Raw genomic sequence first — 71,839 nt, 5'->3', positions numbered from 1 at the left:
ATAACTAACAAGAGAGCTATTTGCTTTATAATATTATACGCTTCTACTTATTTTGTTTTGGATTTGTCTTTGTCTGTATTATAATTGATTTAATAGAATAAAAAAATACATTAAAAAAAACTCAATTTAAAAAGGCTGGACCAACATCATTGCTATTGTATCTATTAAAAGGGTCTCCAGCTGTTGGCAATCTGCATAAAACAAATAACTTCATCACACCTCTCAGTGCTCCACAGCTGGAGTTCAAACAGTTTCTGGAAAGGTGCAAGAATTTGAGTTGAGGAGAGTTGAATATCCAAGTGTGAATTTGGATTCTTCCTCTCCTCTAAACCGCCATTAGAGGATTGGGCTTCAATTATTTTTTCTGGTGTCAGTGTCAAATATTTCTCATTTTGCATACCCAACTTCTGGAAAGTCCCAATTAACTGTGTGTGTGTGTGTGTGTGTGTGTGTGTGTGTGTGTGTGTGTGTGTGTGTGTGTGTGTGTGTGTGTGTGTGTGTGTGTGTGTGTGTGTGTGTGTGTGTGTGTGTGTGTGTGTGTGTTGAACAGACTAAAGGGTGTGGTGACGTCCAAGACAATTCAAGCTTTGGGTGCATGTTCACCTATTGTCTGCTGTTTCCACTTTAGCCAATTTGAAATTATATCTATCCTCAAATCAGCTCGCTAAATGCTCAAGGATTTTCAAGGATGGTTCAGTGATTGTTGGCATTGTACAGGAGCCAATGCATTCACAATGCACAACAACATCTATAATGGTGATTGCACTCTTTCCTGTACATTCTGAACTGATTGTCCTTTTCATAAGTACCCGTGCTGATGCATCAAGGTAATTGGGGAAGGACAATTATCATATGTATGTAGCACAGCATGTCAAGAAAGCTACAATTACCATATGTTTGGACTGTGTATGTATCATAGACGAAATAATCGTTTTTTTTCTTTAGTAGGCTACAAACAGTTACTGCACTGCCAATCATTTTATTATTTGTAATATTTAATTGGATGTGCTGCATTTTTATACGGCATCTCGGACATTTATGATTGGTCACTCAAACTAAATAACTGTTTCAAATTTAGAATCAGTTGGCTGCTGCTGTATGTTGAAACACCAAACATGTCTTCTAAAGATGTTAGCCCCAAGCACTGTCGTTGACTGGGTCAAAGGTGATGGGAAGAGTAAAAACAGGAGTATTAACATGCAAAACCCTCAGTGGACAGTAGCAGGATTCCAATGCAACACCTTTTAGCTGTAAGGCTAAAAACCGGTGTGTTATTGTGTTGTACTGCATTGACATACTGTATATACGTACTGCAGTAACTACTTTGAAAAAAAGGTTGATGATATTCGCTCTTCTTTTTCTGACTCACCTTTACTCCCCGCTGGGTCACCAGACCCACCTTTCACCGATGCAGAGCGGAGTGCACGTGCTGGGGTGTACAGTTTAACCATGTCCTGGATGTAGGAAGGGCCAGATCCATTCGCAGCATGGTACGCAAGTACCATTGTCTTGAAGTGGATTCTAGCAGTTACCGGAAGCCAATGAAGGGAGCGGAGGAGCGGCGTGGTGTGGGAGAATTTAGGAAGGTTGAGGATAATTTTATAATATAATGTATTGCATAGCAATGTTTTATAATATATTGTATCTTCATCTATTGTTTGCAATATATCATTTATTTATTGTGTAAATAAAATGTATTGAAAACATGCAACATATAATATGTAAATGATAATAAAAAACAATAAAACAAAGCATACATATTGCATAGCAATGAGATGGCAACAGGTTACGGCACAGATAGATTAGATTATTTCAGTGCTGACTCCTGATTCCTCACTAACCATGTTTTTAAATTGGATTTCAATAAACGGAATGTATTTTGTTCCCTGATTGTTGCTGGGATTAGGTTCCATTGTTGAGCAGCTTTATCGGAAAATGCAGATAAACTAAAATAACTTTTCCTGAGTGGAATAATGCAATCTCCCCTTGCTGCACCTCTTGAAAGCATATATGCAGTTGTCCATACTGTCCGAGCGGAGGTGAGGTAAGGCCGTAGATGATCTTGAACAGAAGGCAAGCATGTTTAATGATAATTTCTTAGCTCAACGAGTGGTATTTTTAAGGTATTGGGCAGTGAGAAGAATGTACGGATTCATATCTCAAAATATCCTATACAAAACGCAATGTATCGCGATCTGTATTATCGCAACGTGTCTAGATATATTATATAATATTGTTTATTATTAAATGTATTGTATTGCATTGCAAAATATCATATCATAATGCATTGTATGGTGTCGTAATATATCCCATCATAATATATTAGTAAGTGTTATATTAGTCTTATATTACATGATGCATTACATTACATTATGCATAACATTTCATAACGTAATGGATTACATTACATTATTGTAAAATATCAGAATATATCAACTTATAAAACGGACAAGTCAAATCAAGCAATCTGATTGGTTCTAAGCCGTGATATAATGAGCGTATATCACGGGTAGAATTGCAGTTACTTTTCACAAGTTAGTATCCCTCCGCGTCTGAGAAAAACTACAACCGTTACAGCTGTTACATTACGTCCGTTACGAAACTAACTAACTAACTAACTAGGCTTAAGATGGAAACATTTAAGGTTAACTTCCACCTCCGGGGTGGCCTTACTATGGAGGAGTGGATTGAGCAGTGCCTATCTCCAGAAAGCACCTAAACGACGACATGCAGAGCTACGTGAAGAGCAAGTAGACCAACTGGAAAAGTACCACCATTCAAAAGCTTTCCATTCAAAAGCTTTGCGTCGGGCCGAACCACGCCCCTTAACTGTGATATAATGACCATATACCACGGCCTGTCGTGAGCTATTGCTTAAATATACTGCATCATAATGATTTTATTTCATTATATGGCTTGGTTATGCAATGTATCACAATTTGTTATAAAGTTTAGTAGATTTTAATAACCTAATGTACATATTCATTGAATGCTCTTTTAAATGCCCCCTTCACAGGCCAAGTTCTAGTCTGGGAATCATCACTGCAAGTGGAGGAAGAGAAGAATACTTACTCCTTTCCAACTCAAAATTCAAATCCAAGAGAGGGATAAAGCGACGTCTTTATGGCACGGAGGAGGAAGAGGTGCTTCTGCTTTTGTTTTGCACAATCTCTTTCACCTTTTAGTTGTTTAGCAGAGCATTGTGAATGCCTGTATTGTAGCTCAGATCGGCACAATAGGCTCCTTTATCATTCTAGTGCTCCTCTTCTCTTTTGATGCTCTCAGCAGCTTTGTGTGAACGTCTCTCCTCACCCTCCTCGGTGACATTCGGAGGATGCTATTCCTCTGGAATCTGATAGTTCTTTGAAGTTCAAACTTGGGGACTATGAAAATGTTTTAAGACTCATTTGACAGCTAAAATAATTACTGTGTTTCCTTTTGTGTGTGTGTGTGTGTGTGTGTGTGTGTGTGTGTGTGTGTGTGTGTGTGTGTGTGTGTGTGTGTGTGTGTGTGTGTGTGTGTGTGTGTGTGTGTGTGTGTGTGTGTGTCGCAAGACATTTCTTTGTTCTTACGGCTTTTGTTTAGAAGAAGATGATGCCTTGGTGGATATGCAACACAAATAAATCATACTTTCCGGTGTGTAAACAAAGGCACAAGATAGGTGTAGTCATGAGACGGATTCTGTTTTCAAATTCCTCAGAGCGCTTCATGGCACACTTCCCAGACTTTGACTATTTATTAGGTTCAACAGGTAAAAGACGAGACCAGATAAATGTTCAGTGATTTCTGGGGGGGAAATCAAGATTAAAATACAGACAACAGATGCATTACATCTAATTTCAGTCAGATTCTAAACGTGTTGTCATGTCTATATTAAAAGCTGAACAAACGGATAAAAGAAAACCTTTTGAAGTGTTGAATACTGAACTTAAAAAGTATTGTGATTATTATAGCACGGAGCACAGAAATAACATTTTTGCTACTACTAGCACTACCTAATTTCAATAATAATAAAACCTACCAACAAAAAAATGTATAACGGAAAACAGACAGACAGACAAGATGGAGGAGCACAGGAGTACTGCGGTTAAATTAATTATCATTTACAAAAAAACAGCTATGCCTGCTGCTGCTCGGATTTAGATGTTACGGTAGCTGTACTTGAAGTGGCCAAAAAGAATGAGGAAAACAATTGTAATAATAATTTCTCTCATCTTTATATTAGGTTTTATTAAAAAGTACATTGGATTACATCTTAATCTTGAAGTAGTTGCGCTGCACAGTAGCTGACAGAGCCAGGCAAGCAAATGTTCTCCATTTTCAATCTTTATGCTAAGCTAAGCTAACCTCCTATAGATTTACAGTTGGCATACAGACATGTGAGTAGTATCAGTGTTCTTATCCAACTTTCAACAAGTAAGCATAAGAGCGTATTTCTCAACATTTCAAACTATTCCTTAAAGTTTGTCTTTCCGTCTGTTACGTCCTGAGTCATCGATACAAAACAATTTCTTGCTGTTAAAGGTCATTACAATTATAGACTTAATTGATTATTTTCCTTCCTTAGACTCAGTTGTATTGTTATTGAGTGATAACTTGCTTTCTGATTGCTCTGACGTTGATGTCCTCTTTTGTTTCCTTTTCGCCTGCGGCCTCAAGAAGTGCACTGAGCAGCAGGGGGAAGAGTTGATTAAAAAGCTATAAGCTTCAGAGAGAGAGAGACGGACAGAGAGAGATTCTTTAAGACAAGAAAGAGACACAGTGAGAGATGTATGATTGCACTGGGATCATGTGCTTGTGGCCAAACATCCTACAGGGTATTGCTTTTGATAGCTGCCTTCATTTGGCGTGTGTTTACTAGCGGAGACACTCTCGACTGATAATGAGTAATGCAGTCAATATTCTTCTGACAGATAAGACCTGTACGGATCAAATACATGGCAGCACAACGCTAAAGCAGCTCGCTTCAAATGAAGGACCTGGCCCAGGGGATTGGTTGGTCTTCTGTTCCATGGCTCCTAGACTTTGTTTCTAAAGCTAATAAATCAGGACAGATGGAAGCGCTAGCCTACATGGGGAAATGCCATTTAATTTACAGTTAATGAAAACAAAGCGACGCTCTCTTCTTCAATGCTCTGTCCTCCTATCCTGAGTTATAGGGACTGTATTTATAAAGGAAACAAGCTATTGATTTTTAGCCCACAGAATGGCCGTTATTGTTCCTTTGGATGTAGCTGTAAATGCAAGGCTACTGCAGATTAATACAATACAATTTTGGTGCAGATTCGATTCAATATGATGAGTGGAAAGGGAAAAACGATCAACTGAAAGAAATAAACTTTATTTACTTTTGGCCTCAAATGTCAGGCAGCCATCTTTGAGTAGAAAAGCCAACATCAGCAGAAAAGTAAGCTGAAGAAATCCTGTGCTGGGACTTCTATGCTTCAGTTTTTTTCAAGTCTATTTCGAAATCAATCCAAAAAGTCTATATGCCCCCCCTGACCTTTGAGCTTTGCAATCATTCTCCTTCCTGCAATAAATCCATCTCACTGTGTAAGTTTGTACCTGGGCCTAAAAACTGTTCAGCAGTTGAGGGACTAGGAAAAGTACAGTTCTTATTTATCAGAATCAGAATCATAATCCCTTTATTAGTCCCACAGAGGGGACATTTGCATCGTTACAGCAGGAAAGAGCCACAGACAGCTTAATGTTACATAATAAAAAAGTACTAAGTTATGATATAATAAAAAAATAAAAGTAAAAGAAAACACTTTTCAAAATACAAATCCTGTAACAGGTCTTAGGATTTAGCAGCCAGTTATATATTACACAGTTATTAATGGCATATGTATATAATAATGTATATATTGCACATGTAGCACATACTGCACATAGTTTGATGGTATTTAACAGCAGCAAGTTACACAATTTACAAAATACAAAATGCAAAAAACACACCTTGTAACGGTTCTAAGGATTTAGCAGCCAGGTATAAATTGCAGTTATTAACGGCATATACAGTATATATATTGCACATATAGCACATATTGCACATAGTTGATTGGTATTTAGCAGCAAAGGGTGATATAGTCTGTGTTGTGGTGTGTGTAGGGGAGTGGGGGGTCTACTAGGGGCTGTGCTGGTTGTATAGTCTGACCGCTGCAGGAAGGAAGGACTTCTTGTTCATTAACAAGGAAAAAAACGTCATAAAGAATAGGTATTTACTATCCGCATACACAATGGAAATTCTACCTCTCAACACTACACTACATCTAAAGTGTTGAACTGACCAATGCTGCTATTTGTAGCCCTAAAACATGATATCTCAAATATAGAGAGAAGACAATAGGTCCAAGTCTTGACCCCTGAGGGACGCCACAGTCAAAAGCAGATTTAAAGTAATCCGGGACACTACCAGTACTACAAGATGTAAAGCGCATTATGAAACCTTAGTTGGCATTATGTCAAGTAACTGGGCTACTATTATAAAAGTATATTTAGCCCAATGTGCTAATCTTTTTAAGGAAAATACACTGTGCTTATACATTTGCCATAGTATTACTGACGTTAAAAAGGCACTGAGATATACAGTATTTCCCTTCCTACAGCCCCATGCAATTTCAAATTGAGGGAATAATATATTACATAATATATGACAAAACAGTGAACACTTCTTCATGCTGTAGCATTTTGGAGCAGAAGTTTAGTATGAAACCTGAGCCTGTCTGGAAAAGGAGATAATCAAACAGTTTTTAGTTTAGTTGGATACAGAAACTCAGTGGAACTCTTCAATATTGCTGTTGCTGCAAAACTCTGGATGAATTTATCTGCTTCACGGGCTCAACTATCTTTTCTTCCTCTTACTCTCTTGTTGCACACATTAAAATTCCATGATGAACTCACATCACCTTGATCTCTGAATAGACGAGAACATAAAGTGCTCAACAGGCATCCCAACCTACGGGAATCCTGACTTTTATCTTGTAATATTTTGAGCACATTTGAACAGATCAGACGCATCAGAGTCTCTCCTAAGGGTAGTATTATGTCCATATCTACCATAAGACACATTTAAATATATTTTCCTCCTTAGTGATTTTGAAAACACAATACGGTCCAATTCTCTAGATAAAATCAAAGAGTTCTGCTTTTGAAGCAGGCAGATGAGCAAATGCACTCAGACAGAGGTATTTGGGACTCCTCTGCCACTGTGTGAAATATTACAGTCCTGATTGGAAGTGACACAACTATAATTCAGCATGGAGAGAGAGCAGCCTTTGCTCCAGCACACTCATACTTTTACACAGAGACTGTGTGAAGGCACTGCTAATTTTCTCACATTTTCATCAGTATTTCATTATGCTTATTAGAACTGCAGAATAACACCATCATTTATTCGACAGCCTGTTGGCAACCAGACAGAGCACGCCAATAAGTGCTAATGTACAGCTTAAGTTTTAGACAAACAAAAGCACCAGAAGATGTTTCCATAGATGCAGGTTAAATTACTGACTAAGAGGAGAATCGTCTAGACATAAAGTGTCTGTCAATACAATTAAAAGTCTAACACACAATGCATTTCATACTCTGGTTTGTGATGGACAAAACCTACAAATCACAAGTTGAGATTCTTTTAATGATTTATTAGAAGCAGCTAATAATAAGTAACAGCTTTAGATTAAAAGAGAGTGTGTTAATTAAAATGACTTAATTGCATGCCCAAAAAGGAGGCATATAGAGCGATATGTGCCAATCTTTATAATGGGATCAATGTACTCTTCAATCCATCATTTTACCTTCATTATCAACAATGCAAAATACTTCTACTTAATGGTAATGTTCTAATCTTCTTGGATTGATTATTAAAGAAAATGGAACAGTTATGGCGGGGGTATGGATAATGTAGTAAGGAATGTGAAACCATTTTGGGAGTTCATGCAATCCATAACAGTGTATGTGTGAAAACCATAGTTCAATCAGGAGAGACGTGATGTATGAAATACATGTTTATTACCGGGACGCCTGATATGAGGGAATAGTGATTGACGGATTACTACAAGTGAATGAAATGATGTTTGGCGATTAGGCCCCGGTTTGCAGGATGATCATTCAGGAGGGGAAAACCGCTCCGATGAACCCCCCGGGGTCTAGACACTGGTGGTGGTGATAAGTGGTTCGGTCTGGTCTGAAGGGAGAAGTTTTTTAGCTTGGCCCTGTATTAGGAGACAGGGGGCGAAGGGGTGGAGGAGGGTTGTGCGTTGACGCCTGAAATGATGACTGACAGAGAGGGAAGAGCAGATTTAAAGGGGTAGCGGCTGCGATGAATGGCTAGCTGGGGAGTAACGCCCCCGATCGCTTACTGGGAGGAGAGAGTATTGAAATGACGTGTAACACCAGAGGATTGGTCTTCTTCATTGAACTTGCGCTAAGCTTCATTTCAATCAGGAGAGACGTGATGTATGAAATACATGTTTATTACCGGGACGCCTGATATGAGGGAATAGTGATTGACGGATTACTACAAGTGAATGAAATGATGTTTGGCGATTAGGCCCCGGTTTTCAGGATGATCATTCAGGAAGGGAAAACCGCTCCGATGAACCCCTCAAAGAAGTGAAGTATGAAGTACTGATATGTGAAGCATTTCCTCCCTTAGGGGCTGACTGCGGAGATCTGTGGATGAATGAGAGTTAAACATGGCGCAGGCCCACTGGCCGCAACCTGCACTTGCGAGTTAAACATGACGCAGACCCGCTGGCCGCAACCTGCACACGCAGGGTTAACCATGACGCTGACCCACTGGCCGCAACCTGCGCACGCAGGGTTAAACATGACGCTGACCCACTGGCCGCAACCTGCACACGCAGGGTTAACCATGACGCTGACCCACTGGCCGCGACCTGCACACGCAGGGTTAAACATGACGCTGACCCACTGGCCGCAACGTGCACTCGCAGGGTTAAACCTAACACGACCTACTGGCCGCACTCGCAGGGTTAAACATAACGCAGACCCGGAGGTCACGACCTGACGTGTAGGGTTGAACGTGAACGCGGACCCAGAGGTCACAACCTGACGTGCAGGGTTAAACATGAACACGGACCCGGAGGTCACAACCTGACGTGTAGGGTTAAACATGAACACGGACCCGGAGATCACAACCTTACGTGCAAAGTTAAACATGAACACAGTGACACGTATACATGCTGACGTGCTATGAACCCACCACCAGTTATATGCAAAATTACAGAGTTTAGTGTTTGAGACCTTGGATAGCCAGCACGCACTGATGTCCGGGCGAATGCAGGATATGGAGGCGGAGGAGGACCACCGTCCGAGTTGCAGGGATGAGGGGGAAATGCCTTGATTGGCAGCACCTACAGTATCTGAACGAAAGCCCTGATATGCTATTAAGAGACCACCACCAGTTATATGCATATTTAACATAGGTAAACTGAAGAGATCTTGGATTGGCAGCACGAGCCGATGTCCGGGCGAAGAGGGAGATGTAGACAAGGTAATGTAAGAGAGCTGTTAGCTTGAGTACAGTGATGCATGAATATCATAACCTGGCTTAACACGAGCCAGGTGAGCATGAATCCAAGAATATGAAAGAAGTGCAGGGTGCACGCAGAAAAAACCTACACTTAGTCTAGTTAAATACTGAGACATGATATAGTCTAGCTTAATTAGCAGTTAAGTGTGCCAGGTTGAGTCATAGATGCTGATATACTTGATTGGGTGATTAAGACTGTCTTCTATCATCTTACATGAACTTCTCTTTTTCCCGGAAAGAAACCCCCCAAAACCAGCGGATGGGGCAGCATCCGTGACTGTGTTGAAGCTTGGAACTGCGTTACTTACTGAACATTGTAACGGGTAGTAGTTACCCGAACTGCATTAGTAATTACGTTACGTTACTTCGTACGGCAAAGATACGTTACTGAAACTCCATACTGTAACACATTACACCCAACACTGCCTGGAACTCACCTTAACTAAAAGGCATATAACGAACGTCTCGTGAATTTGTTGCAACTGCCTCTTGCCAGCGCTACCCTGACGCCTGTTTTAGAGGTGAGGCGCAGGGAAAGAGGCGAGAGCCTGGGCTGTGCAATTAACCTGCTAGCCGCCCATGAAGCACTTAGTGTCCAGTACTGGCTACTGAGCCGGGAGGAATAGTAGCTTCAATGGGATGTAACTTAAACCCTGCCTGCCTGCGAGAGGTGTTGTGGTTGAAGCCAGAGATGGTGAAGCTTCGCATGTGATGAGGGCCCGTTCCTTGTGAAGGCCGGAAACGCCGCATTTGAGCGGCCCTGATGCCAGTGATGCCCTCTCGAGCAGCTGAAGGCGTGCGTCAATTGTTTGCGTGAAGTAGGCCATTTCCATTAAGCCGGAGGAACTTCCGTGGTGCCCGATTTCCTTGTCCTTTCCTCCCGCGTCCGGGTTTGTGGGGTGCCCGGCTGGAACCCCTAGCCGACTGGGGAATGCCGTCTGTAGTTTAATCCGCAAGACTGCGGAGCTGATGAATATATGCCTGGAGCTGGGACGAAGCCCTGCTGCTGCTTGTGCGTTGACGCCTGAAATGACGACTGACAGAGAGGGAAGAGCAAATTTAAAGGGGTAGCGGGTGCGATGATTGGCTAGCTGGGGAGTAACGCCCCTGATTACTTATGGGAGAGGAGAGAGTATTGAAATGACGTGTAACACCAGAGGATTGGTCTTCCTCATTGAACTTGCGCTAAGCTTCATTAAAAACTCTCCACACACACTAATCACTTTAGGAATAAATCCCTTGCAAGGGCAGTTGTGTGGAATGCTTAGCTTGTAGGTTAAATGTATTTCCCCAAGCACACATCTAAGATCTTCTTAGTTGGGTAAATGTCATTAATTATTACAATCCTGAAGCAGTCTGACTGAAGCGCGAGAAGTTGTATGACTAAAACAGCTGCAATAATTCAACTTAATATACTCAGCGAAGGATTTAAAACCACGCAAGGGATGATTTAAATCAGATGACTCAAGACGGATCTAATGTTTTGCTATATATAAAAGTGCTGCTGCAAAATGTAAGTTCAGTGGGTTTTTTTGTTGCTTTTAGTTTGACTGCATTCTCAAGAAAAAATGCAGATAAATGAATATCAAATATGGCATTCTAAGACATTAAAACACTCGTCCTTTCTGTCACACCACAATTTGCTCGAAACACTCTCCAAGAAAAATGGAGTCCTTTTTCATCCTTAATGAGCAGACTAGTAATTTAAAAGCGTATACTAATAATAATAATAATAATAAAAGCCTGATAAATCTTTTATCCAGGCTATATTTACTGTTACTGTGTTAATGTCTGGCTTTGAAGAAAAGGAGGTACATCAAGGGCTTAACCATAAGACTCTTGTGTATTTCACAAGCTTTACATTCCACTAAAAGGACACAAGGGAAATAATATTAAGTAGTATGAGGCTGAGTCGCAATCAAATATTTGCTGCTACAAAAGCTACCATTAAAAGTGTTTGCTGGGATTTACTAATGCAGACAGCCAGCTATTACCAGAACTTTAATTTCCTATCCTTACATTCAACGTATTCCCCTACACGTCGCTCTTACTTTCTTGTTCTGAAACTAAATCTAGCAATTAGCTCTTATCTTCTCATTGTGCAGACAGTGGCTCTGGCTGAAATGAGTTCATGGTTGCTGTGCTTTTAATCACAACCCTGAACACTAGCCATTAGGGGAACCAACAGCTGTGCTTACAACCGCTCAGCTCACAATAGGGCCCACATGGTCATTATGGGAGGTTCATTGCGGTTACTAATGAGGCTATCTTATTAACGGGGGGATCAAAAGAGGGGATTAGTAGTGGATATGGAGGATGGTTTTCCCGTCATTTGACAAGCACATTTATCCGGCCTTCAGCCTTCACTTAGGAGGACACAGTAACAGGGAGCCCTGTGGGAGCTGAGGGAAGGTCATATCATGGGCATGCTAGTAATAACTTGGCTTGTTTCACAATATTTTACTGTAAAAAACAGTGGTTAGAGTGGTTAGAGGCCTTGTTAGAAGCAGAAATGTAGCTAAAGTTAAAGCAATAGTTCCTCATTTTGAGAAATATTCTCATTCTCTTTGTTGAGTTACAAAATCAGGCTTATGTCTGTTATGTATAAATATGAACCTACACAGTGATGCTTAGCATAGCATACCATAGCACCAAGACTGGAAACAAGGATAAACAATATCATGCCTCTATCCATATTAAAACAATCCATGTATTAACTCCCTATTAATCATGAAAAATATTTTTGTTTAATGATACGGACAAATTAAGTGTAAAAATACCAATTTCTGGCTTTATTGGGGTTATGTGTTTCAACATTTCTCGTCAGGGAGCAGTGACTTCCTGGAGTCTCAGTTGGTTGCCTGGCAACCTCACGGTGAACTCAATGACTTTTTAAACAAATGAGCTAAAAAATACTAATTGTTGAACTTATCTTATCTTTTTTTAAATAACTATCCCTACAATAGCATATAAGTGTATTCCCGAAAATGTTAAAACCACAACCGCAAACTTTACTAACTAATTAGAAGTGCAGAGAGGTAACACATTTTTCTTGTTGTTTTTTTTACCTTGACATTGTTTGCTACATACAGTATGTAATTATCTCCCTCTAGCCTCGACTTCACTCAAACTGGATCTTCCCAACAGAGTAAGACTCGAGATGGATGGATGAGCAACATGTTTCTTTCCGCATTCTTATCTCCAGATCTGACTTTATCGAACCTTGCACTCCGGCTGTTCGGCTCTCTGACTCACAGTTTGGATGCTGCATGGAGGTATCAAGCTTCTGGCTTTCATCGTCTTGTCAGATTAAACAGGGGCAGGACTGTACAGTACAACACAACAAACATATACTAAGGATTATGTGACCACAAACACGGATAACTCATTAAGGCCTTTGTTTACCTGACCTTTGACTCTGATTATCATCTGTTGACATGCAATCTGGGGATTTAGCAGCATCTGGGATCAGAGTTTCAATAACTGCTCGTTAGTACATTGACAATCCCTCATGTCTCTCTCGCTCACACACACAAACTGACTTTCTCCCTCTCTCTATTCATCAGGAAAAAAGAATCACACAATTATTGATTCATAGCAAACAAAGAGTGAAACAATTGATGCAGGAAAAACAAGTCAGGCGTTGTCAGTCATTGATTTACTTTTCAGTGCGAGTCTCTGATAAGCAGTGTTAGTATGAGTGTGTGTATTTGATGCATAGCGAGGCGCTGGACGCAACAACAACAACAGCAAACCTACAGTAAATCACTTCAGAATGAATGCTAGAGGAAATTCACCAGAGCAATATGAGGAAGCAGTAAGTAAATAATAGTTTCTTATTGAATTAACTAATGCTTTCCTCCTGCTTACCAAAATGCCGTTAAGGTCTGCTCATGCTCACAGGCACAACATTATGCATAATTAAGCAAAAAAATGTGCACATTACTCATGGAGAATTCTCAAGCAGCTACTCGTCTAAACAATTCAGAAGCCCATTTCACAAGATCTACATCTAGAGGGGAAAGAATTCACATCAGCGTAATTTTTAAAGTTAAATATAGACTCACATTGCCCCTCTGTGACTGCCTGGGTTTAATCTCTCTATCTCATCAAATGTTGAAAAATTTTTGCATCTGCTTAACAAAATCTGCCTAGATGCACTGTGTTCTGTTTTTGCCGGCTAATGTGACATGATGCTGTATCACATTAAGCTTTGCAGCTGGTAATGACGAAAATATGGATATTATTTCTCATGATTGAATACCCAATTTTTTTATTTGGGAGCCTAACACGATGACTAATATCTTGAAGTTCGACGTAAAGTAAAACTACCTACTGAACCTCAATGTTTGCTCATTTCAGATCATGAAATGTAAGCAATTGATTCTAACAGCATCTAAAGGCACAACAGTACAAAGTGACTTTTGTGTGGGATTGACAAATAAGGGTTTATTGACAGGTGTGTGCACAGGTTGGACTCATCATAAGCATCTTATCCAACATCTTAACTCTAGCTGTTTTGCTGGAAATGTATGTTTTAGTTTTGAGTTATTTGCATTTAAGGCAGTGGTTCTCAAACTTTTTCGGTCAGGCCCCCACTTTGGAGAAAAAAAAAAGTTGGGCCCCCCCAACACAAATAGTCAGGCTCAGTGGCAGCGCCAGAGATTTATTTTGGGAGTGCTGTGGGGTAGCTTGACGTTTCATAGAGGGTGCTCAACAGGGGCGGATCTAGACAAATATTCATGGGGTGGCAAGAGGGTGGCAGGAGAATTTGAGGGGTGGCATCCCCTGGCAGAAGTATATTCTGATTTAATCGCAGTCATATCAATCAATGTTAACTTGGAAATCCACAATATTGATATTTTAACAAAATAACATTAGGTGAGATTATTGTAGCACATCAGTAAAGCCTTAAATATAAATATATAAGGTGGCACACGTAATTTAATGAATTTTAACTGAATGAGTTGGTTTAAATCTTAGACCAGCAGGGGTACCAAATATGCAGACTGCTGCAATAAGTACATTAATTAACCGTCTCATCGATGTGTGTCTGTATGAATAGGATAATATTAACAATCATATTATTCCTATCAGCTGTCAATCACTGTTATGATTCACATATTCAGTGTTATTATTAAATAAACTATATTTTTTTGGAGGAGTTAATGATGAACGTTCCTCAAGATGCTTGCTCACCCTCCTTCAAATTTGAAAGACCAGTAATTACTATCATAATTCAAAAGAATCAAAGGAACAGTTCAGCGCCCCCACGACTTCATTGCAAACAGTTACAACCTTGACTTTACATAACAAACACACATTATACAAACATTAAAGAAAGGACTAACTGCATCAATTAGGGTTAAAAAAAACTGTATTCAGCTAAAACATACATCGCTGCAGTTATTATCCAGTGGAAAGTCCTTACCTACTCGCCTAGTTAAATCAAAGTGGTTACTTTTTTTTGGCTGGGCAGTTTAGTTTTACACACCGTCTTAATTGACTTTCTCAGGACTTGAAACTGTTTTTTGGGGGCAGACCCCCACAAAGAAGAAACATATATTTACACATGTAAGGTCATCATATTACATAGTTTATTATTCTCATCCGTGAGCAGAGCATCAAGTTGGCATGCCTATAACAGCTGAATGTGGCGATTACCATCTTGATCAGCAAAAACTTATTAAGATTTAAAGCTATGGTGCGTTTTGATTCAATGCTGAGTACAGCCAAACTTGATAGGCTCTTCTTTGTCATAGTAGACCGCAAACAGTTGCGGCGCCAGAGTATTTGTGTTGGGTAATCTATGGTAGGGCTAACCCATACAGTGGTGGGGCTCAAGTCAGTATTTGCAATGTAATTACATACACGCTTCCCTTGACAGTGAAACGCCACGCGTGAGGTTTAGATTATTTCCCTGTCTCAATCCAAATTGAACTGTATGAAATAAAAAGGCACATTTGTCTTGTAGTAAATAAAAAGGGTGACCTGGAGCCAATCCTGCAATTTCCCGACACGTGAAAGAGTTGAAAACCCAACCCCTGCAGGGGGGTCCGGGGGGATTGTCCCCCAGGAGATTTTTTGAAATACTAACATCAAATACACATTCTGGTGCTCTCTTAAGAAGAAAAATAAATAAATATATATTACTACACAACGTATTTAAAAAAATGAATGTCATTTTAGTTTTTTGTTACTTTGTTCTGAAAGCTGAACCTGCTGCTCCTCACAGAGAGGAGAGGGAAGAGGCTGTGTGAATTACTTTACCTTGTGGATAAGGGTGGATAGCCCCCATTGTTCTGTGTGTCAAAATGAAAGACAGCCCACACACCTATCAATCATCAAACCGTGGGGTCTTATAGTTGTACCGATGTATATCGAGATGTACTACAGCAAAAGTATTCTCCGTCGGGACTTCCTGCAACAACACCACGCTGTTATCTTGATTCTGATTGGCCAGAAGACATTATCAAAGATGTTCTATTGAGAAGACGATCACTACGTGACAAAAGTTTTCAAAACCGTTTCTAGTCTTCGGTATTTCCAGAAAAGTGGCTACTGAAATCAATCTTACTAACTGCTGTCTGTGCAATTTACTCCGCGCGAGTTGGCAGACTTTATTTTGCTTACTTTAACATCATTTTTCATGGTGGGGCTAAGCCATTTATCGGTATGGCTGTGGCCTACCCCAGCCATACCCTGACCACAAATACCTCATTCCTTCTGTCTACTTGTATCCGAAATGCTTCTCGTTTTGCGCTGTCCTCCCGTTCAAATGAAATCGCCGCCAATCATATTTCCAAGCTCGCGCCAGGGGGGGGTTACAAGGCTCGCGTCTTGTGCTGCATTCACTTGTACTCGGACATTAGAGATTTTCTCTCATAAATGTCCGATGAGCCACAACTTGTCTTTCAAAACAAAGCTGCCAAATGGGGTGGCAGCTGGGGTGGCAAGGCATTTTTCTGAGGTGGCAGCTGCCACCCCGTGCCACCCCGTAGAACCGCCACTGGTGCTCAAACATTTAGGGTTTCCCATTAATGTACCGGTCGCTACAGTGGAATTTTCTACTGCAACAATCCCCACGCAAATACACAGTGTACCCGCGACTGTTATAATGAAGGCTCGATAATCAGCTAACGGCATATAGGTTAAGCAGAGGTAAAGTGCTATTTTTATAGGTGGTGTGTGGACCTCACATAGGGGGGTCCGGGGGCAAGCTCCCCCGGGAAGATTTATTTTTAAATATTGAAGTTAAAAGCATCAATCTGGTGAACTTTGAGAGCAAAATGAAGAGATCTATGGATACATCTCTCAACACGATATGAAACAGAACTGTAAACAGATTTACTTTTTCTTTATGGATATTTTACAAATCACTCTTTTAAAATGTATTCTTGTTTTAATGTCATATAGTATTTCATACCTGTTTTTCATTTATTCTCTTATTTTTTTATAACTATAATGATCATATAAACGTGCCTCGGAAATAATTGTTTACATTAATGGTGACCAAAACGTTTGAGACCCACTGAGATAACACTGAGAGTCCTTTAGCTCACTGAGTCTCTCAGTCTGACAGGAGAGGACTCTCCTCCACTTTGTTGTTGAAAAAACTCCTTATATCCGTTAGCGTAGCTCGCTAGCACCAGAAGCTAACAACAACGATCTCCGGTACCGGTGCGCTCTCTCGCTCGCGCACACACAAAATGGCTCATTCCACACACACACAGAGCCGAGCTTTAATTAAACACAGAGACCCAGACGTAATATTACTGTATCATTATTTTCGAATCAATACTTTTTCAAATATGAATTATTATTATTATTTTCTTTTTTCAAATAACCATTTTTCCTCCTGGTCTCTCGCGCCCTCCCCTGTCATGCCTCTCCGCCCCCCACTTTGAGAACCACTGATCTAAATGGTGTGTCACACACTTACTACAGTTATAGTCATATAGTTAGTTTAATGAATCATCACAGATCAAATGGATGCTTTTGTCAGAATGATTGATTATATCGACTACTTATCATTCAGTAGAACTATTACTCCAGCTGGGCTGAGTTGAGTTTTATGGTACGTCCACACGGCGGCGTCGCGTGCTTCAACGGAGACGCTTCCCATTCACTTCGAATGGGGTGACGTCACGCTTTGCCGAACTGCATTGTGGTTCCTTCACGTTGCTTTGCCTCCGTTGCTCGCTTCGAAAGTTGAGAAAAGTTGAACTTTTCAAGCGTTGACGGAAGCGCCAGCCAATCAAATAATATGCCAGTACAAGCTCTAGCCAATCAAACTGCGTGCTTGTGTGTCCAGGCCGGGAGATGAATGTGATTGGTTGTTGGTCGCACACCAGACACGCCCACCGGCAAGCTTCAATGCAACGCTGCCTTGTGGACATACCAGGCTTGTTTGAGATGTGTTGCGGCTTGCCTCGAAAGTAGATGAGAATAGCCGATCGCAGACGGGGGAGTTCTCAAAAAGCTCGCCTGAAGTCGGACAGCTCCGAGTCGGCTTCTTCTTCTTCTTCTTCGCCTTCTTCTTCTCTCGGTTTTTTGGCGGATTGCAAACAACTTTATGGTGCATACCGCCACCTCCGGAGTCGGCTTGACTCGGTTTGCATTTATAAAGAATGCACACATGTGTTTAAGGAGACTTTAGTGTTCATAGGGGAAACATTTCAACTAATAGATATCATCATGTCACTTATTCATTATTTTTTGTTTTTCTGATGATTGTATGTCTTATTATGCAGTTTGGTTATGTGCTCATTTGTATAGATTTCAAAACCATACAACTGAACATTGAATATTGCCAGGTTAAAAAACGGTATCCCATGTTGTAGACAAATAAGAGTCAAAGGTTTTTACAGAAACAATTTGTATTAATTGGAAAATACTGTCAAAAACAATGACAAAAAGATGTTGCCATATTTATTAGGGGTATAGGATTTCACCTATGGAACATTTCAGAACAAATCTCTCAGCAAAGAAACCTTCAGAGTTTGGATAAAACCAGAAAGTTTTGTGTATATACAGGTAAGTGCTACTGAAGTTGAGATTTCTTGCTCAGGCATGAGGGAACTTATTTTAAGAAAACAGCCTTTAAAAATATACTACTGAAAGTCCCATATTTTGTAAGACACTTCAGGTGAATAGGGTAACAATGTTTAAATAATAAATACAACCATGAAACTTCCCCAGTTGATGCTTTACATTAGGACAATTATTTGTTGTACTACAAGTTTTCTTGCTATAGCCTACCTGTTTTTGCCTGGAGGGAGGTCTCTGAAAGTGTGCTTATTAAAACATTTTCAGTGTGCCGATGCTCTTTTTCATTTTGTTTACAAGTTTTCTGATATGTTTAACTATGCAAATGAGGATTTATCTGATTCTAACTTTTGAAAGAAATCTGCAGGCGCAAACAGACAATTAGTTAAATAAACACCTAAATGTGTTTTGGGTTTTTTCTTTTCTCTAGTATAAATAAAGACGTGTTATGGTAGCAAAATAACCCAAACAATTGTAATGAGTATGATGTTGCCTGTATTGTCTTGTCTTAATAAACTTAACAAATCTAAATAAAGGGAAACAGTTTGGATGGTTCTGGATTGAATTAATCCCTTACTAGATATCATGTCTCTTCTTTATTTGTTGTTTTGTCTGTACCCTTTAATCCGTCATTAAACAATTTGATTCCCCAGACGTTATCTGGTTTATGCATTACTGGCTGCGATGTTGGATTATGTTTATTAATGTAGTTATCACCAGAGAAATCTGCACTGCACAGCCTGAGCCTTACAATAACACATTGATTTCCTGTCCAAACTAAAGTGTGTGTATCAAGGCTTGCCATGGAAACTGTCTTATGAAGCAAACCACTGCCATCTAGTGGACAAACGTTCTCTATGCTTGGATACAGCATAAAAAAACAAGGGACATTGTACATTGTTCTAAAACACATGAAGGATTGCAACCTTTCTTGTCATGAATGGTCATTATTTTTCTTCTCAATTTGGAGAGAGGAGTTTAGGGTACAAGTGCATGAATAGATATGAATATGTTCACAAATATTTCAGTCTAAAATTGCTTTGCATTTTTATTTCTCTCCTCCATACTTTACCAAGACTAAGGTCAAATGTTTGAGTTCTTCGGAGTTCATGCCATTGCCCCTTTCTGAGGCTAATTGGCAGCCGACCGCACGCTTAAAGCGTCCCACAGGTCTGTTTTGTTTACTGAGAAAATTCAGCATCCTTGACATGTCTCTCTGCTTTATCGCTCTGTCTTTCTGAAGCAACTCCAGTATGCTAATCCTTGAAGACTTCCGCTCCCACCTGCCAGCTCTCATTATTTTCATGCTATTTTTGAGATAAACAGAGTAGAGTAGCTCTGCGCCACTGAGATTTCCTCCTATCATTCAGTAATAAAGATGGATATGGCAAACAGGAGAGAATACTTATCAAACATTTGCTAGGGCCAAGGTCGAGGTTAGAAGACACTGATCACATGAGGCTATGAAATTAAATGTTTAAGTTTAGAAAGTAAATTGTCTGACATTCAAGTTAATTCAAGTGGAACAACATACATATTACCTTTAGTACAATTATGTAAATCTATACCAAATACTACGTACTCATGTTAGTTCTACACCTTATTGATCCTTCTGTAAATCTGTTGTGTTAACCTTGTGAGCACGACCAATCATTTTAGCCGGCCTGGCTAAGATAACTGGATGGCCTACCTGCCTTCAGCCTTCCATCTGTGCACAAACTTATCTCGTGCCCTCATTGGTCATATGCGCCTTCCTGTGTGTTGGAGGAGGGGCTCTGTAAGGAAGTGGCAGATTTTTTCCGTTTGTTTATTTTCAAATTCTAGCGCACTCGAGCTGGTTTCTCCAAAATGACATAGGCCTACCCAACCTTTAATGAAACAAATACAACTTTAAAAGCACTTCACATTACTCACACTCTATGCGTTGTCGTTCATAATCATGTCTCCTACTCGCTAAGTGGCAGTGTCGCGAAAAACTAGGGTCCTATGAGTGCGATCCCAGGACTGCGGTCCTGAAACTGCAGTCTCCGACGCTGTAGTTTCATGCTACTCGCAGTTTTCGGTTAAAAGATACCAGAATCTAATTTTGAAGAAACTACCGAAGTGTCAACAACCCTTGACGTCACGCTGAGGTGGCCTATCACGTAACCTCATGGCGGTAGTCAAAAACAACTACGGTATATGAAAGCAAACAAACGTGTAACATTAAAACTTACCTCTCAACTGCTCGAAGTTTGTGTAACATTTACATACATGGTTTGGGGCAATTTTAAAGGTAATTCGAGAACGTGTTACCAGCAACAAGCTCCAGCAAATGTCACAGTCCCTCCGTCATTTCTTGACTTGCTGCTTCGAAGATAAATGGTGTTGCTTTCAAGTACTGTTGGAAATGTGCGATCATGAACACTTTCTGACGTAAACAAATAATTGTAAAACATATTAGTCTGTTTTTGTCATTTTGGGGTGTAACCTCACACAAATGGGCCATATAGGTAAACACTGAAACTCTGTGGCTAATCCCCTGCTTTGGTTTGAATGGATCCGAACCTGAATAAACATAAGCCACTCGAAATGTCTGCAGACACAGTAAGTGGTGCAGTCAGTGGTATCACGATACACCCCCTTACTTCTCCCTACACTTCTTGCCCTCCCCCATAAACTCTTGGATGTGCTTGGCCTTATCTCAAACACCTACATCTCCATGAATACAATTAACCCCTTCCCCCTTCACTCCATCCCAACTACTCTTGACCATTAACTTCATTAGCATGAACACAATTGCTAAATGGAGAAAAGGCAGTGAGCAAAAACTCAAGTCAAACAGCTGATTTCTAGTCTTAACATGCTGGCTCGGTTTGACCTCCCTTTTTGCCCATTCGGATCTGGTTACAATGATATTGTTCTTTATCTTTTGTACAGCACACATGTACACATGAATTCACTTGGCAAGGCCAGGCGTGTCCTTTGGGTCATAAACTATGATCATATACTGCTGACTTCTGTTCAATTAGTTAAACTGCCCATTTTATCTCACCCAGAGAATCAAATCAAGATGCAGTCGCTGAGGCATGAGATTAGAAGGAAAACCAATTGTTTCGGGGAAATTAAAAATGTGTTTTAAAATGTAAGATATTGGGGAGCATAAAACAAATGATTGCCTTAACAATTTGTCAGACATGGCCTGTGTTAATGAGCTGCCATGAGAAAACGGCATTAAATACCACATAATGAGAACATTTCAAGCAGGACTGAAGCAAAGGGATGATGCTTGTGGATGGTTTATTGTTATACAATTTAATAGCATATATTTCTTTAAGCACTGAATGAATATGATGAAGGCTACAAGTACCAACTTAGGAGATGTAATTGAGGGAAATAAATACAAAAAGGTAAAAATTATAACAACCTGTGATCTATTATATATGGTGGTCAAAAGTGTGTTTGTCTGTGTGGAGACTGGATGTAAGACCGTGAACAAACATATTCCCAAATATTAAAAAGGAAAAACAGGTCGTTTTGGAATGAAGGATAGTACAAAAAATAAAACATCTTCATTTATATTCAGCATTCAAGTAAAAAAAAAAAAAACATGTAAACATCTTTCAAAAATAGAATTGTTGGAAAATTCTAAATTAAACCGAAGGTGCATGATACTTAGAAAATACATTCAATACTGTGATGGGAACCATTTCAGTGCAAATAGATTGTGAGAGTGGCAAAACCCATAGTTTATATAATGCTCTTCAAGAGAAGCAAACATTCATTTGGAGACAACCACCTTAAACTTTGGTGCAAACATTTGTGAATACATGCAATAATTGAGTAAAGAAAATAAAAACACTAGAATCCTGTTTCCAGAGATATGAGACAACTCATCTTGTATAAAAAAAGCTGACTGAGAGAAAACAAAATTAAACAACCAGAAATCTCCCAGATCAATAACAAAGGCATCAGCAAAACAAATCATACATTTAAGCATCAACAATGTTACCACAATGAAAATAGAAAAAAAGGACCCTGAGTACAATGCTTAGCAAGGAATAAAAGAAAAATGGCTTCAAACGAAATCCACTAAACAACAGCTTTGAACTGCCTTTTGCCTGGAGGGCGTCATGCAGGGTTTAAACTGACCCACGACTCAGTCTCTTTTCACACACGTGCAAATATCCACGAGGGAGGAATGACCTGTGTTGGTGGGGCACAGGAAGGACACAATGCATTTAAATGCTAAATCAGTGTGCTTAACATTCTTTGAGAACATGAAACGATGAACAATACCGGTAGGTGGTTAGTTTACAGTGAAATGCACAGTGTTGCATGTGAGATTTCCTGGGCCAAGAAGTTCTTTAACAGAGCTCTTCATGATCCTTCTGTAAGATCATTTCAATTGCACAAATGGCTACCCTTGAACCAGCGACACCCCGTGATGCAAAGCTCGCTTCCACATGTAATATGTTGAGCGTGGGGTGAAGGGGAAGTAAGACCTGAACTCTTTAAAAGAGGGGAATGATTTCTCCTCGAAGCGTCGCTGCAAGAACAGCTTAGCCTTGGCCTTGAAGTTTGCCAGAGCCACAACGTCCATTGCAAACATCTGCTCGTCCACGGGGGCGTTGCTGTGAAAGATGTGCTGTGAATGTGGGGCATGGAAGGAGGGTATGGGGTTTTTTTCTAGATATTTAGGACTCTCGACAAATGGGAACTCATTTTTATCAATTTTTATCTCCATGATTTGTTTTTCTGGTACCGTGTTCTCGATGATCACGGGGATGTCGACCTTATCGTTCTGCATGACGATCTTCTTCTTGCCGGTCTGACTGTTACGCCAGAGCCAGTAGAAGCAAGGGGACATGGATGGGAACTTGAGCTTGAACTTTGTCAGGGAACATCTGGACTTCTGGACATGCAGCTTTGCAGCATCTCTTAGCTGTTTTTTACTCATGTATGCTAGCCTGAAACTCCTGTGTTTCCACCTGCTGATTCTCATTCTGGGAACGAAAGCTTGGTTGAGGTTAGGCAGAACCTGCAACAGACTTTTTGGACTTTTGTCGGCATCGGAGCTTTCCTCACTGCTACCCATGCTTCCTTTGTAACCTCTGTTGAACATCAAGGCTTCTCTCCTCCAGTTGTAGTAGGTTGATCTGGAGATCCCGGGGAAATTACTCTTGAAGATCCTGAAGGGGAGGGAGGCATTCATGGCAATGCAATTTTGCAGACAGCGCTTTGCTTCCTGCATGTGTGCTACATTCTGGGCCCGCTCCACATCCAGTTTGCTCAGGCCGAGGCCAAACATATTGGCCAGGCTGTCTTGGTGGTCCAGCTCATCATGCTTCGCTTCAGGCGAAGACCAGGCGTCTTGCTCTGTGTTTTCTCCAGGACTAATCTCTCCATTTGATGACGTTGAGGAGAAGTTTCCGCCGGATTTCAGCAGCTCGTGCTTCCAGTTGTAGTACGACGACCTGGAGATTTCAGGGAAAAACTCTTTAAACTGGTGCAGAGGAATGAGCCTGCCTTCCAAGTAGCAGGCTTGCAGGAAATATTTTGCCTCATACCTGGCTGCTGACTTTTGGCAGTGCTCCTGCGTTTGCCTCTTCCAGCGGTAGAAGGTCCTCTTGGTGATGTTGTACTTGTCCTTCAGACCCGGGTAAGAAAGCTGCAGGTCCTGGTTCAGGAGCTCCTCGCTCTTGGTAGGCGAGATACTCTTCTCACTGTCAGGACTTCCAAATGTTAGGTCACATGTCTGGACTAGGGCCACAAAGTGGTTAGGCTTGAAACCTGAGTCAGGCTGCATCTCACCAGACCACATGATGTGGAGGGTTGCTGGCTCACAGTTTTTAGGCCAGATCCTTGGGCGAATGAGGCGGTTGAAATAGGGTCGAATCTTAAGGTTGAACATGGGGTAGATCGAGTAGATTTTAAACTGCAGGACTGAGGACAGGGCGTACACGTGCCACATGTTGGCGTAGGAACCGGGGAAGCAGGAAGCTTTGACATCTGCATCAAAAATGGCCTCCAAGACAGTTGCAGGCAGGTTAAGCATGTCCTCAGACTCTTCAGCGCAGAGGCCAAAGCGAACAGCCTGCAGCATCACTTTTGAATCTATCATCCCAGACAGGTAGTATCTCTTCCACAGCACCATTTCCAACACTGTTCGTACCTGTGGGGGACAACAATACAACAATATTTAGCCTGCATGTAAAAACAGTCTGGGGCTTCCGTAAATGCGTTTTTTCTAGTTTTTCCGCATGTCTACAGAGTAAAAGAAGTCTTGACACATATAATTGAATGGCCATGTTTCATAACAGCAACAACTATATCAATCATCCGTGGCACAAATGTTGCTGTACAATTAAGACACATTTCCAGTACTTACAAGCAAATTAATTTGCCCTAAAACCTTACAATTTAAAACACTTTTGGAAAAAGTGTTTTGACCAAAATGTGTGTGTTAAAAACAAACATGACTGAATACAACTGTTGTGATTATATAGTTTGATGATGTTAAACATGTTTGACAACTTGAAATGAATCATTATTATTTACAGATTATTAACCACCACTGCTCACCTGTAGCTCCAAACTAAGTCCATTGTGGCCCACTAACAGCATGCTAACAGCATCAAACAGCAGGTTGCCCTCTCCTTTGCAGTTGAGAGGCAGGAGGCCCATGGGAGCATCGGATGGGTACAGGCCTTGAGATGTGTAATCCACGCCTGCCCACTCAGGGAAATCCTGACAGGGTGCCTCGGGGAGCAGGAAGGGAGCGAGGACCTGGTCCACCTCCAGAGCCACTCTGGTCAGAGCATCCAGGCCGGAGCTCTCTGTGGCCTCCTGCAGCTCCCCCAGAACAGAAAAAACGACCTCCTTCCTCTGAATCATAGCTGGGGATCTGATGAGAGCAGGAGAGAGGGGAGAGGAAAGTGGAAGTCAAGGACAATGGAGGAGAAGAGGGAGCTACTGAGTAGAAATGAAGTAATTTGAAAAAATCGAGAATAGGCTTAGGAAATGAGTGCATACTTAAAAATGTATCAGTAGAAACGATTACATAAATCTATCCAAATTCAAACAACAGCTGCTGCTTAATCAGGGTTCTGGGACAGTTGTGTCTTATTTTGGTAAAAATAAAACACATCTGATATGTTCTCCTTCTTATTTCACACGAATAATTCACATACAGTTAAGAAGTCTCTTCGTAAACGTTGTGCCTCAACAAATAACATGTAATTAAAAAGACGTGTCATTTTAGTTAAAGTCTGTTTTTATCATGAATTATTGTGTTATTTGAAACTAAACTAAATCAGTTCCACTCCAAAATCATTGTCACAAGGCCTACTTTAAACTGCATCAAACACACAAAACAGACACAAACAGGCTAATAAATTGCGTAAAACCATGCAATTTATTAGCCTTGACCCATACTCAACTAAAACTTCGATATTTACGCTCAGGTAAAGTTGCCAAGTTAGCGACCATTAAACAGAACATAAAACATGCATGTTGATTCAAAACAACACTTTACTTCTCATTATTTGTAACGTAAAACAATATTGCAAACAATTGTATTCCTACCTGAGCGTCCAGAGATTATAACAACAAAAAATGGAGACTTAAATTAAGTCACGGAGGGTTTCACAGCTGATACTGTTGATCTCTCTCTGGGAGTTTATTCCATTGTGTACGTGCTGCCTCAGTGTCCTGTCCTCCCGTGAGCACTGGAGATTTTGGGAGTGATAAGCAGTACCTCCCTTCAGGAAATTGTTAATCGTCGATTCTCTTTTTTGTCTCTGCGTCTATAGACACCTCCTTCAGTCCCTCCCCCTCCCCAAGTAGACTGCAGCCAGGGTCAATTTCAATGTGAAGTGTTAACAAAAGACAATGTGTCAGGAGCCATCAGAACACAGAGGCTGCATTGTAAGTAAACAGGTATCGGCAATGTTAAGTTTTAACAACACCTTTATGCTTTTCCTTTGTCAAAGCCAACTACAAATGTCAACAGTTCAGTTCCAAGGTTATTTGTAAAGAAAACTATCAGGGACCTTTTTGCCTCATCAGTATATACAAATGTGGATTAACAAACACAATGGATGCTTACTTGTAAGCCTACAAATCCTTCATGTTATAATATTGAACAGTCATTTTGTCTTAATTAACTTGCACTTTATTTTACACTATGTGTCTTTATTCCTACGTATTCACTCCAGAGACTGTTTGAAAGGGTCAGTTTGTGAATTGGAGTGGATATGTGCAGACAAGGTGTGGACATGAGCTTTATTAAAGGAGAGGAGGGCTCCATGTCTGATGCTTGTTTCTCCACTGTATGACTTTTAACACCTCCTCTCCTGCCTTTTGCAGGATTTCAGTAATCAAGGCCTTTTGTTCCACACACACACACAACAATCCCCAGCGACTGTCCCCACCCCCACTGTCCCTACTGTAGACCCCCCCCCCCACACACACACACACACACACACACACACACACACACACACACACACACACACACACACACACACACACACACACACACACACACCAGGGGACTGCAGCATTTGGCCCCCACTGATCTGTCCACTCCAAGCACTTGGCAGACAAGCTGGTGCCTGAGTTCACTGGGGTTCAAGGCTTTGACCTGAAGCTTATCAGCTATTTGGACAATGTGTGAGTGTGTGTGGAGGGGGTTGAGGGGTTACAAAAGAACAGGCACAATTTCAACACTTTGATTTGTATTTCTGACATTGTAAGCTGAGATAATGCATAGACACCCACATGTTAAAGGGTATGATAATGTGTGTGTGAATCAAAACTCCTTTCCTGGTTGATAAAGAGCTTCCTCTCATTTGTCGTCTTTGACGTGGCCTTTTTTTGTAGACTGTTGAAATACAAGCAGCGATATCACTGTTACATTTAACATACCGAAAATGCTGAAAGGAAGATCTTTGTAAGAGGTCAAAGAAAGTGTGTGAACATTGCATCAAAGAAGCGGAGAGGTATAGAGGTCACACTGAAACCATCTGTACAGCTCCCTTTTTCTTTTTAAAAAGGCCGGTGATTTCTTTGTAGCTTGCATTAAGAAGACATACCAGTAGCAGAGGCTTTTTCACAGTTTGTTATTAATAGAGATGCTTAAACATAACAGCGTCCTCGTAGAAGTGCTTTATATCTGAAATACACAGTAGTCTCATGATTGTAAAAATAAAGTATGAGTGGCACATTTGATGCATTTTTTTTTTTTCAAGCATTTTAAATCTCAGTCTGTTGAGCTTTGCCTTCATCGTCTATTCATAACGTCCCAAACTAAAATCAGAAAAAGGCAGTCAGCATTTTCATACTTTATAGCCTTTTTTTGAAGGATGAAATCCGGAAAATGAACACATTCAGAAACTAACCTCCATTCCTATCCTGGTACAAGCCCTCCACTGTATTTATCTCCCCCCTTTCTTGTCAATGTTTGTGTCTTCACCATCTCTGTAACCCCCTCAGACCCTTGGCTGTATCCAATCACACACCTTAGGTGTGTAGATTAGCTGTGCTGCACTGCACTGTGTGGGCTGGCTGCAAGCATTTAAAATGCAAATAGGTCAACACTGGGACACTGGGACCGGCTCCAGCAGTCTCTCACCTGCTGTGGCTGTGGCTGTGGCTGTGTGTGTGTGTGTGTGTGTGTGTGTGTGTGTGTGTATGTGTGTGTGTGTGTGTGTGTGTGTGTGTGTGTGTGTGTGTGTGTGTGTGTGTGTGTGTGTGTGTGTGTGTGTGTGTGTGTGTGTGTGTGTGTGTGTGCAGACAGGACTGTGTACTGGCAGGGGAAAGTAGAAAGAGTTTAAGACTGACTCCAGCTCTACGCCATATCTAATTTAGTGTGTTTGTACAGGCAAAATAGCAGTTTTGTGTCCAAAATGAAGTGCTGCACTGGGCTTTAAGTTCCTCTACCTGGTTTTGACACCAATAAATAAACAGTTCTCTCAGGGAAATCTGATCTAATGGAAGTCCATTTATAGTAATGTGGCTTATATTGCTGTATTCAACCTCAGTAACCAGCTTTTCTAAGACTCCAAATAAGATTTATGAAAAGTTACTGCTAGCTCAATAAATGCAAAAAGGAAATGTGAAGATATTTATTTAATTGTGTTCGTGACCAATATATTATATGGTCAAACAATGCAGGAAGAATAAAATGATCAGACTCAAAAGTGAACACATATCTTAAAAAATACTTCCACGTACATATTCTTCTCTCTCAAACTACTGTAAGGTGTTGTTCTATAATAACTGCAGACTTACAGTATACAGCCTATTGTGTCATCTTTTGATTTATTAAAGATCCGAACACATGCTTTGCAATAAAATCCAATAAAAAACACCATTAACAACAACTGCAGTAAAGCACAGTACAATAACACATGGCAGTAGCACAGAGCTCAGTAACAAAAATATGCACGGCACTTTGCCGTTTGGTAAGCAGACTATTTGTATCGGACACAGGCGTACACAGTGGAATCGCAATCATGGACCTGCAATCTGTCTGGGCTAACAGGAAGAATAATGTCAGCGTAGATCACATCGTCTGCGTTCACGACCTAAAGACACACAAAGAAACACTAATAAGGAACACAAATCACAAAATATTGCTCTGTATGTTCTTGAAAGATAATTAACTTACATTGTTTGTACTGATTGTGTAACAGGACTCATCCACCTGCCGTCCCACTAAAATAAAGATGCACAGAATCATGTTTTGGTTCAATTGTGTTCAAACTACCACAATACATGTTCAGTGATGTACAGACTGGTGTATATTTCTCAAGCATAGTTTTAATTACCTTCATGTTTGGAACAATGAAAACAGAACTTAAAAAATATTTGAAGCCAATGTACGTAAAGTGATTGCCTCAATGACCTCAAAGAACAGTTGTGCAAGGGATCTGTTTGAAAGGGATTGTGTGTATATGTATGTATGGACTAGTTTGTGCTAAGGTATGTGACAACATGTTACATGACAGCGCTTTCAAAATACTATTTCCATAGGTTGAGGAAGTTTAGGGGAACTTACTTGTTCTTCTTCTGTTCACAACAAACAATGAAACAAGTGCTGTCAAAACTGCACATCCCACTACTCCAACAGCCAAACCGATTGTGTTCTGGTTGCCACCTGAAAATGAAAATTACTCATCATCATTTCACAATTCAAATAATGTGTTGTATGGCTGAAACTAGTACACAAACTCCTCTAACCTTAAAGGAAGAGTTTGAGAATTATTTTGAAATTGATACCATTTTCACGACAGTGCTCTTCTATATAAAGCTAAAGCTAACAGGCAGTTAGCTTATCTAACCTTGTAAGACAGGAAACAGCTCGGTTTTGTCAAATAACCTACCAGTCCCTCTAAAGCTCAACAACTGAAATGGAATATTTCATTACTTTAATATTGTCTTAAAACTATGTGTGAAGGTGAGTGCTTGCTTGGAGTGAGTTTCTGGAGTCTTGTACTTATCCCAAGGTTAGGCTTTTTTGTGCTAAACTAAGCTAACTTTCTCGTAGAAAATCATATTTAAATGAGAGTGGTAACAATTTTCTCTTGGCAAGTAAGCGAATAAGTGTGTATCCAAAAAACACCCATTTAATATTTAATTTGAAATTAACTGCAAACAGTCGATTTGTATCTTTAAAACTCAATATCATACAAAAACCATGTAGTGCCTTTTAGTTCTCTTGTCAGGATTAATAGTTCACATTTTCAGGAATTTTTTTGGGTTATTGAGCTTTATTTATTTATGTATGTTTTACAAAAAAGTAAATTTGTATATATTGTAATTAAAGTCTCAGATTATTACTGTACCTTGATTTTCAAGTTCTAGGTCTATGACGAGACCTCTTCCCCTCCCTTTAGGAGCTACAAAGAAAAAAACATTTGTTATTATTAATAATTTGCATTCAACACCTAGTGGTCTACTGATCACGACAAATCATACTGACCTGGGACTCGGACCCCCAACTCCACTGAAGTCTGGGCCTTTCCATCCACAAACGCTATGCATCTAAACTTCTTGTTTCCAGGACTTTGAAGGGTGACAGTCAGAGTTATATCACAAGAAGACTCCCTTTTTATTGGTTGTTCTGAGTCCTCTTGTATCTCAGCGCCGGATTCATCCACCCATGTCAGTGTGACCTTGCGGCGATATGTATAGCAATGCCCGTGCTCTATGTAGGTGAAGTAAATGCACCGCAGCAACACTGTTTTGCCAGGCATGAGGATTAACTCTGGGATGGCTGAGGGGGTTGAAAAATGTGTTTACTGTTTGTTCATCTCACAGCCTTCTCATTATCAGGTGAAGTATACCATATCAACCCACACATCAGTAACACTTTAATCTTGAGAGTACTTACTGTTGAGAGGTGAAAAAACCTCTGGAAATTGTTGGCAGCGATGAAGTCCAACATCCTCTGCTGTGATTTGCAGAGTGCATTTTGAGTCTTCTGATGTAGCTGTTTTGATCCCTCCATCACTGACAATAGCAAAGTAATCACTTTTTTGGCTACTTCTGAGCTGCCGTACAGGAAAGCAGACTAAACCTTCCTCACATGGAGAAGAGCTTTGATAATTCTGTTCAGCAAGTATCAGACCGTCTTCTCCATTTACACCTGGTGAAAGAAAATAAAGAGGGGTCAGTTTTTCTCCTAGATATTCCAGATAAGATAATTAAACTATCACGAGATAAGATTTTTTCAATTACCTGTCGTGATTAAAAAAAACAGAAGCAGTCTTATGACAAGGTGAGCAGTTCCAGCCATCCTGTGTGCAAATCTGTTAGCTGTGAAACATTTGAGATTCACTGTTTGTCAGGTTGTTAGTGCATTTGTCAATAGAAAAAGTCACTTCCTGCATTTGCCAACATCCTCAACCTCCGTATGTTGAAAAGCCTAACTGCTATAGGTTTACTTTAAACTGAGTATAATGTTGAACAGGTTTACACATTTAAGAGCTCATGAAAGTCAGGGTTTAGTAATAGTAAATCGGAATGGGGAAAACTTGCATGCCTTAGAACACATTAACACAAAGGAGTTATTTGGGATCATTGAAAAAAAGGGTCCCATTCTCACAGGAAATGTAAGAAAGCTGTAATGTTCCAAACCTTTTGTTCATCTACAGATAAAAGCATTGATTCTGCAGGATGAAGGAACTACTCTGACATTTTAATAGACAATATAAAAATAAGTTTATCGATCAGTACAGACTCTTTTTCTCCCTTTTAAGTCCTGTGAGAGGATATGACCTTAAACAAGATAAATGGATAAATGAAGATGTTAGTAATGACCAGATTCCAGCATCGAAGTGCAATCTTATGGGAGATGGTATTTATAACTTCAACAGCGCTGTATATTTCAAATATGTCTTTTGTCTGATTGATATTAAAATAATTTTCAAGGTGATAAGGTATATAACTAACTAAACTATTTAGTGGTACATTTAGATTCAGATACATTGCACAGTGCAGCACCTTGCACAAGAGGTGACGACTCACAACAGACCTCACAGAGAAAGCATTGTTTAATTTTTTCATTACTTCTCTTAATAAGACTGAGCCTTTGGGATGTTCTTGCAGTTACCACTGAACAACAGCAGAGAGCACTATAGTTTAAACTACAGTTACTGATCCCTTTTCTACACTATTTATAATAAGTTATGTCATTTTGTAGCTCCCTGTGATCCTGTCTCACTGGAAGCTACACTTGAGGTTGGGTTTTTCAAAGTTATGGTTTTTTCTTAAAAAAGTTTGTTCAAAAGTTACCGTCAGGCAATGTATCTAAAATTGCAATCTTCATTTCCTAGATGCCAGTGGCCCATTATACAAATTAAATTGCCACCAGCTTCCCTTCAAAGCAACCCAAGAGTTTGATTACTTGTAAATAAATCCCAAAGCTCCTTATTTTCAATTTCCATGATCCAGTTAAAAACTGGTTCAATCGATTGGGCCATTAATTTATCATGACATATAGGTACAGCCTATGCTAACATTACTTTGTTGAATGCTTAAATGACCAGATGTATTCATACTAGGAGAACAAACAGAATATGAGCTCATACATACAGTGTAATGTACAATGTAGATTAGTGTCTTGTATTGAAGCAAACAAGGAGGTGCTTAATACTTTTTATTTAGTCATTTTTGCACATCTTCAGTGACAAATCTAGACAAAAAGGTTATGTGTGACTGTTACAAAAATATCATATACATATGTCTTAGTTCTTTTGGTAAAAATCTCCTCAGCCAGTCCAACTGATGAAATAGAGACTTTAAAATTGCTTAAACTTGGACATTCAGGGAACCACACAACCTTAGAATGAAAAATATATGTTATATGTTTAAATATATATATTTACATCAACACAATCTCACATTAATAGTTACATCCTTCACATATTGCATCAGCTGGACTACACGTTAGCTGTCGAATCACCATGTTTCAGATGTAATCCACTTTACAGTCAGAGGTGGAATGATTGATTTAACAAAAAAAACATAACAGAAATGTCCCTTTGCACTTTCATTTCTCCTCATCGCCCACAAACCAGTCTACAGCCATGGAGATGTTCAAGTTTCTCAGCAGCATTGTACAATTCAAACATTTCAATTTAAGCAAGAAATCTTTTTTATCCTTCCCGTGCGAGTACAGGTGTGTTACATTCAAAGTACTGAAAGTGCATCCGTGACTTCTTGTTCTCTAACAGCCTTTCAAAGATAGTCTTCACACACAACAGTAGTATGACTTGTTAAGTTTACAACAAGAGAGTTTCAGTAGCACCTACGATTTACTTCCAACACATTAGCATTTTAGTAGGGGAGCAACTACGATTTTTTAACAGATTTTCAACATTCAGGCATAAATAACAGAAAGATAAACATATGATACGGACCACGCACATGCAGAAAGCAGACAAGGCCCACTCGTTAACAATACCTTAACATTATTAAGCTAATATACAAACTCGCAAAATAAATAAACTGCAATAAAGCCCCAATCCAGAGGGGGAGGTACAGTATGGGTACACCAAAGAAAAAATACCTTCTATCTTTATCTTATAAAAATGTAAATAAAACGAAAATAAAGTGATAAGGGTCATACTAAATGAATTAGACATTTAGAAATCCCCTAGCAGTTTAAAAAGCTTTGAAAAAAAGAACTGAAAAGTATAAAAATGAAACAAAATAATGGAACATGTGAGGGGCAACATGTATCCTGTTTCACTTCTGGATCAGGCCTTTAAAGCAGAAGTAAAGTTAAAGTGATAAATAAGCTTCACATTGTTTGGTAAAACCTCAAATGCAATACAGACAAACAAACAAACAAACAAGATCTAAAACAAAAGGCCATCTCTAAATCCTGCTACGCACGCTTCAGTCCCTTCAATTTCAGTCAGAATTGGGTACTGACGTGCGCCGCATCGAGAAATAGTGCTTAAGTGGGGATAAGATTGTAGCTGCTATATGTTCATTTGGTTTAAAAGCACACAAAAGTGATAAGTTCTGCACAAAAAAAAGCTATATTCCATCTCTCTCTCTCGGCTCTCCACAGGATACAATTCAGTCACAAACAGGTGCTTCAGCTTCAGCAAAATACAATTATTCATATTATAAGGCAGGGAAAATGTTTCCAATAAACATTAGAAAATAAATGAATCAAAGACAATGATATAAACACAGATGCAGTTAAATATATATATATAGAGATATCAACCTTCAGTGCACACGCTACCTAGCCGCACCCTCACTTTTGTGGCTCAGTAACAAGTCTGGATCAGTGTAACACAAGAGATTTGTAAAACTGATGCAAAATAACTTAATTTCTTATTAGAGGTAACACGTTTACAACTCTGCATCGTCAGAGGCGAGACTGAAACTGAGAAAAATATACACTTATTTTCCTTGGTTTCCTTTTTAAAATGACAGACTGTTTTTGACTTACAATTGGGAATGACTAGTCTGTTGTGAGACTTAGTAACAGTAATAATAACGTTTTGTTTTTTTATGTTTGTTTCTTCTTTCCATGCTCTAGTAAAGTGCCCATGTTGAGACTTTTGTGCAATCACAGGCTGGAGGGGTGGGCCTGCTGCTGAAGCTGCGCCTGGTGACCCGTCGGGGCCAACTCGCAGTCTTTAGGTCCTTGCCCCTCCCCCCGAGAGTACATGAGGATGAGGGTGACGGTGGCGAAAGTGGCTGCGTTGACGGGGAAGGCTCTCAGCAGCGTGGAGGTAAGGCCTCGTGTGAACACCATGTAGCCCTCTCTCCTGAAGCTCTGCCGCACACAGTCGGCGATGCTGCTGTATCGGTACACCCCCCCCACCCCGTCCGCCTGCAGCCGCGATTTGATCACATCCACGGGATAGGTGGACAGCCAGGAGGCGATGCCAGCCATGCCCCCTGCGAACAGCAGTTTGGGGATCATGAAGCGGTCATCTGGCTCAAACCCGAGTCCACGCGTCAGCACGTCGTAGGCCAGGAAGTACACCCCGAAGCCGGGTGTCTCGCGGATCAGTGTGGTGACCATGCCTCTGTTCACGCCCCGCAGACCCTCCCGGTTGTAGATGCGTACCAAGCAGTCCAGGGAATTCTTGTACAACTTCCTGGAGGACTTCTTCTCTCCAGTACCCTGCAGCTGCAGCCGGGTTTTAGCCAGCTCCATGGGGCAGCAGATGACACACTGGATGGCACCCGCTGCTGCGCCCGCCAGAAACTGGTTCATCGGGGTGTCGTGTCCCAGCAGGCGCATGGTGTTCCCCTGGACTCCAAACACTATGGCGTTGATGAATGTGAGGCCCATCATGGGGGATCCGATGCCTTTGTACAAACCAAATAACTGTGCAGGGTCAGAGACATCGTATTAGACAACATGTTTTTACACATAGCCAAAATCTTAAAAAACAATTAAATGTAGGGTCTCTAGATTAATTGCAAAAGTTGTCTTTCACTTACATTACTCAGTTAATGGATAAAACAATGGTTTAATAACTGTTGAGGTCATATTTGGCAAAAGAATGTTGCTTATCATGCAATGTTTTCAGAGCTGGCTCCAATGCTAAAACTAATAGAAATACAATCGTAAAAATACGGGTTGAGCACATGTAAAACTCTGACAAGTTTTACTGTGTTTCTATGTCAAAAAACTTGCAGATGAAATCTAGCAGGCTGGCTCCTGTTAAAAGCAGAATATGTTCTAGTGTAAACAACACATGTAGCCAACTTCATCGAACAATTTCTGTCTTTCTGTAATAAAGGTGCCTGCAGTAAACGTGAACAAAATGACCTGAAGCTTCCAAAGCAAAGATCCTGAGAAACACTGCTCCTTCAGTTCACCTTGTCACAAAATATGTTTTTCACCACCACCCTTCAACAGCTAATAGATATTCTGACATTTGGAATAGAAAATCCTGTGATGTAAATATACTCCCTGGGCTAAAAATAACTGATCTAATTGTTAACAAAAAGAAAAAGATCACAATGTTAACACCGAAAGTGAAAACATTTTAAAACCGGGGAAAATCAATGGACAAGTCTGAACCCTCACCTAGAGTATCCAAGTATCCCACACTTAGGCCTCACTAATTAAAGTTCCGTCTTAAAATGAAGAGTGACATAACTCTCAGTTCACTCTGACCTCACTACCTTTAAACAAGTAGAGGCCACAACGGCCATGTTGGCCGTACTTTGCTAAAGATAGATTCTGTCTAACTTAAGTTAGCTGACCTAGAAGACACCGTGTATATAACCTAACCATAGATACTTATCGGTTATATTACAGCACGCATTAGAATTGGATTAGCATGGGAAATAAAACCACGTACCGTCTCCTGCCGAATGATGGACTGGAAACAGTGAAAGGTCCCACGGTACAGAGGCTTGTCCACACTCTGGACTTGCAGCCTCACCTGGAAAACAAGAAACATCAGTCTGTTAAAGCCAGAAAAAACACAGGTATACATTCATATGTTTAAAGGTACAGAGTATAGCCTAAAATGGCTTGTTATATAACCCGGTAATAAACAGTATTCTGTTCAAGAAAAAAAGCACTTGGCCCACCTTAACCGTGTCAAATGGGTGTCCAACCAAGACTCCAGCAGCCCCTGCAGACAAGAGGAACAACATATTTAATCACAATAAATTGTACAAAAATAGACGTAATGATAATTTTAACATGATTTTCATAAAAGAATACTAAAATTATTATGGTGATTTTTACATCATTTACATTTTCTTAAAGACAATAAAAAATGGCTATGGTTTAAGGATTTGTACCAAATAAAGATATTTATTTAAGTCTGTAGAATATGGTTTGTTGTCAAGCAAATATTTGATTAAAAATGTTATTTTGACAAACATTGCAGCCTGAATTATTAATTATTTGCCTCATGCAATTCCAAAAAAGCAATGATGCCCACATTTGGATGAATTGTTCAGCCCTAATGGACACATTCATTCAATCAAATAGTTCAATTTTTGTTAATAAATTAATGACACCACAATTTAAAAAGAAAAAAATTCTATTAGGCTTCAATCTTCAGAATCATCAACACAGTAGGTGCCCAATGGTATCATAATCATAAAGCCAAACTTGTGGGAGTTAAATACAAAGGTGTTTCAGATATTTAAGCACACACTAACACTGGTTGTTTTGCACATCTGTCACTAAGCGTAATGTTATTTACTGCCAGCTCTGCCTTTTTGCACACAGTCCAAACATCTGCTAAGTCTTTATATTGCTTTATAAACACTTTTTCTGATTACTTTAGCACAAACACATCAGGCCTGTTTAGTTCTTGGCATATTTTACTCGTGTTTGAAGGCCAAACCTCTTGCTGCTGGCACTGTTGTATAATTTTAGAGCGTTCCACCATCTCCTCCAGGGTAACACTACATTATCACCCTCTAAACTTTATTTGGAGCGCCTGTAAAAGTTACATAAGCTGTGCTTGTGAATCACATGCCCAAGTTCTGATGCCAGATTGGGCTTCTGATCTCAGTCTCCATTGAAACTTTATTACAGTTCCTGGAAAGGCCACAAACAACATTAGGCTTTAACCACAAAACAAAAAGAATCTAAACTCAATCCAAAATAGGACAGCATTTGGGTTTTACAGGCAATGTGAATATCTAAATTTGCCTTAATTGAGATATTTTGCCAACAGTTTCATTTAGTTACTGGCCCACTGTGTCACAACAGTAAACAAACCACAGGAAGCTTATCCGTCATAAGCACCTGCTGTGTGACTTATTTGTGAAAAGGCCCAATCAGGAATGAGTCCCAACTGTAATCTAGGAAAAGAACACAAGCAGGCGTGGGTTTGACACAATGCTGATTGGTAATTGACCTCATTGCACTGCTCTGATCCTAGTGCTGGGAAAACAACCGGACGAGTGTGTTTAATCATAGCTGCTAAAACAGTTTTATTTAGTGTGTCAAGAGCCAGCTTTGAATGCCAAAGCAAGCTGGTTTAAATGTCAACATCAGTGGTTTCAAATGTAAAGCTTTCGTTTTGACCAAAACAAGAACAAAGTGATCCTTAGTCGTCAGCAGCAGCAAGCTTCCCATTTCCCTGAATTGTACCACACTGAGAGGGGTGGGATGTGCCATGAAAGTCAGCGTTAAGGAAAGAAAGCACGGGATTGATCTGCGGTTTGGGGCTGTGTAGATTCACGTCATCTGCATATGGTGTGTGGAAACTTTAAACAGCCAAGCCATCTTAGCGTTAAAGCTCAGGTTGCACTTATGTAATGTTTGCATGCTTGAGATTCTCAACAGGGTGTCCAAGTGGAGGGACACCAGGGAGAAATGCAGAAGGTTGGAGCATCCTTGGTTAGCAAGCACCTGAAATGTTTTTCCCATGTTAACTTCAAATTCTGTATTCAAAAAGTGTGTAACATAACATGTATTAAGTGTTTTGCTATTAAAAACACTACTGTAGGACAACAAGGAAAATGTTCACAGGAAGTGAGCTCTCCAAAATATTTCATATTTTCATCCTCTACTTGACCCTGGAGGTAAGGCAGAGTCATTTACAGCTTTTCTCAAAGTGAAAGTTTGCAACCAGGTCAAGTACAATCAGAGGTATTTACAACACTTGCTAAAGAATGACTTCCTGTGGTGGAATTTTCAAAAATGCACTTGTAATCTTGAGATATAGTCGCATCACAATGGTAGAGATGGTTCATGTTTTTTAACTGTTACAAGAGAATAACAAATTGGTATTTCACTACATATATGTTAATATAATTCCTCACATCAAGGTTGTCAAATGTACTCATCTAACACAATATAAATGACTCACCTCCGATGCATCCAGCAACGAAGTCCATCGTCGCTCTTCAACGTCCCCTGACAGTAGCGGAAGATGGACTAAATATTACCTACCGTGAAACAGACAGTTACAGTCACCAACTGTGTAATCTACCGTTAGGTAGACTGATTGACACTTTCAGTTAGCGTCTATGTTAGCTAGCGCTGGCTAGCTATGTCCTAGTCCCCCTCTATGACCTGACAACAACCTACAGATGCAGCCAATATGTGTAATGTGGGTCGTATTACTAAGCTTGTCCTCTAATTATCCTCACAATACTCTCCTGTTGACCTTCTCAGTGAACTGTTCTGGCGTTAACAGTCAATGCAGACAGCCTCACCGCTAAAGCTGTCTATCAAGAAGGTTTATTCTAGCAAGCTAACTAGCGTCGCCGGAAATAATTAGTACTGGGCGGGATTTACCCGCCTCGCTAGAGTTTCTATCCAATCCGGATGAAGAGTTGCCGCCGACACCCCGCTTCAGACGTAATCCTCGTCACTCATTGGCTGCTCAGCACAAGAACTCCCCAATGTTTAAATTCGTCATAAGTGCATGTGATGTTTTGCTTTTGAAATCGCCATGAATTCTCGTGTCAATGGATAGAGGCATTTGTTTCATAATTCAAACGTGCTCGATAAATGTATCGAGCACTAATTTCATTATTCATGAATAGGCGGTTTGACAAATTATATCATCTGGTAGGCCTACCTACCCTTCAAATGTTCAGTCAAAAAGGGTTTCAAAAGTAACGTTGTCCTGTAAAGCCTCATATAATATAATATAGTTTGTATCATATCATATACAATATAATCAGAAAATTAAGGTTTTGTGTTGATCGTTTAATTGTTGTGTATACATACAAAGTCTACTCTTTAGATGCAGTAAATCTTTCGGCTGTTTTCGACAAAAATCGGGATGAATGTTTGTAGTCGAGCCGGCTAGTAGTCCTGTCACGCCTCCGCTACACACGTAACAGCAACATACTCAAGGTTACAGCATGCTGCTAGAGCAAGAATGGGGACTTATCTGACAAGTATCTGTTGGTCGTACACCGTCTGACAGGATGCATATCAAGGATTTTGTGTCTGGATCCCTTGCAGGTAACAGCACATGTTAGCCCTGCCGGTTTCTAATGTAACGTTAGCCGGTTGGCTAAATGGCTAGCTACTGTAATAGCATGATGCAATAACCATATAACAGCATATAGGAAGATTATATTAACCCTGACATATATATGTTACGTTGTTAAACATTGTGTGCTTCTCCTCTTATTCGTGGTATACCTTGTTAAAACGCATGTCGTATACATGTTTAATTCATGTAAACAGCCTGTAGGCAGTGTTACAGTTAGGCAACAAATCAACACGTTTGACTGTCCTCTCAGTTTAACACATGTTGAAGGGTTGCAGTTACAGCTCATAATCTTTAGGATCACTGTGTTTCTGTTCTTGTTCTGTGCCCTTGATGCTCCTCTCTTTTCTCTGGAAACACACAGGGGCATGTGGAGTTGCAGTGGGCTACCCTCTGGACACTGTCAAGGTAAACTGCAGTGGCCTCTATTTTAAACACGATGTCAATTTGGCTATGTGATGTGACGAAGGGGAATCATCATATTCCTTATTTTTTGTAGGTCCGAATCCAAACCCAGAAACAGTTCACTGGGATATGGCAGTGTGCAGCGGAGACTTTTTCAAAAGAAGGGGTAAGTGGAACCGGTGTAACAAATAGTGCAAGCGTGAGGGTCGACAGGTCCTTTTTAAACAAGTTAGTATGTAACAGTTTCTAAAGTGTAACATGTTCACTACACATTTTCAACAACTTTCTCACACAAACTTTATTCAGGGTATCTGCTATTGTTAAGATAACGATTACTCACAATTATTTCTCGATTAACCACTTGGTTATTTGATCAACAAAATGTTAAATTGTAAAAAAATCACTGTTTCCGCCTATAAGACTTGTATGACATACTCAGCTGTCCTTTTCCCCCACCATTTAGTGATAATAAATTCACTGACATAGTGGATTAAAAATAACAGCAAATATCCACATTTCAATCAGAGAATTTTGACTTTTACTTGAACAATATGATATTTGTTGATTGATTTAATTGTTGACAACTAATAGATTCATCTTTGAAGCTCTAATGCTCATTATCAAAGTTAATTTGGACTTGCATTAGCATGAAAAGACAGTTTATAGGCATAAAAAGTGAAGTGATAGATAATAATGTAAATATGGTATACATGGCATTGCTGATCCTGGTGCTAAAAGACACTTTACAAGCAGGTAGAGAAAATAACAGGATCCTAGATGAGGAGGAGCATTCTTAGTTTGCTGCTGCTCTGTGTTTCATCTTTGTTTCCTCTAATTTGTTTCAGGTGCATGGCTTCTTCAAAGGCCTGTCCTTACCCATCACTACGATCTCTATGACCTCCTCAGTGGTGTTTGGCACATACCGGAACTGCCTGCAATGTCTAAGTCAGGCGCGAGGAGGTGGTCCAAACACCAAACCAGAGGTCTTCCTGTCAGGCATGTTGGCAGGGATAGCTCAGGTAATGGATACGACTTTACAACCCCCTCTTTTTGCAATGTATGTGTATATATGGCAGTTTAAACCCTAAAAACAAACATTTTCCCTTGGTTTCCCTGATGAAGAAAGCCTTACAGATAGTCTTAGTTGTTCACATTTTGAGATATCCTCCTCTAATTCCCACTGTTGCGTCTCTGCCTCCAACAGACGTCCGTGATGTCTCCAGGTGACATAGTAAAAGTGCGTCTGCAGTGTCAGACGGAATCCCAGCGAGGCGGTACCAACATGCCCAAACCAAGGTACCGCGGCCCAGTCCACTGTCTGCTCAGCATTGTTAAAGAGGATGGGTTCAGGGGGCTCTACAAAGGAGCTCTACCACTCGTACTAAGAGACGCACCATCTTTCGCCACATACTTTCTGACTTACACAACCATCTGTGAAAAGCTGTCAGGCGGCAGCAAGAAAAGACCAGGTGAGAGCAGTCAACACCACGTTGATACCCACAAAAGGCTTATTTTTGTATTTTAAGTGTGTCTTCTTTTATGCTCATCTCAAGATTCAAGGCTTTATTGCTTCTATGTGCACATTAGCTACAGTGTAGATATGGCAATGAAAAACTTAAGTCACATGCTCCTCCAACAGTGCAACATAAATATATATAGGACATCAAATAAATAAAACAGATAAAATAGTGCAAGAGAATATTTTGAGATGTGCAAAAATGTAGATACAAATCAAATAGAAATAGTGCAAGAAAAGTATATATACAAATATATATATACTTTGTTACAGCCCAAGTCATGTGATGATTATTATTTATATTATTATTATGTTTATTCACATGGTCACATTCAATAACTTGAATTAAGTCATTCCCGATTATTGAATGATTCATTCACAGCTCTTCTTCTTATCAGCGTCAGTCATCCTGTTGTATCACAATCTAAATTGAGAGTAATGCAATAGCTGTAAACTTGCTCATAAACTAAAGCAGACGTGTGCAATACTCATCCCTTATCAGTGCATTACCTAAAGGAAATGGGAGTTGGCAAGACCCTAGTTTGAAGAAGCAGATAAGAGTAATGGCACGGGAGCAAAGCAACGTGCTGCTTTAAAAAGACAGCAGCAAAACATATTTAGCCACCTAAAAAGACTGTGAACTAAAGCCATTTGATCCATTTATTATATCTATCTGGGTGGCAAAGTCATTGTCAGTGTTCTCTTCAGAGCCATCAGTCTCCATTGAGAAAAAACTGAGGTTACCTACTGTAACCCCAGCTTCTATGAGTAAATGGCGCAGCCCTCTAAGGCTATCGCTATTGGGTAATCCCCCTGCGCCCCCGCACAGCACTGAAACATTTGTAGTCCACGCCCACCCGCAAGGTGGGCCCCACCCTCGGGCCTCCTTCCGGTATAAATAGGAAGGAGGCCCGGCAATCTGCTCCCATACAAAATAACTTTTCTTCAGCTATTCGTAGAGCCAGTGGGGCCCAGCGCTTAGAGGGCTGCGCCATTTACTCATAGAAGCTGGGGTTACAGTAGGTAACCTCAGTTCTATTTCGTATATGGCTTCGCCCTCTAAGGCTATCGCTATTGGGTTAAGGGCGAAGCATGATGTAGTCTGGGCCCCACTGGGTCCGCCCGGCACTATAAGCACAGACACACCTGCTAAATAACACCCCATGCCTGTTGTGCCATGCGTAATGGCACATCACCGTCCCTGGAACATAGCAAAACATGCCTATCTTCCCTGACTGGGTGAAGGCTGGGAACAATACATACCCAGCCGCTGTGAGAAAGTAGAGATGAAGGTCCCACCTTGCCCAGCGATCATAGAGGGGGAACAGCAGCTCTCTGCGTGTCAGACAGGTAGGAGAGCGCCCAGCTGGATCCCTGACGTCACTCACTCTGACCAGGCACTCCGTACAAAGTGTGTCAGAGGAAAAAGGAACATCCCTCCTATAAGAGCGATAACGGGGCCGCTCTCCGCTTGCCGAGAGGCAGGAGAGAGGCGCACAGCTGGATCCCTGACGTCACTCACTCTGACAAGACACTCCGTACCGGGTGTGTCAGAGAGGAATGGGAGACATCCCTTAAATACAATTGAATAAATGAACAGGGGGAAGACCAAGATGCAGCAGTGCAAATGTCTTCCACTGACATTCCTCCGTGCAAAGCCGCGGAGGAGGACATTCCTCTGGTGGAGTGCGCATTGATGTTCTCCGTGGGATCCACCCCAGAGGAGACATATGCCTGTGACACAGCTTCACACAGCCAGTGTGACAGCCGTTGTGCAGACAGAGGCTGCCCGATCGAGCGCTCTCTATAATGCACAAACAGGCGCAAGGCAGCCGTGCGCGCCACTAGCAGGACAGCGCGCGCACAGGACAGAGGAAATGAGACGCGGCTTCTTCCGACCTGTGAGGAGGGGGAAAGAAGCCATCCAAGGTGATCACTCTTGACTCTAAAGAGCTTGTGATGACCTTTGGCATAAAAGCCGGGTTAGGGCGTAAAACAGCTGAACTGCCATCTCCTTGGATCCGGACGCATGACGGAGCCACAGAGAGAGCAGACAAATCACTCACCCTTTTCGCTGATAGAGCCAAAAGTAATACTACTTTGGCTGACAACAGTTTAAGGGGAACCTGGTCTAAAGGTTCAAATGGGGCTTTGCTTAGTGCGCGTAACACCAAAGCCAAATCCCACTGAGGCGCCAGTGCGCGTGACACAGGTCTGAGTCTCCGTACTCCTCGCATAACACGGCTGCTGCGCTCTGCGAGCCCCTCTGTTCAATTCGCCGGGAATACCCTGCTCTGATGGAGAACAACGTGTGTGCGCGCCCAGAACAGCAGCCGCCTGGCTGCGTTCAGAAGCTGCGCAGATCGTACTCCTCCCTGGCGATTGAGGTAGGCTGTTTCCATAGCCGTGGCCTGTTGTCTGTGCAAATCAACACATTGATTGTACAGCAACGGGGCGACTCCCCCGTTTTTTTCCAAGATTTAGAAAAATAGCGGAGTAAAAACGCAGACGATTTTCTGGTCTGATATTCCCTGAAATGAGAAAACGCAGGAATTTCCTGTGTTTCGGGATGATGGGTACGTGGAAGTATGGATCCTTCAGATGGAAGTGAACCAGTTGTCCTGGTGAACACATTCCAGCACCTGTTTGATCGTCAGCATGTGGAATACTGGCAGATCGAGGATGTCTCATTCCCCCAGTCTTTTTCGGGATTAGAAATATAACGGGAGTGAAAACCCCTGATTTTCCTCCCTTTGAGGAATCCTGGAAATATCCTCTTTCAACAGGAGTTCCAGCAGCTCGGATTGGAGCGTAAGACATAGCTTCTGGGAGGGCAGGAGTGTTTCCTGTATCCCATTGAACTGTGGGGGGGGAAAGGCGAACTGCAGGACGTGTCCTCTGCTGATCAGCCTGCTCATCCATCTGTCCATCAGACACACGCGCTGCCACTCTGAGAAAAACTCTGAGAGCGGGCGCACATGCTCGAGATGTGTTTTTGGTCGTCATGGTGACGAGCCACGCCGGAGCCCCTGCCGCCGCTGCCCGTGAGGCAACCCCAGGTGTGCTTGGACCGAAAGGGCTGCGTGGGGGCCTCCACACACTGCGTCTCACTCCGACTCTCATCATGAGGCGCGCACACGCTCAGGGGATGGACGGAGGTGTGTGCAGTGCTGCCCACATGAGGCGTTATAACGGCGCTCATGGGTTTATTAAGGCCGTGTGTACGAGGCGTATCTCGGACAGAGGAATCCCGCGAGCTCTGTAGTTTATTAACCAACAGGGTAAAATCAGGCTTTAGCAACGAGCCCTGCTGGCTATTAACCGACAGGTTATAGGCAGCCGGTTTACACAGGGCGTGAGGCAACCCAAGGTGGGCTTGGACCGAAAGGGCTGCGCGGGGGCCTCCACACACTGCGTCTCACTCCGACTCTCATCATGAGGCGCGTACACGCTCAGGGGATGGATGGAGGTGTGTGCAGTGCTGCCCACATGAGGCGTTATAACGGCGCTCATGGGTTTATTATGACCGTGTGTAGGAGGCATATCTCGGTGAGAGAAATGCCGCGAGCTCTGCAGGTTATTAACCGATGGGTTAAAACCAGCAGGCTTCTGCAGGGATCCCTGCTGTCTACTTAATCAACAGATTAGTGGCAGCTGGCTTAATTACCGGCTCCGCTTCCTCGGAGGCCCTCGCGGAGCAGACCAGGAGCGGGCGAGCCTCACTCCCCTTTGACTCGTCACCGGGAGACCCTGTCTCTGGGGTGGCGGGGGAGCGAAGACGTGGGACGGAGCCCCTGCAGCCGCCGAAGGGCGAGTCTGACACTGAGGCGGTCGCTGTGGGCGTCTCTCCGCTTGCGGCCTCCTGTGGCCGGCGTGGATGCCGCGGTTGCTGCGGCGTTGGTGCCGCTGTGGGCGCTCAGCAGGCTGGAGCCAGCTGACATGCTGGCAAATGCCGTCCACCTGTTCCGCGGCCGTCTTCATGGACTCCACCATGGCGTGGAACTGGGGTCCGAACAGCCCGTACGGGCTGATTGGAGCGGCCAGTAGCACTTTTTCTGGCCGTCTCCGTAACAGACGCCTGCTGCAGCCCGAGGTGGCGCTGGATCTGTGTCACCCCCGTGGAAATCCTCGCCTGGGAGACAGCGACGGACGCGCACAGAGTGAGCGCCGTGCTGGCCGCCTTGCTCATTTCCTCTGCCTCGGTGGTGGACCGCTCTACCAGTCACCACCGAGTTGGAGAGCAGTGCGATGATATTCGCCGCCGCCTGAAAGCTCAACGTAGGGCGCCGTCCTGTGGCGACGGAGAAGGGGACCGCGTGCTCGGCTGCCAAACCAGCCCCCTGCTCCCACTCTGTCTCCCCTGTCCGGGGGAGAGGAGGGAGGGGAGAACCGCACGGTGAACCATGGAGGGAGACGGGGTAGGAGTCGTCCGACTCCTGCCCGGCACTCGGCTCCAGGGACATGCTGCCGTCCACGTGCTCCTGGACGGCCCAATCGTCCTCGTCGGCCGCAGCAGCTAGAGCGTCCGCTCTTCGCTTCCTGTCGGCTGATGGGAGACGGGCACAATGTGAGCAAGCGACCTGCTGGCTGAGAGCCGCGTCCGCGTGCTCTGGCCCCAGGCAGGATTCGCACATTGCGTGCTGGTCATAGCTCATGATATATCCTGAGCCACATGAGGGACAATCTCGGACGCAGTTGTTGCTCATGATGAATAATGGTTCTGTGCTTCAGTAACTGCCGTGGTTTGCTGAAGAAAAGAGGGAGCAGATTGCCGGGCCTCCTTCCTATTTATACCGGAAGGAGGCCCGAGGGTGGGGCCCACCTTGCGGGTGGGCTTGGACTACAAGTGTTTCAGTGCTGCGCGGGGGCGCAGGGGGATTACCCAATAGCGATAGCCTTAGAGGGCGAAGCCATATACGAAATAGAACATCAGGCAAGTCAACTTTATTGTCAATCTTTCAGTTTGTGTTTACAGACAGAGAGATCGAAATACCGTTTCCCACAATCCCGAGGAATACAAAATACAATATATATAAAAATATCTATACAAATAGTTATATACATATATACAGTGGGGCAAAAAAGTATTTAGTCAGCCACCAATTGTGCAATTTCTCCCACTTAAAAAGATGAGAGAGGCCTGTAACTTTCATCCTAGGTATACCTCAACTATGAGAGACAAAATGAGAAAAAGAAAATCACATTGTCTGATTTTTAAAGACTTTATTTGCAAATTATGGTGGAAAATAAGTATTTGGTCAATAACAAAAGTTAATCTCAATACTTTGTTATATACCCTTTGTTGGCAATGACAGAGGTCAAACGTTTTCTGTAAGTCTTCACAAGGTTTTCACACACTGTTGCTGGTATTTTGGCCCATTCCTCCATGCAGATCTCCTCTAGAGCAGTGATGTTTTGGGGCTGTCGCTGGGCAACACGGACTTTGAACTCCCTCCAAAGATTTTCTATGGGGTTGAGATCTGGAGACTGGCTAAGCCACTCCTTCGTTGCCCGGCGGTGTGTTTGGGATCATTGTCATGCTGAAAGACCCAGCCACGTTTCATCTTCAATGCCCTTGCTGATGGAAGGAGGTTGTCACTCAAAATCTCATGATACATGGCCCCATTCATTCTTTCCTTTACACGGATCAGTCGTCCTGGTCCCTTTGCAGAAAAACAGCCCCAAAGCATGATGTTTCCACCCCCATGTTTCACAGTAGGTATGGTGTTCTTTGGATGCAACTCAGCATTCTTTCTCCTCCAAACACGTCTAGTTGAGTTTTTACCAAAAAGTTCTATTTTGGTTTCATCTGACCATATGACATTCTCCCAATCCTCTTCTGGATCATCTAAATGCTCTCTAGCAAATTCAGACAGGTCTGGAGATGTACTGGCTTAAGCAGGGGGACACGTCTGGCACTGCAGGATTTGAGTCCCTGGCGGCGTAGTGTGTTACTGATGGTAGCCTTTGTTACTTTGGTCCCAGCTCTCTGCAGGTCAATGACTAGGTCCCCCCGTGTGGTTCTGGGATTTTTGCTCACCGTTCTTGTGATCATTTTGACCCCGCGGGGTGAGATCTTGCGTGGAGCCCCAGATCGAGGGAGATTATCAGTGGTCTTGTATGTCTTCCATTTTCTCCCACAGTTGATTTCTTCACACCAAGCTGCTTACCTATTGCAGATTCAGTCTTCCCAGCCTGGTGCAGGTCTACAATTTTGTTTCTGGTGTCTTGGCCATAGTGGAGTTTGGAGTCTGACTGTTTGAGGTTGTGGACAGGTGTCTTTTATACTGATAACAAGTTCAAACAGGTGCCATTAATACAGTTAACAAGTGGAAGACAGAGGAGGCTCTTAAAGAAGAAGTTACAGGTCTGTGAGAGCAAGAAATCTTGTTTGTTTTGTAGGTGACCAAATACTTATTTTACCGAGGAATTTACCAATTAATTCATTACAAATCCTACAATGTCATTTCCTAGATTCTTTCCCCCCATTCTGTCTCTCATAGTTGAAGTGTACCTAGGATGAAAATTACAGGCCTCTCTCATCTTTTTAAGTGGGAGAACTTGCACAATTGGTGGCTGACTAAATAATTGTTTTGCCCCACTGTACATCCATGTCAGAAAGGGCTGTCTCAAGTTAAAGCGGTTAAATTATTGTTATTATAGCATAAACTGATATTGATTCATTTTAGATTCATATGATACTGTTTGCTTCTTTGATGATATATCTCTTTTGCTAAGTACTTAATACAACCCTACTCCAAAAGGTCCAATTGTATCTTTCAGAAATAAAAAAGCAAGATAATTTATCTTCTTCTAAATGTCAGTATCTTTTCATTTCCTCCAGCTTGGGGTGTTGTGATGCTGGCCGGTGGAATATCAGGAATGGTAGGTTGGACTTTAGGAACGCCCATGGACGTGATCAAAGCCCGGCTGCAATTGGACGGGGCGAGGGAGACGAAGCGCTACAGGGGCTTCATCCACTGCATCACTGAGACAGCCAGGGTGGAGGGGGCAGGGGTGTTCTTCAAGAGCTTAGGCATCAACTGTCTGCGCGCTTTCCCCGTCAACATGGTGGTGTTCGTCACATACGAGGTTCTCAACGGCTTCCTCCAAACAGGACATGACAGTGTTGAACAACCTCGGTTTGGGTTCGAATAACCTGCCTGCTGGTTCTTCTTGGGTTTATTATGTTTATAATGTTTAATTTGGAGGTTTTACATACATAACTGCATAGACTTTTTTGTGAAGAAAATGTATTTTGCAGTGCAGTATTCTATTGGAACCACAATCCGTCTGTTACATTTATGCTTATATGCTCAGGGGTAATTTATCAGTACTACAAGTTGGACTACACACCTCTGACCACTAGATGGCCTCCCTGTCTAAGTTGTTTTATCTGTATGTTAATGACAAGAGAACAGTTTGTATAACAGCTTCAGTCTTTAACCAGAAAAGAAGCATTACATGTAACCTCAACTGTTTGTAGACTGCTAATACATAAACTATATTTAACTTTAGAATAATTAATGAGCTGCAGCACGCATCATTTAGAGTATGATACCCGTCCAGTTCCTTGCTGCCTGTACTCCGAGTATTTCATTATTGACCAGTGAATTGGTATTAGTATTACAATTTTGAGGTACTTGGACTGTACTTGAGTATTTCCATTTCCTGCTACTTTCTACCTGTAGCATATAGAATAATACATTTAAACGACAGCCTTTGAAGAATTGTATTTATAATACAAATATCATATCAACACATTTATCATGTATTTTTGGTTAAGATATGTGAAATTCACAAGCTATCCAAAGTTGGTTAATGAACATATGAATGGAGCAATAATTGTAATTTTAAAATTAATTTATTCTGAAAGTGGCTAGTTTCACTTTTTGTACATGATGTATGCTTAGGTCAGTTGAATTTTGTATGCAGGACTGTTACTTTAGGGCAGTGTAGATTATTTATACACTGATATTACTACCTTTACTTTACTAAAACATTTGCATCCAACACTGTTCATCACTCATTTCCAGCAAAATCGCAAAGCTGGACCATCTCAATGCAACTATAATCTTGGAATTTAAAACCTTGATTATCTGGATTAATGAGAGGATTAATTGATCAAAAATAATCCCAATAGGAACCAACAGACCCTGGATTATCATGTAATGTTTATTTATCATTGTTATACACGACAACTGCTGAACTGCTGTTAATTAAAAAAGATCCTCAAAACAAGATGTCTGTTATTGAAAATGGAGCATATCTGTACTTGTTTTATTCCATCTAACTGTCAAATATTTGGTATTTTAACTTAACTTGTGGCATGACAAGGGAATATATCTGTTTTCAGAGTGGGGGAACTGTAAAATCACGGTTCCTCTATCAGGGGGAAATGCGTGAATCATATTTTCTGAGATTTTATTTGTGTGAGTATCATGAAAATGCTATTTGTGCCTTCCACAATAAATGAAGTCCTACTAAAAAATGAAATACGGTATTAACCAGTGTTTTATTACTGCTCATTACTAACCCAACACATGCCTTAACTAACCCTAAACCACTAATACCAGGTAAAGCAGGCACTGCAGAAATGTGTCCTGTATGATTTAACCGTTCTGTGGGTTTGTACCACCATCTAGTGTTGCAGTTTGACACCATCTTGGCAATGTCATTCACATTGGTGTCTGCAAACCTCAATTCAATTTCACAGCCTTGGTCCCAGCTGTTTCAAACCTTTTTTTCAGCTTGTTCTTCCTCTTATTATTGTCCATTTAAATAAGGTATGTCTGTATTTATTTATCTGTGTGTTGTCTCTCTTGATCTATTTAATCATATTTTTGTCAAATAGAAATGCATGCAATTTACTTTGATTTGTTTCTATGCAATCTTGATCTAAAATGCACTGTACAATGTCAATTGTTTAATAGCGAGTACCTTCATCTTGTGCAATCTATTATTTTAAAGATATGCAAACATTGACGGTATAATTTTTCACTTTTATACTTTTTGTCTGTGAGTTTGAAGGTATCAGAAGCATCCAATGGCAAATGAGTTTATTGCAACAGCCGAAAAGTATTTGTTAAATGACAAAACTATGGCTAAATTAATAACAAAGAATAGATACTTTTTTAAATGAAAAGCTAAACTTTTACTGCAGGAATGTGAGAGCATTTTGTCGAAAGAATTTTCAAAAGTTGTCTTTAATAATTTCACAACAGTTGAATGGAAACTATTGCTTCCCCAGATTTGGACAAATTATCTGAAGTGTATTAAAATAAATCACAACTTAATCCTTACATTGGTCTGGTGTGCAAAAGGACTTAGAGAAGATTTTAAAAAGTGCAAGCAGGAATATCCATCTGCCTGGAATGTCTTGAAAGCAGCAGTAACCTCTTTCCACATTTTACATAAGAGGGGACAAACAAGCCTATTGTTTATGAAATAATTAACCGAATCAGATTATCCTACATGCAAAATCAAGTGCAAACCAGGAAACCGCTTCAGATCCGATTGAATGAACACTCTGTCTCTCTGTCATTGTTACTCACAAAACTGTGTGTGAGATATGTGTTAGATTAATGTTTTCATCTGTTGAACATGTGTAATTGGCTCGTCCCACCATGGGTGCAATAAAGCCCAATTATAAAGAACTCAACTGTGATGATTTATTTGCTTTACGAATAACAGATTTGCTCAATGGATGAAGTCATGGGTTAGACCCCCAGGAGATCATTTCTCAGTCAGTTCTGCTGCAAGATTAGTAACAAATGCTTCAAACACAAACAAACTAAAGACACAAGGAGTGTCTATTATTGTTGTTGATGTGCATGTGGTAATCGATAGGTCTTCAACATACTTCACAATCTTCTCAACGGACTGCATAACATGTTTTATAACTTCTACAGACATTAGTCAGGGTTAATTAGTTCAAGTGACCCAACAGCATAACTGGAAAAGTTCACCGCCTATGATCTACAAGGGTTGACCATTTGGCCTTACATAAAACACTTGCTGAATTTGAACGCCCTCTATTTGGGTTCCACGCCAGTGCGGGTTAGGCTTTTTTCACAATCGGATACTTGCTGAAGTGCTGACTGTACTGTGAAACAAGAAAACGGCTCAATGTTGCCTTTGTTAGCTGCTTTTAATTAAACCCTGCATGTCTTTTCCCCCTTATGCAACAACAAGCCACAATCATGCAAGCACTCAAAGATCACATTGAATAAAGTTACAGGCCGGTTGTGAAATGGCTAGAGTTTCCAATGAACTTCTAACATGTTTGCAATGCGTCTACGTTGTTGTGTTTGTGCTCACCATATCCCCCTGGGGTTAAAAGGAAAGCTATTCAAGAGACATGACCTCCTTACAGTGTTTGTCAGTGATGAAAATAGATCTTCTTCGGACCTGTATTATTGCATTTTGGTATCTTGGATGATCTTCAGACAACTTAAATAGATTTGAGAACAAGATTAGTATCACTTCTGTAACACACATATGACCGATTACTATCCCAGTGGTGAATACTGTGTTGCATTTTAATAAGCAAATCAGTGGGATGAGTTCTAGCGCATGACTCACATCAGAAGAGCCTTTCTTGTCTTTCTACTGAATCGCAGTATATGTTTCTGTGGCTTGTGTTCAGGAATAGAAGCCCTCATCAGTCACCCCTTATTATTACGCTCTGGTGATATATTACAAATTCATCAGGATTGTTTCAAAACACAATCAGGAACTTCCAACGGCTCTCCAAGCAAGTACAGACAAACATGATAAATCAATCGGTGGAGTTTGTGTGAGTGGCACATTAAAATGATGGGTGTTCACATAATGTTTAATATGCTTAATTTTGTTGTCAGAATCCTCTCTAACTACCACTTTGGTCCCCTTTCAGCAATCGCTGTTTGGGCTATTTTGGGAGCTCTACGCTCCCTTGTTAGTGACGTGTGCTGCTGGGTAAATCTGCAGCCCCGGCGGCCTGGGCCTGCAACCTCAGATGGCATCAATCGGGAAAAACATGTAGGGGTGGGAGGGATAACAGACAAGATGCTGGAGGGAGAGAAACAGAAAACATAAAAAATACAATTATTGAAAGATGACATGAGGACATGAGTGGGGTTTGAATGAAACTTGAAGAAACTAAAAGAACAAACAGATCTGATAAGAATAGGTATTTTTAAGTGAATGAAGGGATTGCGTCAGGTAAAAGACAAAAGCTGAGGAAGAAATGAACTATAATAATGATTTAAATGTACTGTTTATAGTGCCTTTCATAAACCCAAGGACTCTTTTTCTTACTGATGACTAACAAGTGTATAGAAAAGTGATAGGTGATGATGAAGATGGAGGAGTGGGGGCGCTATTGTACTTGATACGAACAAACTGTGGCAAACAGAAGGAAAAAAGGACATACTGAATAAATATTTTTGATGCTGTGATGGTAATGTTTTTGTATTACATTGTTTTCTTTCCTGCATGGAAGACTGCCTAGTAACGAGCAAAAGTGATTGTAAATGGAAGTGTTGTCAGTATGTGATTGAAAGAAAAGCATCACAAATAAATCATCTTTGTCAATCATTGGATGTAAAATAATGTAAAAACAAATCCAATATAGTTGGTAAGGTTTATCTTTGTGGGAGTCCTGGTAATTATAGCCATCACACAATGCATAGTTGCTCTTATTAATACAATCACAGATTTTATTTCAAATTTCAGCAAGTAGCCAGTAGCCGCTTGCCATGATCTGCTGTGAACTTGAGTTTAGAAAAACCAATGCAGGATAAGTAACTGTAAAGCATCATCCTTCCTGTTGAGAAGGTCAACAACTTTAATGGTTTACTTTCTCTTTTCCCCTCAATGTTCCTATGACGTCTTTCAGCATGTCTGAGGTGCTATTAAACATTAATGATCTATACGTTGAACATAAATTCCTAAGACGTTCACTCACAGTAGAGCTGGGCCAGTAAACGCTCATAAAAGTGATGCAAGGATTCCCCTAGCGCCCTATTCAAATGTCTCATGAAAATGAGTTAAGTAGACATGTTGTGTGGTGTAACATTTGCATACGTCAATGCAATACAGCCTTTCCTGTCACATCAAATCTAGCACCGTGTCCTCATTTGAATCCCTGGCCCTGAGCCAGCTTTGTGTAGGGACACAACTGGGGTAGGCCCCACAGGGGTACAGTTTCCTTTCATAACACGTGTACATTCCAATATGTGACAATGGTAAACTTTAGAGGTCCCATGACATGGCCATTTCTACTCATCATAATTCCATTGTTGAGGTCTACTAGAATAGATTGACATTGTTCAATGTTCCAAAATCACATTGGTTTCTCATTCAGCATCTCTGTATAGTATGTGTATTCACTCTCTGTCCTAAACGGCTTGTTGGAGCTCTTGCCCCCCCCCTCCCTCCCTATGAGCCCACTGTGCTTTGATTGGTCAGGTCGCCCACTCTGTTCTGATGAGTCCACCACCGTTACAGCGGAACATCCGTGTTTATGTGTTACAGTTAGGGATGCTCCGATCGCCAATTTCGCCGATCCGATCGAGTGGGCGGGGCCTAAATGGAAGATTTAAACATCACTTTAAATCTTCCAGTTCACTCAGTTAATGGAGCTCATGCACTGGAGCTTCCACAAACAACAATCAACTTAATTATTACATTCAAATGATGTACATTATTCAAGTTTACATTCACTTTGGATAATAACACGGGAGAAATGAGCGGAAGCACTCTTTTCCTCTCTCCCTCTCTCTCTCTCCCCCTCTCCTGACAGCCTTTCAGTATCTCATGCAGCTAACTGATCCAGTAATGAGTGACCCGACAGTGAAGAATAAATATATTTATAACTAGTTTAGCTTGTTCCAGAGATAACATAGCTAAGTGTGTGAGGTCTAACTCTAGTGTGTGTGTTGCTCCGCTCACGGACAGTGTGAGCTCAGCTGGGTTACTGGTGTCGTTTCCTGGTTGCTTCGTGGGGTCTGCGAGACAGCGAGACACCGAGGAACTCAGCCTGAGAACACGCACACACTCACAGCCTGTGAGTGCAGAGCTGCGGCTGAGAAAAGATAAGGCTGAGTGAGTGTGTGTGCCGGTGTCGGTACCATATCTGCTCGGGGTACCATATCTGCTCAGGTGTATTTCCGTCGCATCCGACATCCGTCATATCCGTTCTGCCCAATGACGTCACGCGTTGTGATTGGCTGTACGGTAATTTACCCAGGGGTGCTCGGGTTGTACAGCACTTTGGCTCGACCAAATCGTTTATAAATGTGCTATATAAATAAAACTTGATTTGATTTATTTGATTTGAAAGGGTGTGCGCCAAGGTTCCATATTAGGACCGATTAGGACCATCCGCGCAGCACCGGGGCTGAGAAAAGATAAGGCTGAGTCAAAGCCCTATAAAGAGAAAGTTGCGTCATCTCCGTTCACTCCAATGGACCATTTTTTTACAGCAATGGAGGATCGTGGAGCCTCTCAATAGTTCCCGGAAGTTAGCGGCAAGGCTAGCAGCGCAGTAGAGTTGCAGCATAATAGACCGTTTGTGATGGACTTTTAAAGGTGAGGCGTTTAAAGACTTATATTGCGGATATTATCAGCATATCTGAATCAAATTAACATGTGAATTAAAGCATGTTAGTGGATTATCCCCCTCTAAATGATTTAGGGAACGATAACAGATTAGGCTAGGATAGCCTACCGGATAAAGTTAGCAACACACGTTAACCATGATGAGCCTTTTAATTGTAAATTCCGTTCTCTTAATGTTCATTTCGTCCATCGTTGTGGAATTAGAGAAAAGGGGCTTCTAAACGTGATTTTATGCGGGGTGGAGGGAGTTAAATATTAGTTAAATATAACATTGGGACGTGTGATTGTGGGTGGAGGTGGTGAAATTAGGATATCCATTTTGGAGTTCAAGCTATTATATTATAGTTAACGTTACATAATAATAAGGAAGAGAGCTATTTTTGAGATAAATCGCTATTGATAACTTCTCTGGAGTGCATATTTGAGAATTCCAAACCGTAAACAAAAACATAACTTATGGGTGAGTGTTTTTAGCAGAGCCATATAGGCCTAATGTCCTTGTGATTCTGTTGATTATTACCTGCCTATATTATGTTGCAGCTCAGCTGATTTTGGATTGATGGCAAAGGGATAGGGACTTAAGTGACAGTGAAAGCACAATGTAAGTTTACAATAGGTCAGCAATTTCCCATAGGTTGCTTTATAGATGTATCTAACCCTTTCTCCTGTCTTTGTCTCCCTCTTTCAGCACAAGAACCCCAGGGGGATTCAATGGAGCCTGAAGACCTGCAAATGAGACCCTCACCCTGAGCCTGAGTCTCAACTCCCAGACTTTTGCAAGCCTCTCCCTGTTCCTTATTTTTATTAAACAGACATTAAGCTTCCCAATGGTTTGGTCTTCGTTTTGTGAAAAATATGATTACCTCGCATATTTTGTTGCTGTTGTTGTCTTTTGTGATTGCTTCTGCTGACTTGAGCCAGCCATTCTTTCCTCCTCCCTGTGTCAGTGGGGAAACCGTCTATCGTAGTCCTTTCTCAGAGTGATTGGAGCATCCCCAGGCACCACAGCAAACCATGGGGGAGACTATATCTATATGCCAGGACAACACAGAGGAAAAGGCACAGACAAACTGCATGACATGCTATTCAAAGTTTATTGAATTCCATGTATTTACAATAGGAGTACTTTTCCCAGGAATAGTTCCGACAGTTCCTAGAATTTTGTGTTCACACCAAATAGATCTGGAACTAGAACTTTTTTTTGCGAACCTTTTCACCCCTTTGTAGTCCCTGCTAGCGAGCAGGGACTTTCCTGGGGAGAAAAAGGTTCCAATTTCTGATTGGCTGGGCGAATTGCAAACCACGCCCCGTAAAACTCTGAAAAGTTTTTGTGAAGCCGCCATTTTATTTGCTGGCATTAGCATTATTAGCATTAGCATTAGCCCAGCACACAAACGGAGAGAGACTAACTTATGGTAACACAAAATAAAACATGGGAGCGGTTGAGTGATGAGGAGGTGTCGGCTCTTCTTGCGATTTACTCGGAAGGCTTCAGTAGAAGCTGCTGGGAGTCTTCCCCAACTCCGGGGACTTCCAGCCGGGGACTTCGGGTGGTAGTATACGCCGTGAAGTTGTTTGCGGCCTGCCAGTAAACCCAAAGCAGAAGAAGAAGAAGAAGAAGAAGAAGAAGAAATAGGCCCATTCCCAAACCGCCCCCTACACCCTACCCCTCCGTTTGCACGTTCACGCGGAGGGTCCGCCACATTGTTCCAAACCAACGAGTGTGGAGCGGTGTGGAGGGGGAGTGGGCTATCAAGCCCTCAAACAGCGAGTCTGCAGCGGTGCTGACTTGAAACCGGTCTCTACCTGACCGGGGTCACACTGTGTGTGTCCGTCAGGAAAGACGCTGTTTACAAGTAGTTCCAGCAAACATCCACTGATAAACTGCGATGCTAACAACAAGAAATGGTGGAAACTTATCTAATATGAATTTTGAAACATTCCTTCCCATCCCCTCCCTCTAAATGTATCAATGCACATTAGGATGTGATGCTCCTGACTACCATGCAAGTTTAAGAAGATATTTTTTTTTTAAAGAATTCAAAGAAATAAACAACAGCAACAGGCTCTTTAACCAAGGCAACGTTAGCCTAACATGTATATGTTAACAAGGCAGGTAAGATTCACACTATATATGTATATTTTTTCTAATGCTATTTTATTTCTATTTGGGATGTTTACATTTTGGATTGTTTATTTCCAGTCTTTTGATTTCTCTAATGTAAAATGCCTTGTCTTTTGCTGCTGCAATGCAAACATTTCCTAAATTGGTATCAATAAAGTACTTCTCAAATAGTAGCAAGTTTTACTTTTTTTTTAAAAACATATTGATTTAACTACATACACATATCGATATGTTGTATAAATATTGCAAATCAAAACCTTTATTGACCACTAATTACCAAAAATCACAGTTCTATCTCCTGTTATTAATGCATTCAAATGGCCTGCCACGAACTTCCGGGAACTATCTGAGTCTCCGTGAACCACCTGACGATCAAGCTTTTTGGACTTCCGCTGTCGCAACTCTTCTATCTACACGGCACTGGGCTGAGTGTGTGTGTGAGGAGCCGTTACGTCACTATGCCAGTTACGTCACTTTACTCAGGCCCCGCCCACTCGATCGGATCGGCGAAATTGGCGATCGGAGCATCCCTAATTGTAACACATAAACACAGATGTTCCGCTGTAACAGGTGGTGGACTCATCAGAACAGAGTGGGCGACCTGACCAATCAAAGCACAGTGGGCTCATAGGGAGGGGGGGGGGGGGGGCAGGAGCTCCAACAAGCCGTTTAGGACAGAGAGTGAATACACATACTATACAGAGATGCTGAATGAGAAACCAATGTGATTTTGGAACATTGAACAATGTCAATCTATTCTAGTAGACCTCAATGCGGGATCATATTTCTCCCGCATTTCTCCCGATTTCTGACAAAATCAGATTTACTCAGGACTGTTTCCACTCAGACTTTAAGCTGCACCATTGTTTGGTTTCCATGGTAACACGTCTCTTTAGTAGCGCGCAACTGAAAGTCTGAGAGGGTGAGGCAGATAGTCAAAGAAAACAGAACAAGATTCGACAACTACTCTACTCTCTGCTCACTCCTTTCCTGCCCACACATATGCTCCATCAAGGATGGTTCTACAGGCCGCAAGGCATTGCACTTAGGACTACAATAAGCATGTTAATGTTAATCTAACAGCTCCGGCGATCCACTAGCACCCCCCCCCCCCCCCCCCCCCCATTTTGAAATGCTCCCGATTTCTGTGGTCTCAAGGTTGGTAAGTATGCCAACGAGGCGTTCTGGGGCAGTATAGACAGGTCTTTTCTGTGTTAAGGCCCGGACACACAAAGCCATACTTGCCAACCCTCCCGATTTCATAGCCCTCTCCAAGTTTCCTCCCGGAGTCATATTTCTCCCGCATTTCTCCCGATTTCTGACAAAATCAGATTTACACACGACTGTTTCCACTCTGACTTTATTACAGCTACACTATTGTTTGGTTTCCATGGTAGCTCGTCTCTTTAGTAGCGTGCGCAACTAGATAATCACAGAAAAACAGAACAAGAATCGACAACTCGACCCTCTGCCCACTCCTTTCCTGGTCCAGCCCACACATATGCTCCATCAAGAGGATGGTGCTACAGGCCGCAAGACATTGAACTCAGAAACAGAGGTGGGGACTCAAGTCACAGACTCGAGTAGCATATTTGTGGACTTGAGACTTGCTTGGCTTATAGTCCAGCGGCATAGTAAAAAATACGAAACCAATTGTTCAAATTGTTCTAAAAGCACCAAAATTGGCACACATGTAGATCAATATATTCTGAACATTTTTGGATATGGAGGCATTCCAGATTAGCCCTGTGGAAGATATGGCGGCCATTTTGAAAAATGGCCGCCATTTACCATTAGCGTCATTACATAGACTTCATTATGTGTCGTTAGTATGGTGCTAGATGGGCCAAAATTCATTTTTTTTACATCAGAATTAACATCAATAAGTGTTTAACAGATATTTAGATGAATCTTCTCAAAAATGGCCCCCAAACTGGCCGCCATTTTGTGGAAAAAGTGGAAATTTGATGAAGATTTCAATATTCAATGACATAATACCTCTAATAACCAGTACCTGATTTCAGGAACACACTTTAATTGCTCAAGTTGCTTTTTTTGTTCAAATTGCTGGCAAAATTGCAATGGAATGGTAGTCAAAATAATACACAGAGTACGGGGAGTTTACAGTTTGGTCAGATTGTAGTTATATAGTCGACCAAAAGCCCAGTCTCTAGGCACAGTACTTACAGTTATACATTTATGGATAGATCTAATATAAATGAACAAATCTAAGTGGATTCAAGAAGAGGACACAATAAACAGTTGCCAAAACAATAACTTTCAGTATTGTGTAATCCTGCAGTACATACATGTAATACAATAACGTAGCTTTTGCCACACTATAACTAGTAGCGTCCATCCTGTTAATTATGAATCTGAGCTTTTCAAATCTGGTCACCAGGATTATGAATGTCTACAGATCATAATGTTAGCTAGCAAGTTATCTGTCCTAATCTACTGGCATTCGCCTTCACAGAAACACAGACCAGTGCATTGCAGTGAAGCCTTCTTGCACTTGCAGCGGTTTCTGCAGCCTTTCTTGCATCCTAACCCTAACCCTTTCTTGCACCATTCTTGGATCTGTTTTGCTAGAGTGAATAGTGGCTGGTCGCAAGTCAAAACTGGAGTTTGGCCTGGGTTGAGATGTTGAACTGCATTCCTGACTACATCAATAGAGTGTCTGATCATTGCCACAGTGTGAGCACTCTCCTGGAACAAGGGAAGCAGGGACGTTGGCGTGATGACTGGTTGCTTTGGATCTTGGTGCGTTGCATGGTATGCAGCCCATGATGTGTTTTCACAGGCCTCAACATCATCTTTGAGAACACTTCTCGTGTTCTCCAGCCACATATACTCATCTTCTATGTGCTGCTCAAAGTTGTGGCGTCTAAGAGAGGTCACAGAAGTAGCTGGGACCGTTGACCCTTTGACAGAGGAAGCAACAGGTCGTACATCCGTGTAATATTCTGGTAGAGGCTCAACCGTCTTTGATCCAGTATCACGCCCAGTGAGAGCAATGCTACGATCCACTCCCTCATCTGCACACGTTGGGTGTTGCAAAAGCGAGATTCCTGTTCCATGGAATGAATTCTTGGCTGTGGTGGCACTTGGGTTGTGGTCAATGTTGTCCACAGCCGCAGTTGTGAACACATTGCTACGCAGGGTAGGCGGGCAGACCACTTACTCTATGTGGTACAGCTGACACACGCTGTTTCCCATCTGGGCAGAAAGACGCAGGACTCTGTCATATGAGATGCTTAGGCCCAGAGAGAAGAGCTTGTCCACAAGTCCTCTCTTGCGTGTTTCAGCATGCAGCATCAGCCCAACATAGGTTGGAAGAGGAGTTTCTTGAGATGTACTGTGTCTGACAGCTGGAGGCTCCTGTGTCCTGGTTGCTCCCTGCTTCTGCCTTTGCTTGACACTGTTGAACTTGAGAAGCTGCGCAATGGAAAGAGCTGCTTTTGTCGAAGAAGAATGGCTTTGGTTCTTGATGCTGGGGCCATCCAGCACCATATTTATCATTGCAACTAGTACGTTTGGCACAGAGTCCTCCTGACAACCACCTTGGAATGATCCACTGAATCGGTCAGTGTCCTCAAACATATATCGACGAACTATCTGTGCAGCACGCGCAAGGTGAACTGCCTGAGTGTCACAGTCTTGCTCGCAGGCTTTGCCTAGCGCTTCACCAATGTCTTCATCAAACGCTAGTAGAACATCTCGGCCTTTACTCTGGGCTCTCAGGCCTGGTAACTGGGCTAGCAGGCGCTCTTTCAGCCTTGTGCTATTAACTTTCTTGCACAAAGCAACCCCGAGCTGTTCCATTCTTGTCGTGTATAGCTTTGCAAGATCTGCGAGTCTGAAGACTGGGGCGATGCCCTCTTCTAGGTGGGTTTCCTCGATATACAGGACCAGTTCAGCCAGTACGATTCTTGACATCACACCTTCATGGTCAGTTTTCTGCTCGGCTTCTACAGTGGTCTTTGCACGATAGTAAAGAGCCAACAAACACTTGGAATGGTACTTGGCCTCCAGAGCCACCGTATCACCCATGCTGAGCCTGGCCAGGAGTTCATTGTCCCCAACTTGCGCTGCACACTTCCGTACGCGTGTGTCCACCTGGAAGGTTGCTACTTCATGTAGGGTCTCTGTGCCAGACTCTCCACAGAAAAAGCAGGAGGCGTCGCTGGTAGTGGCTTCTGAAAAAAGTGATCTGGTGCGCTTGCCTGGGACATCGTCACTCCTACCAACTGCTGAGCTGCTTGCGATGGGTCTCTTCTCTGCTCTTCGTAGCATTGTGTTATTGTATTGGAGCATACATGTTTTATGCCACTTGGCCTGGCGGGCAACCATTGTCGCCTCAACACCTTGTCCTTCATCTAGTCTCTGTAACTGAACAGTTCTTGGCAGTTTTCCTAGTTCATCAAACTTGACCAAGTTTGCAGCCATTGTCGTGTATCCACTCCCAGGGTCTCGGCGTTTAGACAGTACTGGGCAGACAAGTGACTCTGTTGTCTCCTCTTGACATACAAGACACAGCTTCCAGTTTGTCTCAGGAGGTGTTGTGGGAGTACGTTGCTCAAAAGTATCGACCAGTTGGAACTTCTTTGCCATGGCTGCAGTTCTGACAACGCGTCTCTGATGTCAGGTGGTGCTGCTGCTGCTGCTGCTGCTGCTGTAATCCACCACCAGTTGAATGGCCATCAAAGCCTCACCTGCAAAGACACAAAACACCACTGTAACCACTACCACAACCTACTACTACAAGTACCATGACTACCAACACTATACTATTACTGCAGCCGCCTTCACTGCCACCACCGCTGCCGCTGCAAAATTCATTTTTCTTGTAAAATGATAGCCATTTAGTCAAAATGGCTATCATCAATATTTGGTAAGCACACAAGTATGTGTAATTGTACAATACTTATCACCTCTAGCACACTTATCACCTCTTATCTAGCATCCACAAAAAGACAAATTATGGTACATATTCAATGAGGCTAATGGTATTAAAAAATGGCACCAAATCTGCTACGGGGAGAATCTTGAATGCCTCCATATCCAAAATTGTTCAGAATGTATTAATGTACATGTGTGCCAATTTTGGTGCTTTTAGAACAATTTGAACAATTGGTCTGCTATGCCGCTGAACTATTAAATTGACAGAAGACTTGACTTGACTTTGACTTGGTATTCATGACTTGAGAATTGACTTAAGCTTGAGACAGATGACTTGAAAGGACTTTACTTTTTTCAAAATGAAATATTTGCGTTTGTTTTTGTATTGAGATATTACTATTATATTGTGATTCAGAGCTCTCATTTCACTCCATTCATACCCCCCCCCGTTGTCATTCGCGATACAGAGGGCTTCATACTCCACTAGCACCCCCCCCCCCCCCCACCCCCCCACCCCGTTGACATTCGCGGTACAGAGGGCTTCATGGGGAACTTTGAGGGGAGCAAGAAGTTGGATTACCAGCCAAAATCTCACTCTGAAAAACTTGAGAGCCCTGGTGATTGGGTGATTATAGCGCCATGTGCGCAAACCTGGCAACCCACTAGTAGCCAGGAGTGTCAGTTAACATGGCAGCGGCTAGCGTTACTCCACAAATAGTCAAGTTTGGATTCAAGGATTATTTTGCCGATGACGCTAATAAGAAGAAAACAGCAGTATGCAGGGTCTGCAGCATAGAGATCAGTGACAGGACCACCACAACATCCAACTTCATTCGTCACTACAAAAAAACCCACAGAGAAAGGTACGTGCATGTGTTGTGTTAGCTAGAAAGCTAACATTAAGTTTAAGCTGCGTTAGACTTTGTTTCAAATCGATTAAGCATTGCAAAGAGAAAACAAAACGGTAAATTAACACTAGAACCGCCAAGGGATTCATTTTGACTAACCCTGGTACTGACGGGCTGTCAGGAGAGAGAGAGAGAGAGAGAGAGAGAGAGAGAGAGCCTCGTTTATTTCCCCTGTGTTATCATCAGAAGTTACTGTAAACTTTTGAATAATGTAGTTCCTCAACTTTTAGTAGTTTATTTAAATGTTTTAATTATGTGGTTTTTGTTTGTAGAAGTGCATCATTCTCCATTATTAAATTAATCTGAACTTGTTGATTTGTTATGATGATAAACTGAAGCAATTTCAAAATGAACCCAATTAAGTGGGTTTTAAATCTTCCTACTTAGTCTATAAGGAAATTATGAAGAGGAACAAATTAAATGATTTGAAAATGATATCAATGTAGGTGCTGACGCTGTTGGCGGTTCTAGTGTTAACATACATTTAAATTAAATATGTGTAATTGCAAATGCCATATTATTTTCTGACCTGGAATTCTGCCTTTTCGAACAGACTTTTTGAGTCCTAGCTATATTGTCTGCAGTTCTGGGGTTAATATGAATCTAATAGGATTGTCATCGGTCTAAATTAGATTTCAAATGATTAACTGTGTATGTAATGAAGATCATAGTGGATTGCGAGTCCTGGATCCTGAGACGTGGCTGCGGTCCTGGATCATAAGTCCTGGATGGATATCCTCGTGGATTCATCTTCTTATTATACACACATGCATTTCAAAACATTTGGACTACCTATGTTGCAAATGTATTATCTTTTCAATTTACACACGGCATCTATTGCACGTCTGTCCGTCCTGGGAGAGGGATCCCTCCTCTGTTGCTCTCCCTGAGGTTTCTCCCATTTTTCCCTTTAAACTGTGGGGTTTTCTCTGGAAGTTTTTCCTTGTACGATGTGAGGGTCTAAGGACAGAGGGTGTCGTATTGTCATACTGATATTCTGTACAAACTGTGAAGTCCACTGAGACAAATGTAACATTTGTGATATTGGGCTATATAAATAAACATTGATTGATTGATTGATTGATAGTGTGGGTTGAATCCATTTTCATAACCACTGTCTTTTAACTGATTTAAATGCGGAAACTGGGCTTATTCATCAGAATTTTGTATGACTTGACTTGCTTGACCTGAGCAATGACTTGACTTGACTTGCTTGACTCTCACCACAGTGACTTGGGTCTTGCAATTGATACTTGTAGGTCAAGACTTGAGACTTGCTCATGACTTGCACATGTAGGACTTACTCCCACCTCTGCTCAGAACTACAATAAGCATGTTAATGTCAATCTAACAGCTCGCACCCCCCCCCCCCTCCCCCCCCGCGGTGGTTTTGAAATGCTCCCGATTCCTGAGGTCTCAAGGTTGGCAAGTTGACACCAACGAACTGACACAGACGGACCCCCCCGACTGTTGCTTCGCCTCACGTCTCTGAGTTTTGGCCATGTGTCGCACTGGAACACACCGCAAAGACTTCATCCGACGGCCAAGAAACACGTACGAACTGCGCATGCGTGAGTGGCAATAACTTTTCTTACCAGCAGGCGGCGGTAGTGCATATTCGTCATTCAAAAGAGGCAACAACCGGAAGACAGACTGCGTATACACCGAGAGAAGACGAACAGACTGCTTGACATAAACAAACAACAAATAGCGTGAGCTAAATGAAATCTCAGATTTGCCTTCTTAATAGTTTGTTTGGGTCCCTCACTTCCGTTTCGCTTCTCATGCACTGATTCGCTAAGCTGAACAGCCAATCAGAGTGATTTATTTTGACGACTGCCTTTGGCTGACTGCCCTCCAATTCAACATTTTCGGCCGATTCAACATTTTCGGCCAAAAAGGCATACCAATCTGAGTAGGGCGTGTCGACGTTCATCGTCGGCCTGACGCAAACCGACGGCCAAAATCGGCTTGGTGTGTCCGGGCCTTTAGAGTTTTACTCGCTACAGAGTGTACTTTGAGGGTTTGTGACTTTGCAGACCGTTGACATGCATAAATAGCTTCATAACACACAAGGGGACGGGTAATAACGGGAAAAGCATGACATTGGACCTTTAAACTTTGACACACTTAAAAAACGTTACAGCTACTCATTTAAAAATGGATGAGCTTTACATATTTCAAACTATTACAGCACTGAAACATTTTGTTGAACAAATTACATTTTTAATATTTGGTGTGTTACTGAAGGTATATTAGGTATGTGAGTCCAACCCTGTACCATATACATTTTCAGATAAATATATGCCATCTAAATAGTCCTTTTCTCCCCTACATAATGCTGGAATCGATATTTGACAGTTTGGATGAACATTTCGGCAATTTAACCAAATGTTCAGACCATATGTATCCGCACTTGACGTCTGTCATGGCAACTAAAGCATACTAATCATTTTAGTAATATAATAATGCATTATAACTAGGCCCGGGACTTTAACGCGTTAATTAAGATTAATTAATTAAACTAAAATTAATCGCACTGATTTTTGCACCGCGGAACGTTTCTCACTGGATGAGTTTCAGGGGTACCGATTATACTGGAGCCCCAACTAATGTTCATGACTTCAGATAACAACAAACCACAGTGAACAATTGTCAAACATGAATGAAGAAGCTGATGAGACCGCTTTGGTTGGCCCCGTGAATGAGACATTTTGTTTTAAAAAACGGACGGATGGAAGCGTCAATAAGAGCACGGTTTTTTGCAAATTATGCAAAAAGGAATTTGCATATCACCGCAGCACATCAAGCCTCAAGTATGACCTCAATACAAAACATATAGCAGCTAGCGTGGAAGCTAGCGTGGACGTAAGCCCGACTCGGAGTACAAGGACCCACACCCAATTTGCGTTGATCAAACAGTGGCCTATGCAACAGAGAGATTTTATTTTTCATCAGGATATTGGAAGAATAGGAGGGATTGAGGTCAATCACTGGCACTTTTTTATTTTATTTTAAATGGTACACTTTATGTTGAACTATTTATTACGTTGTTGGTGCAACTGGCACTTTATGTTGAACTGTTTATTGTTTTGGCCAAGGTTATTGAGAGAGTTGGACTGAAATTGATTAGATTTTTTAAATCAACTGTTGGTAAATCAACAAAGTCTGTTATGGCCTCTGAAGCAACAGAGAGATGTTTTCTAATAGTCAGGGTTTCCAATGTTCTGAATGTATTTGAAAGTATTGTGTTTTACTTAAAAAACAAAGTGTTATAGTTTACAGAAGGTCTACCTACCTATAGGCTACCTGAATCTCTGAAATGTACTATATTCCTAAATATGCTATTGCTACACTTTATGGCAAAAATTGCACTTTTCTGTTGGTCTTGGTTAAGTACCACCTTGAAAAAGATAAACAATGTTTTGTTGCTTAAGCTCATGTATTCAGTCGTTATTCAATGGTATACTAAAATCCATATGAAAAAAATTGCTTCTTACTGTTCTCAGGTCAAATATTTATATGTGATTAAAAATGCGATTCATTTCGATTAATTAATTACAAAGCCTCTAATTAATTAGATTTTTTTTTTTTAATCGAGTCCCGGCCCTAATTATAACACTCATAAATACTCATAATGCCTTATAACAATACTCATGAAACATTTAAAGCATTCCATAATACTTTATATAGTATAGTATTGTAATATTATATAATCAATGGTCATTTAGCAACAGTTTTTTGCAATGGTCTACAAGTGTACATGTTATAATCTTTATAATTCATTATAGACATATAGATAGTCTTACATACATTTATTTGTGAATATGGTTATGTTTAGGTACTCAGAGTATGTGGTTAAGGTTAATAAATAATGGAAAATACAATGCTGATTTGAAGCACAACACAGGACAAAAACTAAAATGTTTCCCTTTCAAGTAATCAAATGAAGCGCTTGCGTCACCTCTATTACAGCCTCTTTTGTGCAACACCATGAACGCTTTTGAGTAACAATTTTTGCAGGTACGCTTACAATTGATTGGTTGTGGCGTCTCACCCTGACTGCAGGTGTTTTCCCTACCTCAGATTGTGGTGGGGAAATAAACACTTTTCTGTCAGCTAGTTCGGACCACATGTTCTACTAAAACATGTTGGACGCCTTTGTGATTGTTTTAGCCTAATGTAGTTTGATCTGGTATACAAGATAACAGATGGCGCACAGGCTGGAGGCAGGCAGGGATGCAGGCTATTAGCTGCAAAGAAGCAGCTCTTCAGAATCCTCCCAAACAGGGCCCAGAATCAGGCTTTAGTTAACAGAGTAACGATTGACTTGGATCAAAAACAAATTTGGAAATTGAATATTTACCAGGAGCAGAGGAACATGTAGGTATCTGGCCAAGAGTTTAACTGGAGATAAGCTAAATAATGTAATGTTTTTATCAGATCAGATGAATGTTGATTGGACCGAGAACAGCACTACCCACATGTCTGTCCACATATTCCATAGGCACAACAAGTGTCTGACAAAGTTAACTGAATTGAACCACGCAAGGGTCTGCTAAGTGCACGAAGAAACACGGAGAAAGTGGAACGTTTTTAATGAGCGAGCATGAGAACAGGAAAGGCACGAACAGAGGAAACACTGCAGCAAGCTAAGGACAAGCAAAGCGTAACTGGAAGAGAGATGGAAGGAAAGAGTAGAAGAAGTGAAGGACAGAACAGAAAAGAAAAAGGTATCACAATAGGAGAGGGGTGAAGGGAGGTAGCCGTCACGCGGAGCCTTACAGCAGGCTTGATGCCGGCTCATCTCAGCCTACTCAATATGACAGCCCGGTGCAACGGTGGAGGGTTCAGAGCAGGTCGGCCTCACACAAACACGCAGGAGAGTTTTCCTCAGAAGACACTTTGGCAGAGAAGGAAACACAACATATTCAAACCATGTGCTGAGATGGATAGAAGCTGTACATACATTCCACATTTCCCCCAGAAAAATTAGGATAGGCTTTGCAACATAAAAGTTTCAAATGTGCTCAGACTCTATAAGATGATGAAATGATTGCATCTTCTTTGCAGTGGAAACTCAGTGAGATCAGACAATCAATATTTATGTCATGGCCTTAAGGTAAAGTTGCAAAGTGACAGAAACTTTAGGGATAATTGGCAACACACAAATAAGTATAAAGAGGTTTTCTTTCTTTTTAATTTCCCGCTGATTAATTAAAAAGAATTAGCCGGAAGCTTCATTGGATTGTACCATGAGCATGCAGCTCATGCAGACAACTGTGGAATGAAAGGTCACTTGAGTATAAAACTGTAGGTAACTCTTGCAATATTTCCAAAGCCTGATGGACTTCAAATGACTTTTGGTACCAGATCTATTTAGTTTTCTACTGCACATCGAATCCTCTCTCAGCTGATCGTTGAACTGTCGAACTGTAATGACATCCTTTTCATCGAGCCTCGCTAAATCCGTTGATAGAAAATTAAACAGAGGATCGTCTGCGCTTTGTCAATTGATCGCCATAGTGCTATACGTAGATAGTTGTTATTAGAGCCAGTATTTTGATTTGATAAGAAAGGCCACCTAATTGTGACGTCTGTAGTCAACGCACTATAAAAGGACTACAATTCCCACGGCGCCGGTGCTAAAGCCACAGTGATGGGCAACTTGTTGAGAGACGCCGTCGAGGAACAGTTTTTAAACGTACTAATCTTACCGTAACGTACTGTACTCTTACCGTACAAGTACCCTTTAAGTTATAAGCATTATCAAGACAGAAAGAATACCTAAGTTGTTTTGTTATTTTACTTTGAGTTTTGCCAATTTCTTTTGAATATTGTAAAGGCCTATATTCTTTGTTGCATGTGCAAATGTTTGTTATGTTATTTTGATCAAACACATCGCAACATCTTCTAAACCATCGGAGGCCAAGCAACACTTCAAACTGTGAGTAATTTAAGGAAAGAAACGAGTTAGAACTGTCTGTTTGAGGCGTCTAGTGGCTTGATGGAAATACAAGGAAGGAAGCCACGACATTGTTAAAAACTCTTGTGACGGACAAATCCGTGTGGAATTAAATGGTTGCCACCATATTATTATAATTAATGAAATACTCTTGGAAATGAATGCATACGAGCGGATGTGAATCGTGAGTTTACAAATCATGGACTTCATAGTGAACAAGGAAGGACCGCATTGACTTTCTGGATTGTGACAACGTGGATTTCTGTTTAAAAAGACTTGTGCCGCATTTTGTGGATGTTGCGATACAGTATAGTCTAAATGCTGGAAGTGGAATAAATTCACTTATGAATAAAGTGTGGAGCGTAACTCAAGGAGCGCATCTTGAAAAGCGCTTTAATAAGTTTGTCTATCTGGCTCACTGCCGCGGATCCAAGCCACACACTAACAAAGCGCAACATTAAAATAAGGACAGCTGTTTACAAGTGGATGTTTAATGACAATAAAGCATAACAATGGCTGAAAAGGAAAATGTGGAAACGAATGAAACTCCTATGGACCCAAACGGGAATGAACGTGAAGTGCCTGTGGAAAATGCTGACGTCAGACCAAAAAGAACAATAAGACCTACAGAAAAGGCTTTGGAAGATAAGCTGGCGCAGTTAATTAAAAAAAGGAGAACGAAATTGGGTCAAGTCTCAAGGAAAAAAAAAGAGATTGATTCACTCATGATTGATTATGGGAATATCATTGAGATGCAAGGTTGTCGTGGGGTTTTTCAAATACTCTCCAAAGAGTTTTCAAACTCACATTACTCAGTGCAAGAAATGCTGTCGGAGCAAGAACAAGAAAGTGATCATGTTGAATGGTATCTCCCAAAAATTGCATATTTCAATGAGTTTCAAGATGTGATGAAGAAATGGTTAGCTAGAGCTGCCTCCTTTGAGCATGTGCCTCCTTCTGACCATGGTTCATATACTGCACATATGTCAAGTCCACATAAAGCAATATCAGTGGGCATGATAAGCAAAAAAGTTAAAAGTTCTAGTGGCAGCAATAAATCTTCAACAGCTTCATCAGTAAGAAGAAGGGCAGAGGCAGAGAGAGCTGCGCTCATATCACGCGCTGCTGCCTTATCACAGAAACACTCACTTAAAAAACAAGAAGCCGACCTGGAAGCAATGAAAGCCAATATCAGAGCTAAAATGGAAAAGCTTGAGCTTCAAACTGATATTGATGCTGCAACAGCCAAAATTAAAACATTGGATGCTTCTGAGTATGATGATCCTGACCCTCGTGTGGGGGAGGAGCAGTATGACACGGGTCAGCCAGATGAAAATGATGATTTCCAGGATGAAGAGAGCCAAGGAAAACCGGTGGAGAAGGATAATAAAAAGAGTTTCATAGACTTCAATTCAATGAACTCAAGTCATGCAGCCCCTAGTGGACATGTTCAAGTATTACAACCAGGGCCCACAACAAGGACAGCAGCATCAGCACAGCAGCATCACTCCATCCAAGTCAGACAAAGCTCTCGGACAGAAAGCAATGACTTTATTCAAGTAATGCAGCGACAAAACGAAATCACTGAAATGCTAATGAAGGAGCAACGCTTAACATTACTCCCATCCAGAGAAATACCCATCTTTAAAGGAGAGCCATTACAGTACCTTTCATTCATCAGAATGTTCGAACATACAATAGAAGATACAATTGAAAATTACAAAGACAGGCTGTTCTTTCTAGAGCAGTATACTGAAGGCCAAGCTAAAGACTTGGTCAAAAGTTGCCAATACATGGATTCTAAAAAGGGCTTTTTGGAAGCCAAAAGACTGCTCCAAGAGAACTATGGACATCAACTCTTAATCGCAGCAGCTTGTTTGGACAAAATGTTGAATTGGAATGCCATCAAGAGTGAAGATAGAAAAGCATTGCATTCTTATGCTATCTTTCTTCGTGGATGTTGCAACACAATGGAAGATGTTGAGTTTTTGGATGAAATGAATAGCACATCAAACATGAGAAATGTGATCATGAAACTCCCATTTAAACTTAGGGAAAAGTGGAGAACAACTGCATATGCATATTATGAACACAATAAGACAAGAGCAAAGTTTCCAATATTGGTCGACTTCATTGAAAAGCATGCACGCATTGTATCAGACCCCATGTTTGGAGACATACAGGATGTCATGCCAAAAAGGGATATTAAAGTGTACAAATCACCCAGCAATAAGCCTGCTCATGGTTATAAAGGAAGTAGTTTTGTTACTGTGACAAGCCCAGGAGTCAATGAAGAGCAAAAAACTTTCTAAAACATCAAATCAGACCATAAAGGCATTACTGTTCAGAAGCGC

General features: G+C 41.4%; 4 protein-coding genes across 5 annotated transcripts; 1 reads left to right on the top strand and 3 right to left on the bottom strand.

The window, feature by feature from the left end:
* Positions 1-21,866: 21,866 nt before the first annotated feature.
* vrtn (vertebrae development associated) lies at positions 21,867-26,373 on the bottom strand. 2 transcript variants are annotated; one of them, XM_079645561.1, is made up of 4 exons: positions 26,171-26,373; positions 25,169-25,490; positions 24,154-24,758; positions 21,867-24,060 (listed from the first exon to the last, which is right to left on the bottom strand). In XM_079645561.1, exons 2-4 carry the CDS (start codon positions 25,478-25,480, stop codon positions 23,004-23,006), a joined length of 1,974 nt encoding a protein of 657 aa, XP_079501687.1. In that variant the 5' UTR covers positions 25,481-25,490; positions 26,171-26,373; the 3' UTR covers positions 21,867-23,003. The 2 variants fall into 2 exon arrangements, with proteins under 2 accessions (XP_079501687.1, XP_079501686.1); XM_079645560.1 differs by having other exon boundaries at positions 21,867-24,758.
* Positions 26,374-28,735: 2,362 nt separating this feature from the next.
* On the bottom strand, positions 28,736-31,497 carry LOC307016118 (uncharacterized protein). Its single transcript, XM_079645156.1, has 7 exons — positions 31,331-31,497; positions 30,984-31,238; positions 30,573-30,866; positions 30,436-30,489; positions 29,649-29,747; positions 29,259-29,305; positions 28,736-29,175 (listed from the first exon to the last, which is right to left on the bottom strand). The coding sequence occupies exons 1-7, from the start codon at positions 31,386-31,388 to the stop codon at positions 29,062-29,064; spliced, it is 921 nt and encodes a 306-aa protein (XP_079501282.1). The 5' UTR covers positions 31,389-31,497; the 3' UTR covers positions 28,736-29,061.
* Positions 31,498-32,737: 1,240 nt separating this feature from the next.
* LOC307017120 (mitochondrial basic amino acids transporter-like) lies at positions 32,738-39,326 on the bottom strand. Its single transcript, XM_079646623.1, has 4 exons — positions 38,920-39,326; positions 36,674-36,717; positions 36,439-36,522; positions 32,738-35,453 (listed from the first exon to the last, which is right to left on the bottom strand). Exons 1-4 carry the CDS (start codon positions 38,945-38,947, stop codon positions 34,683-34,685), a joined length of 927 nt encoding a protein of 308 aa, XP_079502749.1. The 5' UTR covers positions 38,948-39,326; the 3' UTR covers positions 32,738-34,682.
* A 152-nt stretch (positions 39,327-39,478) lies between these two features.
* On the top strand, positions 39,479-51,585 carry slc25a47a (solute carrier family 25 member 47a). The gene is made up of 6 exons (XM_079646624.1): positions 39,479-40,028; positions 40,424-40,467; positions 40,559-40,630; positions 41,310-41,483; positions 41,669-41,933; positions 48,825-51,585. The coding sequence occupies exons 1-6, from the start codon at positions 39,992-39,994 to the stop codon at positions 49,136-49,138; spliced, it is 906 nt and encodes a 301-aa protein (XP_079502750.1). The 5' UTR covers positions 39,479-39,991; the 3' UTR covers positions 49,139-51,585.
* The last annotated feature ends 20,254 nt before the right edge of the window (positions 51,586-71,839 follow it).

This window comes from Notothenia rossii (genome assembly GCF_949606895.1).
Source record: "Notothenia rossii genome assembly, chromosome: 8".
Classification (NCBI taxonomy): domain Eukaryota; kingdom Metazoa; phylum Chordata; class Actinopteri; order Perciformes; family Nototheniidae; genus Notothenia; species Notothenia rossii.
The sequence above is the reverse complement of the archived record's forward strand: the minus strand, read 5'-3'. Positions and strand labels throughout refer to the sequence as shown.

What these genes read in the sequence shown, in the direction of transcription:
- LOC307016118 (XM_079645156.1), bottom strand. Translation starts at nt 31,388, where the DNA reads ATGGCTGGAACTGCTCACCTTGTCATAAGACTGCTTCTGTTTTTTTTA. An exon ending in CCTAGAACTTGAAAATCAAG is followed by an intron (nt 29,748 to 30,435) that starts GTACAGTAATAA and finishes TTTCATTTTCAG; the next exon opens with GTGGCAACCAGAACACAATC. An exon ending in TGTGAACAGAAGAAGAACAA is followed by an intron (nt 29,306 to 29,648) that starts GTAAGTTCCCCT and finishes TCTTTATTTTAG; the next exon opens with TGGGACGGCAGGTGGATGAG.
- slc25a47a (XM_079646624.1), top strand. Translation starts at nt 39,992, where the DNA reads ATGCATATCAAGGATTTTGTGTCTGGATCCCTTGCAG. An exon ending in TGTGTCTGGATCCCTTGCAG is followed by an intron (nt 40,029 to 40,423) that starts GTAACAGCACAT and finishes GGAAACACACAG; the next exon opens with GGGCATGTGGAGTTGCAGTG. An exon ending in TGTTGGCAGGGATAGCTCAG is followed by an intron (nt 41,484 to 41,668) that starts GTAATGGATACG and finishes TGCCTCCAACAG; the next exon opens with ACGTCCGTGATGTCTCCAGG.
- vrtn (XM_079645560.1), bottom strand. Translation starts at nt 25,480, where the DNA reads ATGATTCAGAGGAAGGAGGTCGTTTTTTCTGTTCTGGGGGAGCTGCAG. An exon ending in GACTTAGTTTGGAGCTACAG is followed by an intron (nt 24,759 to 25,168) that starts GTGAGCAGTGGT and finishes TGTCCCCCACAG; the next exon opens with GTACGAACAGTGTTGGAAAT.
- LOC307017120 (XM_079646623.1), bottom strand. Translation starts at nt 38,947, where the DNA reads ATGGACTTCGTTGCTGGATGCATCGGAG. An exon ending in CGTTGCTGGATGCATCGGAG is followed by an intron (nt 36,718 to 38,919) that starts GTGAGTCATTTA and finishes TCTTGTCTGCAG; the next exon opens with GGGCTGCTGGAGTCTTGGTT. An exon ending in ACCCATTTGACACGGTTAAG is followed by an intron (nt 36,523 to 36,673) that starts GTGGGCCAAGTG and finishes CTTGTTTTCCAG; the next exon opens with GTGAGGCTGCAAGTCCAGAG.